The sequence below is a fragment of the Bos indicus x Bos taurus genome, chromosome 19 (assembly GCF_003369695.1).
Source record: "Bos indicus x Bos taurus breed Angus x Brahman F1 hybrid chromosome 19, Bos_hybrid_MaternalHap_v2.0, whole genome shotgun sequence".
Classification (NCBI taxonomy): domain Eukaryota; kingdom Metazoa; phylum Chordata; class Mammalia; order Artiodactyla; family Bovidae; genus Bos; species Bos indicus x Bos taurus.
Genome location: NC_040094.1, coordinates 9961840 through 10033928, shown reverse-complemented (window position 1 = coordinate 10033928; position 72089 = coordinate 9961840). Strand labels below are relative to the sequence as shown.

The window sequence follows — 72089 nt, the reverse complement described above, 5'->3', positions numbered from 1 at the left end:
TTAACACATCATAACGTTAACAAACATTTCATTTGTCTATGATTTTCCTCCACTATTGAACCATACTGTGTTACAGACATAGGTCTTGATTTCACAATTTGTATCCTTGCTCATAGTGCATGATAGGTACCTGATGTTAACTGCTTTGGTTGTTCAGTTGCTAAGTCGTGTCCAACTCTTTGTGACCCTGTGGACTGCAGCATGCCAGGCTTCGTTGTCCTCCACTATCTCCCAGAGTTTGCTCAAATTCATGTCCATTGAGTCAGTAGTGCTATCTAACCATCTCATCCTCTGCTGCCCCTTCTCCTTTTATTTTCAATCTCTCCCAGAATCAGATTCTCTGGGTGCATGAAAAGCTATTGTATGTGCAGGTCCTGGAAGGGGAGCCTCTGGACACAGTTGCACCCTGGGATATTTCATTTCTCCCCATCCCCAGCAGTAGGTGGCTCCTTACTGGGTAAGGCCCCCCAGATCACAGGTAGATACAAGAGTCAGAGGAGTAACTACTTCATTAGTGGAGAAACAAATGATGCATATATTGCTTCAAGACTAGAACTCTTCTGAAAGGACAGCAATTCCAGAAAATTATATTGAATCCAAGGGTAGAAGAGAAAAAATGTTGAAAAAAAATGGAAATAGATGAAAACTCTAAAGGAAGGAAGCAAACTATAAGGGAGGAAAATAGGGGAATAAAATTAGTGAAGGAAGGAGAGATGGGGTGAAGGAAGGAGAGATGGGGTGAAGGAAGGAGAGATGAAAGATGGTGGGTCAAGGGAGGAAATACAAAGGTGAAGAAGAACTCTCAGGGTGAGAGATAGAGGTGACAGGTGAAGGTCAAGTGTTCTCCTCTCTCCCTGCCTCATCTCAGCCCCACTCTCTCCCACCTGACCTCATGCATTCCATTATTGATCAGAGATCACTCCCTTCTTATTTTTCACTTCGGTTTGCTTTCACTTCACTCTTCCTTCTACAAAGCTCTCCATGAGACCTTTCTAAATGCTGATCCAATCACTTCCCCCCTCACATCTTATAGTGATGCTCACCAGAGCCCCTTAGAAGCCACATCCAATATTTTGCAGGTCAAGTCAGGGTAGAATCACATACTTACACTTGTACATGCAACTCAGCTTGTCATATAGGGCTATAAAACATAACCTCCAGATGCCTTTCTAATCAATATCCCCACCTCTGATTATAGTCTCAAACATGATAACATATTTATTCATTTCCATGTTTGTTTCCTGGAATTTTCTCCCTACCATCTCATCTCAACCTTAGAAAAGCCCACCTTACCCTCTCTGTCACTCCTATCAGCATTTCTCCCTTGCAGAAAAAAATCCTATTGCTCAAGTTTCTTTAAACATTTAAAGCATACCCCAATAATGTTTATCATCATTTGTTTCCTTTTTCAGCTTCTCCCCTAAACCAACTGTATCATGATTTCAGTGTCTTAGTAACCTCAGAAATTGGAACAGCAACTCTGATAACAGCACATGCTCAGTGAATGTTGCCAAATAATGTATTAAGTAGGTGATGGATTATGTGTAGTATTTTTAGTGATTTTAAGTATCCTGTTTCTTGTCTCATGAAGCAAGTTCTATGCTTGGTTGCTGAAATTCCTAGGGTTTACATGTAACATGAACCCTCTGTATTAACAGCACAGTGCCCCCTCCAAATTACTTCCCAAGGCTCTCCTCTTTTTTAGACTTAGTACTATCAAGTCTATGACACTGGCTTATTCTCCTCACCTTCTAGCAGGTGTTTTTAAAAACCTAACTACTATTTTCCTATCAGCAGGCATGGAAACCCTCAGGCTCTCACCTTCCTTCAGCCCCAAGTGGAAGAAGAGAGTTCATGTCTTACACTTTCTGGGAGGTCCTCTCCATGCAGTCTCATAGCTTCCTGATCTCTGCCGTCACTCACACACATGACTCATGGGCATGGCCTTGGGGAAGAGGGGATCTCCTCAGGGAGAAATAATTGGACTGGGCTCAGGAAGCAGAGCTGGAATGAGTCCTGCTGGGGATGAGGGAACAATGGGACCTGTTAATAAGTTTCTAGGTCTCTCAAAAGCATTATTTGAAAGGCCATCTTGAAGCCAAAAAACAAAGAAGTAATCAAAAACAAATAATAGAAGCCCCACAAAACAAAAACAAACAAAAACCCACCAAAGACACTGAAAATTGTGGAGGTTCATGACATGTTTGATAGGATATCAAGATCAGGAAGAACAGAACCTCTCCAAAAGAATCAAAATCTCTGGGCGTTTTGGAAGGACCCATTAGATCACCTAGAATGGATATAAAGACTCAGAAATGCCCACACAGAATTTTTGATGCAGTAGATCTTAGTTGGAGCATGAAAATGTGCATTTCAAACAAGTTTTCAGGTGATGATGATGATGCTTCTCTGAAACCACAGTTTGAGACCAGCTGACCCTGACTTTCACTGCTTTCTGTCAGCACGGTGTTGGTGGTTTAGGCCCTAAGTCATGTCCGACTCTTGTGACCCTATGGACTATGGCCCACCAGGCTCCTCTGCCCATGGGATTTTCCAAGCAAGAATACTAGAGTGAGTTGCTATTTCCTTCTCCAGGGAATCTTCCCAACACAGGAATTGAACCTGGGTCTCCTGCAGGCAGATTCTTTACCCACTGAGCCACCAGGGAAGCTCATCAGCACAGTGGACAGTTCTTTCTCATATTATCAAAACAACTTGATTGATAGCTTACTTTAAAAAAATTAATTGATCTTAATTTGGATGATATCATAGGTGGGAAAATGTTTGTTTACTAACTACATTGGAAAAAAATCCTGTAAACTCTTTCATTTTGTCACCCAGATCCCAAGATCGATTTCTCATCCATATGCAATTATTGCACCATCTTAAAACTTTAACTCAGATGACCATTATATCTACTACTGCGGGCAGGAATCACTTAGAAGAAATGGAGTAGCCATCATGGTCAACAAAAGAGTTCAAAATGCAGTGTTGCTGCTGCTAAGTTGCTTCAGTCGTGTCCGACTCTGTGTGATCCCATAGACGGCAGCCCATCAGGCTGCCCCGTCCCTGGGATTCTCCAGGCAAGAATACTGGAGTGCGTTGCCATTCCTTCTCCAATGCATGAAAGTGAAAAGTGAAAGTGATGTTGCTCAGTCATGTCCGACTCTTAGCGACCCCATGGACTGCAGCCCACCAGGCTCCTCCGTCTACGGGATTTTCCAGGCAAGAGTACTGGAGTGGGGTGCCATTGCCTTTTCCAAAATGCAGTACTTGGATGCAATCTCAAAAACGACAGAATGATCTCTGTTCATTTCCAAGGCAAACCATTCAATATCACAGTAGTCCAAGTCTATGCCCCAACCAGTAACACTGAAGAAGCTGAAGTTGAACGGTTCTATGAAGACCTACAAGACCTTTTAGAACTAACACCCAAAAAAGATGTTCTTTTCATTATAGGGGACTGGAATGCAAAAGTAGGAAGTCAAGAAATACCTGGAGTAACAGGCAAATTTGGCCTTGGAATATGGAATGAAGCAGGGCAAAGACTAATAGAGTTTTGCCAAGAGAATGCACTGGTCATAGCAAACACCCTCTTCCAACAACACAAGAGAAGACTCTACACATGGACGTCACCAGATGGTCAACACCGAAATCAGATTGATTATATTGTTTGCAGCCAAAGATGGAGAAACTCTATACAGTCAGCAAAAACAAGACCAGAAGCTGACTGTGACTCAGATCATGAACTCCTTATTGCCAAATTCAGACTTAAATTGAAGAAAGTAGGGAAAACCACTAGACCATTCAGGTATGACCTAAATCAAATCCCTTATGATTATACAGTGGAAGTGAGAAATAGATTTGAGGGCCTGGATCTGATAGGTAGAGTGCTTGATGAACTATGGAATGAGGTTTGTGACACTGTACAGGAGACAGGGATCAAGACCATCCCTATGGAAAAGAAATGCAAAAAAGCAAAATGGCTGTCTAGGGAGGTCTTACAAAGAGCTGTGAAAAGAAGAAAAGCAAAAAGCAAGGGAGAAAAAGAAAGATATAAGCATCTGAATGCAGAGTTCCAAAGAATAGCACGAAGAGATAAGAAAGCTTTCCTCAGGGATCAGTGCAAAGAAATAGAGGAAAACAACAGAATGAGAAAGACTAGAGATCTCTTCAAGAAAATTAGAGATACCAAGGGAACATTTCATGCAAAGATGGGCTCAATAAAGGACAGAAATTGTATGGACCTAACAGAAGCAGAAGATATTAAGAAGAAGTGGCAAGAGTACACAGAAGAACTGTACAAAAAAGATCTTCACGACCCAGATAATCACGATGGTGTGATCACTGACCTAGAGCCAGACATCCTAGAATGTGAAGTCAAGTGGGTCTTAGGAAGCATCGCTACGAACAAAGCTAGTGGAGGTGATGGAATTCCAGTTGAGCTATTTCAAATCCTGAAAGATGATGCTGTGAAAGTGCTGCACTCAATATGCCAGCAAATTTGGAAAACTCAGCAGTGGCCACAGGACTGGAAAAGGTCAGTTTTCATTCCAATCCCAAAGAAAGGCAATGCCAAAGAATGCTCAAACTACTGCATAATTGCACTCATCTCGCACGCTAGTATACTACTGTTAAGTCGCCTCATCGTGTCCGACTCTGTGCGACCCAAGAGACAGCAGCCCACCAGGCTCCCCCATCTCCGGGATTCTCTAGGCAGGAACACTGGAGTGGGTTGCCATTTCCTTCTCCAATGCATGAAAGTGAAAAGTGAACGAGAAATCACTCAGTCGTGTCCGACTCCTAGGGACCCCATAGACTCCAGCCTATCAGGCTCCTCCGTCCATGGGATTTGCCAGGCAAGACTACTGGAGTGGGGTGCCACTGCCTTCTCCAATGCTCAAAATTCTCCAAGCCAGGCTTCAGCTTGGAGTTCACATGAACCGTGAGCTTCCAGACGTTCAAGCTGGTTTTAGAAAAGGCAGAGGAATAAGAGGCCAAATTCCAACATCCGGTGGATCATCGAAAAAGCAAGAGAGATCCAGAAAAACATCTATTTCTGCTTTATTGACTATGCCAAAGCCTTTGACTGTGTGGATCACAATAAACTGTGGAAAATTCTGAAAGAGATGGGAATCCCAGACCACCTGACCCGCCTCTTGAGAAACCTATATGCAGGTCAGGAAGCAACAGTTAGAACTGGACATGGAACAACAAACTGATTCCAAATAGGAAAAGGAGTACGTCAAGGCTGTATATTGTCACCCTGATTATTTAACTTCTATGCAGAGTACATCATGAGAAACGCTGGGCTGGAAGAAGCACAAGCTGGAATCAAGATTGCTGGGAGAAATATCCATAACCTCAGATATGCAGATGACACCACCCTTATGGCAGAAAGTGAAGAGGAACTCAAAAGCCTCTTGATGAAAGTGAAAGTGGAGAGTGAAAAAGTTGGCTTAAAGCTCAACATTCAGAAAATGAAGATCATGGCATCTGGTCCCATCACTTCATGGCAAATAGATTGGGGAAATAGTGCAAACAGTGTCAAACTTTATTTTTGGGGGCTCCAAAATCACTGCAGATGGTGACTGCAGCATGAAATTAAAAGACCCTTACTCCTTGGAAGGAAAGTTATGACCAACCTAGATAGCATATTCAAAAGCAGAGACATTACTTTGCCAAAAAAGTTCCATCTAGTCAAGGCTATGGTTTTTCCAGTGGTCATGTATGTATGTGAGAGTTGGACTCTGAAGAAAGCTGAGCACTGAAGAATTGATGCTTTTGAAGTGTGGTGTTGGAGAAGACTCCTGAGAGTCGCTTGGACTGCAAGGAGACCCAACCAGTCCATTCTGAATGAGATCAGCCCTGGGATTTCTTTGGAAGGAATGATGCTAAAGCTGAAACTCTGGTACTTTGGCCACCTCATGCAAAGAGTTGACTCATTGGAAAAGACTCTGATGCTGGGAGGGATTGGGGGCAGGAGGAGAAAGGGATAACAGAGGATGAGATGGCTGGATGGCATCACTGACTTGATGGACATGAGTTTGAGTGAACTCCAGGAGTTGGTGATGGACAGGGAGGCCTGGCGTGCTGAGATTCATGGGGTCACAAAGAGTTGGACATGACTGAGTGAATGAACTGAACTGAACTGAAAATTCTAGCACTCTTTATATATGAATTAGTACTCAATGAGATCCTTCCTTTCATATAAGCACTCTTACAGGAAATGTTTGTATTTTCTTAATATGATGAACTGTTCAGAATTGGAATTACTGGCTTCATAACCTCAGTGAACAATAAAAACTAATATTTCTTAAATAGCTTTCTGTTCTACATGAGATTCCCGGTTGGTCTGAATTCTTTTGAAATAAATATTTATGCTTAGCAAAATGTAATCCCTCTGGAATATTAAAAAATGTGAAGCTCTGTTTTTTCCCCCCCAGGTGGTGCTAGTGGTAAAGAAACCACCTGCCAATGCAGGAGACAAGAGACATGGGTCTGATCCCTGAATCAAGATCTCCTGAAGATCCCCTGGAGAAAACTAAGATCATGGCATCTGGTCCCATCACTTCATGGCAAATAGATAGGGAAATAATGGAAACAGTGACAAACTTAATTTTCTTGGGCTCCAAAATTACTGCAGATGGTGACTGCATCTATGAAATTAAAAGACACTTGCTCCTTGGAAGAAAAACTATGACCAACCTAGACAGCATATTAAAAAGCAGAGACATTACTTTGCCGATGAAGGTCCATCCAGTCAAAACTATGGTTTTTCCATTAGTCATGTATGGATGTGAGAGTTGGACTATAAAGAAAGCTGAGTGTCAAATAATTGATGCTTTTGAACTCTGGTGTTGGAGAAGACTCTTGAGAGTCCTTTGGACTGCAGGGAGATCCAGCCAGTCCATCCTAAAGGAAATCAGTATTCAATATTCATTGGAAAGACTGATGCTGAACCTGAAACTCCAATACTTTGGCCACCTGATGCAAAGAACTGACTCCTTGGAAAAGACCATATGCTCAGAAAGATTGAGGGCAGGAGGAGAAGGGAGTGATAGAGGATGAGGTGGTTGGATGGTATCCCTGACTCAATGGACATGAGTTTGAGTAAACTCTGGGTATTGGTGATGGACAGGGAAGCCTGGCATGCTGCAGTCCATGGGGTCACAAAGAGTCGGACTCAACTGAATGACTGAACTGAACAGCTGTCTTCTTTGGAGAAATGTCTGTTTAGTTCTTTGGCCCACTTTTGATTGGGTCATTCATTTTCTGGTATTGAGTGGCATGAGCTGCTTGTATATTTTGGAGGTTAATTCTTTGTCAGTTATTTCATTTGCTATTATTTTCTCCCATTTTGAAGGCTGCCTTTTCTTCTTGCTTATAGTTTCCTTTGTTGTGCAAACACTTTTAAGTTTAATTAGGTCTCATCTGTTTATTTTTGCTTTTGTTTCTATTACTCTGGGAGGTGGGTCATAGAGGATCTTGCTGTGATTTATGTCAGAGAGGGTTCTACCTATGTTTTCCTCTAAGAGTTTTATAGTTTCTGGTCTTACATTTAGATATTTAATCCACTTTTAATTTATTTTTGTGTTTGGTGTTAAAAAGTGTTCTGGATTCATTCTTTTACAAGCAGTTGACCAGTTCTCCCAGCACCACTTGTTAAAGAGATTTTCTTTTCTCCATTGTATATTTTTGCCTCCTTTGTCAAAGATAAGGTTTGCATAGATGTGTGCTCACTCTCAACACTACTATTTAACATAGTTTTGGAAGTCCTAGCCACAGCAATCAGAGAAGAAAAAGAAACAAAAGGAATCCAGATTTGAAAATAAGAAGTAAAACTCTCACTGTTTGCAGATGACCTAATCCTCTACATGGAAATCCCTAAAGATACTACCAGAAAATCACTGGAGCTAATCAATAAATACAGTAAAGTTGCAGCATATAAATTTAATACACAGAAATCCCTTGCATTCCTATACACTAACAGTGAAGAAACATAAAGAGAAATTAAGGAAAGAATCCCATTTACCATTGCAACAAAAAGAATAAAATACTTAGGAATAAATTTACCTAAGGAAGCAAAGACCTATATATATAAAACTATAAAACACTGATGAAAGATATCAAAGATGACATAAGTAGATGGAGAAATATACCATGTTCATGTTTGGGAAAAATCAATGTAGTGAAAATGAGTATACTACACAAAGCAATATATAGATTCAATGCAATCCCTATCAAGATACCAATGGTACTTTTCACACAACTTGAACAAACAATTTCACAATTTGTATCAGATCATATCAGATCAGATCAGTCACTAAGTCGTGTCCCACTCTTTGCGACCCCATGAATCGCAGCACGTCAGGTCTCCCGGTCCATCACCAACTCCTGGAGTTCACTGAGACTCACATCCATCGAGTCAGTGATGCCATCGAGCCATCTCATCCTCTGTCGTCTCCTTCTCCTCCTGCCCCCAATCCCTCCCAGCATCAGAGTCTTTTCCAATGAGTCAACTCTTCGCATGAGGTGGCCAAAGTACCAGAGTTTCAGCTTTAGCATCATTCCTTCCAAAGAAATCCCAGGGCTGATCTCATTCAGAATGGACTGGTTGGGTCTCCTTGCAGTCCAAGGGACTCTCGAGAGTCTTCTCCAACACCACAATTCAAAAGCATCAATTCTTTGGTGCTCAGCCTTCTTCACAGTCCAACTCTCACATCCATACATGACCACAGGAAAAACCATAACCTTGAATAGATGGACCTTTGTTGGCAAAGTAATGTCTCTGCTTTTGAATATGCTATCTAGGTTGGTCATAACTTTCCTTCCAAGGAGTGAGCATCTTTTAATTTCATGGCTGCAGTCACCATCTGTAGTGATTTTGGAGCCCCCAAAAATAAAGTCTGACACTGTTTCCACTGTTTCCCCATCTATTTCCCATGAAATGGTGGGACCGGATGCCATGATCTTCGTTTTCTGAATGTTGAGCTTTAAGCCAACTTTTTCACTCTCCACTTTCACTTTCATCAAGAGGCTTTTGAGTTCCTCTTCACTTTCTGCCATAAGGGTGGTGTCATCTGAATATCTGAGGTTATGGATATTTCTCCGGGCAATCTTGATCCCAGCTTGTGCTTCTTCTAGCCCAGCGTTTCTCATGATGTACTCTGCATAGAAGTTAAATAATCAGGGTGCCAATATACAGCCTTGACGTACTCCTTTTCCTATTTGGAACCAGTCTGTTGTTCCATGTCCAGTTCTAACTGTTGCTTCCTGACCTGCATACAGATTTCTCAAGAGGCAGATCAGGTGGGATTCCCATCTCTTTCAGAATTTTCCACAGTTTATTGTGATCCACACAGTCAAAGGCTTTGGCATAGTCAATAAAGCAGAAATAGATATTTTTATGGAACTCTCTTGCTTTTTCCATGATCCAGCGGATGTTGGCAATTTGATCTCTGGTTCCTCTGCCTTTTCTAAAGCCAGCTTGAACATCAGGAAGTTCACGGTTCACATATGGCTGAAGCCTGGCTTGGAGAATTTTGAGCATTACTTTACTAGCATGTGAGATGAGTGCAATTGTGTGGTAGTTTGAGCATTCTTTGGCATTGCCTTTCTTTGGGATTGGAATGAAAACGGACCTTTTCCAGTCCTGTGGCCACTGCTGAGTTTTCCAAATTTGCTGGCATATTGAGTGCAGCACTTTCACAGCATCATCTTTCAGGATTTGGAATAGCTCCACTAGCTTTGTTTGTAGTGATGCTTTCTAAGGTCCACTTGACTTCACATTCCAGGATGTCTGGCTCTAGGTGAGTGATCACACCATCATGATTATCTGGGTCGTGAAGATCTTTTTTGTACAGTTCTTCTGTGTATTCTTGCCATCTCTTCTTAATATCTTCTGCTTCTGTTAGGTCCATACCATTTCTGTCCTTTATCGAGCTCATCTTTGCATGAAATGTTCCTTTGGTATCTCTGATAGTCTTGAAGAGATCCCTAGTCTTTCCCATTCTGTTGTTTTCCTCTATTTCTTTGCGTAGATCGCTGAAGAAGGCTTTCTTATCTCTTCTTGCTATTCTTTGGAACTCTGCATTCAGATGTTTATATCTTTCCTTTTCTTGTATATAAACAGGTAAAACCTTGAATAGCCAAAGCAATCTTGAGAAAGAAGAATGGAACTGGAGGAGTCAACCTTCCTGACTTCAGGCTATACTGCAAAGCTACAGTCATCAAGACAGTATGGTACTGGCACAAAGACAGAAATATAGGTTAATGGAAATCAGATAATTTTTATAGCACATCAAGATTACAATACCAGTTAATTACAGTTTTGAGCAATTCCTCATAATGAAAAAAAAATGTGGGTTTCCTGTACCAATCCTTGTGCTAGAGGTGGTAAGAATTCACATGTAAAAAATGTTGACATTGGTATGGGTGGTTAATCAATTTTGGGGCTTTGATTGGCAAAATAAGGGGCAAGGTTTACAGGGCCGTAAGTTTCCACTGTAGTCTACAAGTATTTTTCCACCTAAAAATTTCCCTAGGAAAAGATCAATTAGGTTTAAAAGTAAGAGAACAAGATGAAAAGAAGAAGAAGGGGAACAAGGAGGAAAGAAATTAGACTAGTTAGCTCAAAGATTGCACAATAGAGAGAACAGTCCCTGTGCTGATAAGAAAGTTCATGGGTCTCAAAGTGTCGTCCCCAGAACAGGGGCATCAGCATCATCTGAGAACTTGCTATAAATGCAGATTCTTGGCCTTATCATTGACCAATTAAATGAGAAAGTCTGGGGCAGGAACACAGTCATTTGTCTTTTAAGAGGCATTCCAGGTGATTGTCTCACAGGTAAGAACCACTGTTTTAAGAAGTAATTTATTCGAAAACTTTCAGAGAATTGGCTGCTTTTGAAGAGACTCTTGTCCTTTTGGATATTGGCCTGAGAATCCTATATTCTACAAATCTATAAAATTATATTGTCCTTGGTCCTTTTGACCCCAAGGGAATAGCTCTTAATGAATATGTGTTTTTGAGGCATTTTGAAACTTTTTAACAACTCCCATTGCTCCCTTTCCCCCAGTGGTAATCGGTCCAGCCCTGTTTCCTGAGTGAGTCCAGTAGTTTCTCCCTAAGGATATTCCATCCTCCTTGAGTCACACTCCTTGTTGTACCCGTGATGTATGGGCAGTGGCTGGTAAACTAAAACTAAAGCAGAAAAAGGATCTTCAAGAAGATGTTAGTCCTGAAGACTCTCTACCATTCTGGGCTGAAAGAAGGTAAGAGACCCAGGCTCTCCTCACCTGTACATAGAACTGCTGTAAGAAGCATCCAGAAACACTTGCTGGAAGGTGGAAAGAATAAACAGATGATATAGACTTGATAGAAGTAATTTATAAATGTGATGAGAGCATCAAAAAGTTATGCAGGGAAAACAAGCTATTGAAAACAGATTCCTCAAGTTGCATGTGCAAAACCAAGCTTTTCACAACCAAGTGAAAACTTGGTCCTGTGATTTAGAGGGAGAATGCTGAAAGCAAAGGATAACAGAATACACCACAAAATTTTCTACGTGGTCACGTTGAATGAGATAACACAATTACCTACTCATACATTATGTTAGCAAACTTTTTTGAGCAACTGCTAGATCAGAGTTGTTATTCTAGATGATGGGGCTACTAAGTAATTGAATTTACAATCTAGCTAAGAGAGACAACAGAAAATAAATGATAAAAGCTATAACTAAGAGAACTTAGAACCTCTGAGCTTCCCTCGTGGCTCAGAGGTTAAAGCGTCTGCCTGCAACGCAGGAGACCTGGGTTCGATCCCTGGGTTGGGAAGATCCCCTGGAGAAGGAAATGGCAACCCACTCCAGTATTCTTGCCTGGAGAATCCCATGGACTGAGGAGCCTGCTGGGCTACAGTCCATAGGGTTGCAAAGAGTTGGACACGACTGAGCGACTTCATTTCACTTTAAGAGAACTTATAAAATGTTATTGGAACCCTGAGAAGTTAGAGATTAATTCTGCATGGGAGAAATGGAGAAGGAGTCACAGAAAAGGTGATATCTGGAGACTTCTAGGTTGAGAAGGTTGTAGAAGGTATTTCAGGAAACACAATTCATTCCCAAAGCTACAGACATAACCAAGCATATGGCATATGGCATATGTGAGAGACTATGGATTCCTTGAACAATCAGTTCCTGGGAAACAGGGATACTGATGAGAAAGTTAGACGGAGCCTACATTTTAAAGCTTGCTGTGACATACTGAGAGGGAGTTACATGTATGTAAGCATGTATGTCAACCCTGAATTAACCCATTAAATCACATCTAAGAGTTTGAATTTTAAGCTGTGGGCCCTCCATACTCATTAAAAGATTATTGAAAAAGTTGGCTTAAAGTTCAGTGTTCAGAAAACGAAGATCATGGCATCCAGTCCCATCTCTTCATGGCAAATAGATGGAGAAACAGTGGCTGACTTTATTTTTCTTGGCTTCAAAATCACTGCAGATGGTGACTGCAGCCATGAAATTAAAAGACGCTTACTCCTTGGAAGGAAAGTTATGACCAACCTAGACAGCTTATTAAAAAGCAGAGACATTACTTTGCCAACAAAGGTCCATCTAGTCAAGGCTATGGTTTTTCCAGTGGTCATGTATGGATGTGAGAGTTGGACTATAAAGAAAGCTGAGTGCCAAAGAACTGATGCTTTTGAACTCTGGTGTTGGAGAAGACTCTTAAGAGTCTTTTGGACTGCAAGGAGATCCAACCAGTCCATCCTAAAGGAGATCAGTCCTGGGTGTTCATTGGAAGGACTGGTGCTGAAGCTGAAACTCCAATACTTTGGCCACTTGATGCAAAGAGCTGACCCTGATGCTGGGAAAGATTGAGGGCAGGAGGAGAAGGGGACGACAGAGGATGAGATGGTTGGATGGCATCACTGACTCAATGGACATGGGTTTGGGTGGACTCTGGGAGTTGGTGATGGACAGGGAGGCCTGGCGTGCTGCGGTTCATGGGGTTGCAAAGAGTCGGACACAACTGAGCGACTGAACTGAACTGAATGAGGGAGGAAGATGATGAGATATGAGTTTAGAAAAGTCTCTGTGACAGCGATGTAGAAGATGGACTGGAGTGGCTGCAGATGGAAGCAGAAGGATGAGACTAAAATGACCTCTGATGGACAATAGATTGTAGGAGGCAGGTGAGGGAGGGGAGTGAGGAAGCCCCTTACCCCTCACCTGTCACCCCTATCTCTCACTCTCTATGTCCTTCTTCACCTTTGTTCCCATTCCCACCCCTGCCCCGCCTCCTTTCCATTCCTTCTTCTCCCTTCCTTTTAATCCACATTCTTTATTCCTTTGCCTATTCTGTTTCTCTTATGTCAATATCTTCCTTTGTCTTCTCCCTTGTAATCAGTAATATCTTCTAAAATTGTTTCTTTGAGTGTTCCAGTCTCCTTTATACAAGATCTATCACCCATTTCTTAATCCAGAGAACCCCTCTCCCCCTTTTCTTGTCTCAGGACACATATCATACGTGTCCTGTTACTGCTCCCAGTAAGGGACCACCTACATCAGTCAGAGGAGGCACTCCCTATAGCTTTTCACCCACCCAGAATCAACACCACATACTTTTTGAATATTGACTATCAGCAAAGTGTGCATGGTAGGGCATAAATAAATTATAAGATACATATTTATACCTCTTGGAGCTGAGAGTTGAATTATAGAGGGAAAACATAGATTCATGAAACATCCATTCATATTATAATGTGTTAACTGTTGCTTGATAAATGACTGATACAAAAAATGTATTAGAGACTGGAACATGGGTTTATTTAGATTAGGACACTACACAGAGGAGAGTGATGAACATTTATTATTCCAGATATGTTCTAGAAACCTTATGTGTTATTTAATTCCATGGAAAATTTCTAGAAAGGAAAACTTCTTAGAGATGTGGAAACAGACTCAGGTAAATACCTTACTCAAGGTCAAATCTCATGGAATATAAAGTTCTGAGATTTGACTCTGGTTCTGTTGGACTCTGTTTTCCCACCACTATATTACACTGAATCTTTGAAAAGCAGATAGCATGCATCTGGATGGCTTTAAAATATCTCATGAATGTGTATTCCAGCATCAACTAGTGAAATCTCCAAAGACGAGGCCACTTATATCAGAACATGGTATTATGATTTACAGATGAGGGTGTCCATCATTTGGACTTGGACAGTTGCTTTGAGTCACTGAGCACTAAAACAGCATGTAGCAACTTCACGCATCTCTGTCTGTGGTGTGTTTTCTTTAGGTGTATGGAGAAGACATCATGGCATCACGGAACCACACGTGTATGACAGAATTTGTCTTTCTGGGGCTCTCACAGACTCAGGAGCTCCAGCTAGTCTTGTTTCTGGTGTTCCTGTTTGTCTACACAACCACTGTCATGGGAAACCTCCTCATCGTAGTGACAGTGACCTCTGATTCCAGGCTCCACACACCCATGTATTTTCTGCTCAGAAACCTGGCTATCTTAGACCTCTGTTTCTCCTCAGTCACTGCTCCAAAGATGCTGGTGGACTTGCGTGCTGAGAAGAAAACCATCTCCTACCAGGGATGCATGACTCAGGTCTTCTTCTTCCACTTTCTGGGAGGTGCCATGGTCTTCTTCCTCTCAGTGATGGCCTATGACCGCCTTGTTGCTATATCCCGGCCCCTCCACTATGTCACCATCATGAACACTCAGCTCTGTGTGGGGCTGGTGGTGACAGCCTGGATGGTAGGTTTTGTTCATTCCATCTCCCAACTGGTCCTGATGCTCCCACTGCCTTTCTGTGGCCCCAATGTCCTAGATAACTTCTACTGTGATGTTCCACAAGTTCTGAGACTCGCCTGCACTGACACTTCTGTCCTGGAGTTCCTCATGATCTGCAACAGTGGGATGCTGGATGTCATCTGGTTCCTCCTCCTCCTGGTCTCCTACTCAGTCATCCTGGTGATGCTGAGGTCCCACTCAGGACAGGCAAGGAGGAAGGCAGCTTCCACCTGCACCACCCACATCATCGTGGTGTCTATGGTCTTCATTCCAAGCATTTACCTCTATGCCCGGCCCTTCACCTCCTTCTCCATGGACAAGGCTGTATCCATCAGCCACACGGTCATGACCCCCATGCTCAACCCTATGATCTACACCCTGAGGAACCAGGAGATGCAGGCAGCAGTGAAGAGATTAGGGAAACGCTGGGTGCTTTGTAAAAAGGAGTGATAGTGGGTCACTTCTCTTTGACTTTGTTTTCTATTTGCAAAGTGGAGAAAAAGCTGTCGTATCTGTCCTCTTAATAGCTTGTGGATGTGCTGTGAGGGTAATTGTAGAAGTGAATGAGTATCAAAGATAAGAAACTTGTTCAGATTTTTAGGAAAAAGGAAAATATCCTTTTTTTTTTTTTTTTATGTGGTGGACTGTTTGAACACTCCAACGCAATAAGATGCGTTGCCATGGAAACTTTCTGGAAAGCCATACCCTCCTTTCTGCCTTCTTGGTGAACAGTTTCCTCTTAGGATGACAGCATTTCCCCAGAAGAGCAGTTCTGTTTTCTGTATTTGACCTATTTTTCCTGTACCCCATGTAGGTGTGAGTCTGGATTGTTGGAAACTGTACCCTAACCCATCACTTATCAAATAGATAAGCTTGAATGAGACACTTGGCCTCTCTTGAACTCATAACTTCTTCTTCAACAAAGTTACTGAAATTAGTATCTGACTCCACACTTCCCAGCTTTATTATAAGAATCAAATCCAAAAAATTGTGAGAAAACATTGAGTAAACCATATGTTTTATTTGATTCAATTTTCAAGTTTGAAATTATCATGAATATGTAATTTTTTCTCTTTACCTTTTAATATATAGAGTAATTATTACAAGCAAAAGATTATGTGTAAAATGCATGTAAGTTGTAAAACACTATTATGTGAACATTCATATACCTGCTACTCAGTTCAAGAACCATAGGGTACCAAAAGCTTATACCTACCTACCCGTAGATTCTCTCATCACATCACTTTTCCACAGATGAAACTATATTTTTGAATTTTATGTTTATCATTCCATTGCTCATAAAAATAGCTTTACCACATTTTTACACAATCAGTTTATTGTAATGTTTTGCTTCTTTGAGTTTTATAATCATATCAGACTGCATATAATATTCTGGTTTTTTCACTCAACAATGTTTTTTTTTTAATTTATTTATTTTAATTGGGGGCTAATTACTTTACAATATTGTAGTGGGCTTTGCCATACATTGATGTGAATCAGCCATGGGTGTACATGTGTTTTAAATGCTGCATATTATTCTTTTTGGATTAGTTTAGTCATTTGTACTGCTGTATAATATGCCATTATGAAAATTAGCTTTGGGGGATTGTGCCGTTTTCATTTTAGCCAACAGTACTCTTTTGCATATTCTTTTACTTGTCTCTAGCTGTTTTGTTGAGGAGCTATGGGCTTTACCTTGAAATGGAATTGCTGAGTCATGATATCTTCAAACATTTACCTTTACGTAAAAAGTGCCAAATGGTTTTCCAAAGTTGTGTCTCATTCACCTTCATCAGCAGTGCTGAAGTGTTCGCATTAATTCATGTTCTCCTAACAGTGGAGAACTTCATTTTTGCCCATTAAGTGGGTAAAAATGGTATTTCACAATAGTCTTAATTTTAATTTCTCTAACGTTTCTTTCCATATTTTTTATTGTATTCAGGTTTTCCATGAATGCATTTTGTTCACTTTTTCTATTGAATTTTTCTAGTTTATGTAGGAATTCTTATATAATTTGTTGATGATCTATTTTCAGTTATATTTATTATAATGCGTATGTGCATGCTAAGTCGCTTCAGTCATGTCTGACTCTGCTACCCTATGGACTGTAGCCCACAAGGCTCCTCTGTCCCTGGGAATCTCCAGGCAAGAATACTGGAGTGGGTTGCCCTCCTCCAGGGGATCCTCCCAACACAGGGATTGAACCTATGTCTCTTAAGTGTCTCTGGCATTGGCAGGATTTATTGCTACAACTTCTCCCAGTTTGTGATTTGTCTTCTCTACTTTTGTTGTTAGTTTTCATGTAGTCAGGCATACCAATCTTTTATTTTAGTATTTGTTCTTATTGAGACCAAATTTTTAAACATTTTTTTCTTATTCAGAGGACAGAAAAATATTTCGCTAGTTCTTTTAACTTAAAAACATCCACTTTAAAAACATCTTAAGCTTTTTGAAAATTTTCAGACTTACAGTAAAGTTGCAAGTATAGTATAAAGGACTTTTTTCCTGACCATTTTAGGTCACTGCTTAAGTTGCCAACCTGATGCCCACCATTCCTTAATATTTGTCTACATTTTCTAGAGTCATTTCCCTCTATTACTGCCATACAGTCATTAAAATTGATATGCTATCAGTACGTTGCTATAATTTTTAGCCTGTACTCAAGTTTTGCCAAATGTCTCAATAAAGTCTCATAGAAAGAAAATCTGCTTCAAAAACAAGTGTTGCATTTAGTTGTCATGTCTCTCCAGACTTTTTTGATCTGGAAGATCTCCTTGATTTTGATTATCTTGGGAACTTTAAAAAATTATTGGCCACTTATTTTGCAGGATATCCTCCAGTTTGGATTTGTCTGATGTTTCATGATGATTACACTCAGGTGATGCATCTCTGTCACCTTGCCAGAAACAACCCTCCAGTCATGCTGCGTCCCTATTGCAGCCTATGAGGTGTGAATGGCTTTGTCCCATCACTAATGTGCCATCACTAGACTACTTGACTAACAGGTGCTCACTAGATTTCATCCCTGATTTTTCTTAATTACCTTTTAATCCTCCTCCTTCTTTCTTGGCTCCCATCTCCTTTTCCCTTTCTCCTCTAGCTCTTCACCCTCCTCACATCATTAATGATTTTGAAGCTGGTATAGCTGAGTCCTGAACATAGGAAAATTATACACCTTTAACTGCCTTCATTAAGTCTTTGCTGAAACAGGATGGGAATATGAATAAACAGAGGAGCTGTACACCGCTCTGTCCATCCTCTCAGCTCTCCCCTCTTTCCTCTTCCCTCTTCCCTCTTGCCACAGAGGCCCTCCTCTGTACTCTTTTGCAAACTTCCTCCACTGGCTTCTAACCTCCCTCAAGGTAAAACGTAAATGTAGGCACCTGGTATCTTAACATTATTCAGAGTGATTTGTGCCTCCTCTTCTCTCTAATGTCCCACCACTTCCCCCTGTGCTCCAGCCTTGTCAAGGCTTTCAGGGTTCATGAAGTGTATGCTGTACCATTTCATCTCTAGATCCCTGTTCTGCCAGAAACACACTTTCCCTCCTTTGTCTGCCTAACACACTTGAATTTCACTTCTGTCTAAATGTTATATCCTCTGGGAAGCCATCCCCTCTTTCCCAGTCATGGTTACTAAGTCTTTTAACCTTTCGTGTTCCTCTAGTTAAGCTATCTCTCCTGTGAAGTACATTTCTGTATTTCTGGGTCTGTTTTTCCCATGAGCCTGTAAGTTTGTTGAGAGGAGAATGTATGTCTTCTTTTTGTATTCTCAGCATTAAATATTGAGGTATACACAACTTGCCTTTTACTGCTCTGAGTCTGAGTGAACTCCGGGAGTTGGTGATGGACAGGGAGGCCTGGCGTGTTGTGATTCATGGGGTCGCAAAGAGTCGGACACGACTGAGCGACTGAACTGAACTGACTCTTAAAAAAGGATAACTTTCAGTTATGTTAACAAATGTTGACCTAAAACAAATAGCAAATATTTCTCCAGCAAAGATGGGTTTATTCAGCATCAGCAGAGAATTGCAATTCAGGCTCTGCACCCATGATGAGTGGAAGTGCAGCCATGTGCAAGTCTTTCAAGGCAAGAGACGAAGACTGTTTTTATGGAGAGGGAAAGGAGGGTGAGAAGGCAGGAATAAACAAAGCGTTCATGGCTTTTCACTGGCTGAGTCCTTGCCAGGAAAGAAGAGGTGTCTTTCTTTTTCCTGTTGGGCTCTGCTATTGTCACGCGGTGTGAGAGCTCCCTGCTCTGGTCTCCCAACTCTACTTAACTGAGGTTTCAGCTTATTAACTTTTTACATTTATGAACTTTCAAAATAGCCCAATACAATAACTTCAAAACTACAAGCCATATTAGAACCATTTTCTAAAGCAGATAAATTATCCACAATCCTGATCTGAAGAATCAACTTTGAATTTTAGATGTGGTTTGGTAAATATTTTGTACTCATTTATGTGCCTTGAGAGGACAAATATATAAACTAGAGCATACAAAGTCTATCTTACTGAGAATTAACTCAGAATCATAAGGAATTAATTCAGGCAATTAATTAGTCACTTTATCAATAGTGACATCTGACAGTCAAGGAGATTGACAAGACATATTCACTTCCCTAGCATGAACTCAGGCTATCTTATTTTTTATTTTTAAATTATTATTTTATTTTTAAAATTATTATTTTTTTAGCTACAATGTGCAATCTGTGGGATCTTCATTTCCCAACCAAGGATCAAACTTGGGCCCTTGCAGTAAAAGTTCTGAGTCCTAACCAGGGAATTCCACCATGGAATTCCTCAGTCTGTTTTATTAAATGGTTGGATTTTAAAATGAACTAAAGCTAAGTGTGTGAGATGAGTACAATTGTGCAGTAGTTTGAACGTTCTTTGGCATTGCCTTTCTTTGGGATTGGAATGAAAACTGACCTTTTCCAGTCCTGTGGCCACTGCTGAGTTTCCCAAATTTGCTGGCATATTGAGTGTAACACTTTCACAGCATCATCTTTTAGGATTTGAAATAGCTCAACTGGAATTCCATCACTTCCACTAACTTTGTTAGTAGTGATGCTTCCTGAGGCCCTCTTGACTTCACATTCCAGGATGTCTGGCTCTAGGTGAGTAATCACACGATTGTGGTTATCTGGATCATGAAGATCTTTTTTGTATACTTCCCCAGTTTCCCCCATTGTCAGTCCCTCCTATCAGGAAGCTCCCATAAACCTCTTATCCTTATCTATGAGAAGGCAGACAGAATGAAAACCACAATCACAAAAAACTAATCAAATTGATCACATATACCACAGTCTTGTCTAACTCAATGAAACTATGAGCCATGTCCTGTAGGGCCACCCAAAGCAAATGAGTCATGGTGGAGAATTCTGACAAAATGTGGTCCCCTGGAGAAGGGAATGGCAAACCACTTCAGTATTCTTGCCTTGAGAACCCCATGAACAGTGTGAAAAGAAAACATACAGATGGCTAATAAACACATGAAAAGATGCTCAACATCACTCATTATCAGAGAAATGCAAATTAAAAAACACAATGAGGTACCATTTCACGCTGGTCAGTATGGCTGCCATTGAAAAGTCTACAAACAATAAATGCTGGAGAGAGTGAGGAGAAAAGGCAATCCTCTTAAACTATTGGTGGGAATGCAAACTAGTACAGCCACTATGGAGAACAGTGTGGAGATTCCTTAAAAAACTGGAAATAGAACTGCCATATGACACAGCAATCCCTCTCCCGGACACACACCCCGAGGAAACCAGAATTGAAAGAGACACGTGTACCTCAATGTTCACTGTAGCACTGTTTACAATAGCCAGGACATGGAAGCAACCTAGATGTCCATCGGCAGACAAATGGATAAGAAAGCTGTGGTACATATACACAATGGAATATTACTCAGCTATAAAAAAAAAAATGCATTTGAATCAGTTCTAATGAGGTGGTTGAAACTGGAGCCTATTATACAAAGTTAAGTCAGAAAGAGAAACACCAATACAGTATATTGATGCATATATATAGAATTTAGAAAGACAGTCAAGATGTGGGTAATGATATAGGTTTCCCTATATGCAAAACAGCAAAAAAGACACAGATGTAAAGAACAGACTTTTGGACTATGTGGGAGAAGGCGAGGGTGGGATGATTTTAGAGAATAGCATTGAAACATGTATATTACTGTATGTAAAATAGAAGACCAGTACAAGTTTGATGCATGAAGCAGGGTACCCAAAGCCGGTGTGCTGGGACAACCCAGAGGGATGGGAAGGGGAGGAAGGTGGGAGGGGTGTTCAGGATGGGGGGACACATGTCGATGTATGGCAAAAACCACCACAATATTGTAAAGTAATTAGCCTCCGATTAAAATAAATAATTTTTTTTTTTTTTTAAGTAAAGGCAAAAAAAAAAAAAAAATCTGACTTCTTAGAGCTTTCTGAACTGCATAGGATTCCCAGGGTGGTCTGAATTCTTTGCAAATGTTTACATTTGGCAAAATAAAGTATCTGCCTATGATAAATAAGAATATACTGTGAAACTCTTCTACATACAAGAGATAATAGATTTTTAAAGTTATTTTTTATGCCATTAAATATTTTTATTATTTTTTCTCATTTATTTATTTTATTTTATTCTTTAACTTTACAATATTATATTGGTTTTGCCGTATATCAACATGTATCCGCCACAGGTATATACGTGTTCCCCATCCTGAACCCTCCTCCCTCCTCCCTCCCCGTACCATCCCTCTGGGTCGTCCCAGTGCACCAGCCCCAAGCATCCAGTATCATGCATTGAACCTGGACTGGCGACTTATTTCATATATGATATTATACATATTTCAATGCCATTCTCCCAAATCATCCCACCCTCTCCCTCTCCCACAGAGTCCAAAAGACTGTTCTATATACATCAGTGTCTCTTTTGCTGTCTCATATACAGGGTAATTGTTACCATCTTTCTAAATTCCATATATATGTGTTAGTATACTATATTGGTGTTTTTCTTTCTGGCTTACTTCACTCTGTAGAATAGGCTCCAGTTTCATCCATCTCATTAGAAGTAATTCAAATGTATTCTTTTTAATGGCTGAGTAATACTCCATTGTGTATATGTACCACAGCTTTCTTAACCATTCATCTGCTGATGGACATCTAGGTTGCTTCCATGTCCTGGATATTATAAACAGTGCTGCGATGAACATTGGGGTACATGTGTCTCTTTCCCTTCTGGTTTCCTCAGTGTGTATGCCCAGCAGTAGGATTGCTGGGTCATAAGGCAGTTCTATTTCCAGTTTTTTAAGGAATCTCCACACTGTTCTCCATAGTGGCTGTACTAGTTTGCATTCCCACCAACAGTGTAAGAGGGTTCCCTTGTCTCCACACCCTCTCCAGCATTTATTACTTGTAGACTTTTGGATCACAGCCATTCTGACTGGCATGAAATGGTACCTCTTTGTGGTTTTGATTTGCATTTCTCTGATAATGAGTGATGTTGAGCATCTTTTCATGTGTTTGTTAGCCATCTGTATGTCTTCTTTGGAGAAATGTCTATTTAGTTCTTTGGCCCATTTTTTGATTGGGTCATTTATTTTTCTGGAATTGAGCTGCTTGTATATTTTTGAGATTAGTTGTTTGTCAGTTGCTTTATTTGCTATTATTTTCTCCCATTCTGAAAGCTGTCTTTTCACCTTGCTTATAGTTTCCTTTGTTGTGCAGAAGCTTTTAAGTTTAATTAGGTCCCATTTTGGAGAAGGCAATGGCAACCCACTCCAGTACTCTTGCCTGGAAAATCCCATGGATGGAGGAGCCTGGTGGGCTGCCATCTATGGGGTTGCACAGAGTCGGACACGACTGAAGCGACTTAGCAGCAGCAGTAGCAGGTCCCATTTGTTTATTTTTGCTTTTATTTCCAATATTCTGGGAGGTGGGTCATAGAGGATCCTGCTGTGATGTATGTCGGAGAGTGTTTTGCCTATGTTCTCCTCTAGGAGTTTTATAGTTTCTGGTCTTACATTTAGATCTTTAATCCATTTTGAGTTTATTTTTGTGTATGGTGTTAGAAAATGTTCTAGTTTCATACTTTTACAAGTGGTTGACCAGTTTTCCCAGCACCACTTGTTAAAGAGATTGTCTTTAATCCACTGTATATTCTTGCCTCCTTTGTCAAAGATAAGGTGTCCATAGGTGCATGGATTTATCTCTGGGCTTTCTATTTTGTTCCATTGATCTATATTTCTATCTTTGTGCCAGTACCATACTGTCTTGATGACTGTGGCTTTGTAGTAGAGCCTGAAGTCAGGCAGGTTGATTCCTCCAGTTCCATTCTTCTTTCTCAAGATTGCTTTGGCTATTCAAGGTTTTTTGTATTTCCATACAAATTGTGAAATTATTTGTTCTAGCTCTGTGAAAAATACCATTGGTGGCTTGATAGGGATTGCATTGAATCTATAGATTGCTTTGGGTAGTATACTCATTTTCACTATATTGATTCTTCCAATCCATGAGCATGGTATATTTCTCCATTTATTAGTGTCCTCTTTGATTTCTTTCACCAGTGTTTTATAGTTTTCTGTATATAGGTCTTTAGTTTCTTTAGGTAGATATATTCCTAAGTATTTTATTCTTTTCGTTGCAATGGTGAATGGAATTGTTTCCTTAATTTCTCTTTGTATTTTATCATTATTAGTGTATAGGAATGCAAGGGACTTCTGTGTGTTGATTTTATATCCTGCAACTTTACTATATTCATTGATTAGTTCTAGTAATTTTCTGGTGAAATCTTTAAGGTTTTCTATGTAGAGGATCATGTCATCTGCAAACAGTGAGAGTTTTACTTCTTCTTTTCCAATTTGGATTCCTTTTATTTCATTTTCTGCTCTGATTGCTGTGGCCAAAACTTCCAAAACTATGTTGAATAGGAATGGTGAAAGTGGGCTCCCTTGTCTTGTTCCTGACTTTAGGGGAAATGCTTTCAATTTTTCACCATTGAGGATAATGTTTGCTGTGGGTTTATCATATATAGCTTTTATTATGTTGAGGTATGTTCCTTCTATTCCTGCTTTCTGGAGAGTTTTTATCATAAATGGGTGTTGAATTTTGTCAAAGGCTTTCTCTGTATCTATTGAGATAATCATATGGTTTTTGTTTTTCAATTTGTTAATGTGGTGTATTATATCAATTGATTTGTGGATATTGAAGAATCCTTGCATCCCTGGGATAAAGCCCACTTGGTCATGGTGTATGATCTTTTTAATGTGTTGTTGGATTCTGTTTGCTAGAATTTTGTTAAGTATTTTTGCATCTATGTTCATCAGTGATATTGGCCTGTAGTTTTCTTTTTTTGTGGCATCTTTGTCAGGTTTTGGTATTAGGGTGATAGTGGCTTCATAGAATGAGTTTGGAAGTTTACCTTCCTCTGGAATTTTCTGGAAGAGTCTGAGTAGGATAGGTGTTAGCTCTTCTCCAAATTTTTGGTAGAATTCAGCTGTGAAGCCGTCTGGACCTGGGCTTTTGTTTGCTGGAAGATTTCTGATTACAGTGTCAATTTCTGTGCTTGTGATGGGTCTGTTAAGATCTTCTATTTCTTCCTGTTCCAGTTTTGGAAAGTTGTACTTTTCTAAGAATTTGTCCATTTCTTCCACGTTGTCCATTTTATTGGCATATAATTGTTGATAGTAGTCTCTTATGATCCTTTGTATTTCTGTGTTGTCTGTTGTGATCTCTCCATTTTCGTTTCTAATTTTATTGATTTGATTTTTCTCCCTTTGTTTCTTGATGAGTCTGGCTAAAGGTTTGTCAATTTTATTTATCCTTTCAAAGAACCAGCTTTTGGCTTTGTTGATTTTTGCTATGGTCTCTTTTGTTTCTTTTGCATTTATTTCTGCTCTAATTTTTAAGATTTCTTTCCTTCTACTAACCCTGGGGTTCTTCATTTCTGCCTTTTCTAGTTGCTTTAGGTGTAGAGTTAGGTTATTTATTTGACTTTTTTCTTATTTCTTGAGGTATGCCTGTATTGCTATGAACTTTCCCCTTAGGACTGCTTTTACAGTGTTCCACAGGTTTTGGGTTGTTGTGTTTTCGTTTTCATTCTCTTCTATGCAAATTTTGATTTCTTTTTTGATTTCTTCTGTGATTTGTTGGTTATTCAGCAGCGTGTTGTTCAGCCTCCATATGTTGGAATTTTTAATAGTTTTTCTCCTGTAATTGAGATCTAATCTTACTGCATGTGGTCAGAAAAGATGCTTGGAATGATTTCAATTTTTTTGAATTTACCAAGGCTAGATTTATGGCCCAGGATGTGATCTATCCTGGAGAAGATTCCGTGCGCGCTTGAGAAAAAGGTGAAATTCATTGTTTGGGGTTGAAATGTCCTATAGATATCAATTAGGTCTAACTGGTCTATTGTATCATTTAAAGTTTGTGTTTTCTTGTTAATTTTCTGTTTAGTTGATCTATCCATAGGTGTGAGTGGGGTATTAAAGTCTCCCACTATTATTGTGTTATTGTTAACTTCCCCTTTCATACTTGTTAGCATTTGTCTTACATATTGCGATGTTCCTATGTTCAGTGCATATATATTTATAATTGTTATATCTTCTTCTTGGATTGATCCTTTGATCATTATGTAGTGACCTTCTTTGTCTCTTTTCACAGCATTTGTTTTAAAGTCTACTTTATCTGATATGAGTATTGCTACTCCTGCTTTCTTTTGATCTCTATTTGCATGGAAAATCTTTTTCCAGCCCTTCACTTTCATCTGTATGTGTCCCCTGTTTTGAGGTGAGTCTCTTGTAGACAACATATATAGGGGTCTTGTTTTTGTATCCATTCAGCCAGTCTTTGTCTTATGGTTGGGGCGTTCAACCCATTTATGTTTAAGGTAATTATTGATAAGTATGATCCCATTGCCATTTACTTTATTGTTTTGGGTTCGAGTTTATACACCCTTTTTGTGTTTCCTGTCTAGAGAAGATCCTTTAGCATTTGTTGGAGAGCTGGTTTGGTGGTGCTGAATTCTCTCAGCTTTTGCTTGTCTGTAAAGCTTTTGATTTCTCCCTCATATTTGAATGAGATCCTTGCTGGGTACAGTAATCTGGGCTGTAGGTTATTTTCTTTCATCACTTTAAGTGTGTCTTGCCATTCCCTCCTGGCTTGAAGAGTTTCTATTGAAAGATCAGCTGTTATCCTTATGGGAATTCCCTTGTGTGATATTTGTTGTTTTTCCCTTGCTGCTTTTAATATTTGTTCTTTGTGTTTAATCTTTGTTAATTTGATTAATATGTGTCTTGGGGTGTTTCGCCTTGGGTTTATCCTGTTTGGGACTCTCTGGGTTTCTTGGACTTGGGTGATTATTTCCTTCCCCATTTTAGGGAATTTTTCAACTATTATTAAAGTTATTTTTTAATTGACATAATAGTTGCTGTATAATATTATGTGTGTTACAGGTGTACAATATTCTGACCAACAATTTTAAAGGTTATACTCCATTTATAGTTGTTATAAAATACTCGTTGTATTCCGTGTTGTACAATACATCCTTATTCTCCATGTCCATTCACATTGCTGAAAATGGCAAATTTCTATTCCTTTTATGGCTGGGTAGTATTCCATTATATATAAAACATATATATAAAACATCTTCTTTGTCCATTCACCTTAGACACTTTGGTTGTTTTCATATCTTGGCAATTATATAAATAACATTGGTATGAACATTGTATGTGTGTCTTTCAAATCAGTGTTTTGGGGATTTTTTAAAACTATATCCAGAAGTGGAATTGTTGGGTCATGTAGTAGTTCTATTTTCAATTTTTTCAGAAACCTCTATACTGTTTTGCACAGTGGCTGCACCAGTCTACGTTCCCACCAATAGTATATGAGGGTTCCCTTTCCCCCACATTCTCACCAACATTTGTTATTTGTATTCTTTGTGATGATAGCAATTCTGACAAGTATGAGGTGATATCTCATTATGATTTTCATTTGCATTTACCTGACAATTAGCAATATTGATAATCTTTTCTTCTGCCCGTTAGCTATATGTATTTTTCCTGAAAAGTATCTATTCAGGGACTTCCCTGGTGGTCCACTGGCTAAGACTCCCTGCTCCCAGTGCAGGGGGCAAGGATTTGACCTCATGTGGGCAAGGATCCACATGCCACAACTAAGAGTTCACATGCTGCAGATAAAAGAGCCTGCATATTACAGCTAAAAAGATCTCGCTTGCTGCAATGAAAATTGAAGATTCTGCATACTGCAGCTAAGGCCCAGAGAAGCCAAATAAATACTTTAAAAAAAAAAGAAAGAAAAGAAAGATGTCTATTCAGTTCTTCTGCTCATTTTTAAATTGGGATTTTTGTTTTTTGGATGTTGAGTTGCATGAGCCATTTACATATGTTGGATATTAATCCCTTATCAGTCCTATCATTTGCAAACATTTCTTCTCATTCTCTCCGTTGGCTTTTCACTTTGTTGATGGTTTCCTTTGTTGTGCAAATGCTGAGTTTAAATAGCTTCCATTTGTTTATTTTTGCTTTTGTTCCCTTTACTTTAGGAGACAGATCCAAAACAATATTGTGGCAATTTATGTCAGTGTTCTGGCTATGTTTTTCTCTACGAGTTTTGTAGAGGATGTTCTAATTTCATTCTTTTACATGTAAGACTCCCTGGAGAAGGGAAAGGCTACCCACTCCTGTATTCTGGCCTGGAGATTTCCATGGACTGCATTGTCCATGGGGTTGCAAAGAGTCAGACATGACTGAGCAACTTTCACTTCACTTCTACATATCAGTTCAGTCGCTCAGTCGTGTCCGACTCTTTGCAACCCCATGAACCAAAACACGCCAGGCCTCCCTGTCCGTCACCAACTCCCAGAGTTCACTCAGACTCAGGTCCATCGAGTTGGTGATGCCATCCAGCCATCTCATCCTCTGTCGTCCCCTTCTCCTCCTGCCCCCAATTCCTCCCAGCATCAGAGTCTTTTCCAATGAGTCAACTCTCCGCATGAGGTGGCCAAAGTACTGGAGTTTCAGCTTTAGCATCATTCCTTCTGAAGAAATCCCAGGGCTGATCTCCTTCAGAATGGACTGGTTGGATCTCCTTGCAGTCCAAGGGACTCTCAAGAGTCTTCTCCAACACCACACTTCAAAAGCATCAATTCTTCGGCGCTCAGCCTTCTTCACAGTCCAACTCTTACATCCATACACGACAATGGGAAAACAATAGCCTTGACTAGACAGACCTTTGTTGGCAAAGTAATGTCTCTGTTTTTGAATATGCTATCTAGGTTGGTCATAACTTTCCTTCCAAGGAGTAGGCGTCTTTTAATTTCATGGCTGCGGTCACCATCTGCAGTGATTTTGGAGCCCAGAAAACTAAAGTCTGACACTGTTTCCACTGTTTCCCCATCTATTTCCCATGAAGTGATGGGACCAGATGCCATGATCTTCGTTTTCTGAATGTTGAGCTTTAAGCCAACTTTTTCACTCTCCACTTTCACTTTCATCAAGAGGCTTTTGAGTTCCTCTTCACTTTCTGCCATAAGGGTGGTATCATCTGCATATCTGAGGTTATTGATATTTCTCCCAGCAATCTTGATTCCAGCTTGTGCTTCTTCCAGCCTAGCGTTTCTCATGATGTACTCTGCATAGAAGTTAAATAGGCAGGGTGACAATATACAGCCTTGATGTACTCCTTTCCTATTTGGAACAAGTCTGTTGTTCCATGCCCAGTTCTAACTGTTGCTTCCTGATCTGCATACAGGTTTCTTAAGAGGCAGGTCAGGTGGTCTGGTATTCCCATCTCTTTCAGAATTTTCCACAGTTTATTGTGATCCACACAGTCAAAGGCTTTGGCATTGTCAATAAAGCAGAAATAGATGTTTTCCTGGAACTCTCTTGCTTTTTCGATGATCCAGCAAATGTTGGCGATTTGATCTCTGGTTCCTCTGCCTTTTCTAAAACCAGCTTGAACATCTGGAATTTCACGGTTCACGTATTGCTGAAGCCTGGCTTGGAGAATTTTGAGCATTACTTTACTAGTGTGTGAGATGAGTGCAATTGTGCGGTAGTTTGAGCATTCTTTGGCATTGCCTTTCTTTGGGATTGGAATGAAAACGGACCTTTTCCAGTCCTGTGGCCACTGCTGAGTTTTCCAAATTTGCTGGCATATTGACTGCGGCACTTTCACAGCATCATCTTTCAGGATTTGGAATAGCTCAACTGGAATTCCATCACCTCCACTAGTTTTGGTCATAGTGATGCTTCCTAAGGCCCACTTGACTTCACATTCCAGGATGTCTGGCTCTAGGTGAGTGATCACACCATCATGATTATCTGGGTCATGAAAATCATTTTTGTATGTTCTTCTGTGTATTCTTGCCACCTCATCTTAATACCTTCTGCTTCTGTTGGATCCATACCATTTCTGTCCTTTATTGAACCCATCTTTGCATGAAATGTTCCCTTGGTATCTCTAATATTCTTGAAGAGATCTCTAGTCTTTCCCATTCTATTGTTTTCCTCTATTTCTTTGCACTGATCACTGAGGAAGGCTTTCTTATCTCTCCTTGCTTTTTTTGGAACTCTGCATTCAACTGGGTATATCTTTCTTTTTCTCCTTTGCCTTTTGCTTCTCTTCTTTTCATAGCTATTTGCAAGGCCTCCTCAGACAACCATTTTGCCTGTTTGCATTTCTTCTTCTTGGGGATGGTCTTGATCCCTGTCTCCTGTACAATGTCACAAACCTCTGCCCATAGTTCTTCAGGCACTCTATCATATCTAATTCCTTGAATCTATTTGTCACTTCCACTGTATAGTCATAAGGCATTTGATTAAGGTCATACCTGAATGGTCTTGTTTTTTCCCTCCTTTCTTCAATTTCAGTCTGAATTTGGCAATAAGGAGTTCATGATCTGAGCTACAGTCAGCTCCCAGTCTTATTTTTCCTGACTGTATAGAGTTTCTGCATCTTTGGCTGCAAAGAACATAATCAATCTGATTTCAGTATTGACCATCTGGTGATGTCCATGTGTAGAGTCCTCTCTTGTGTTGTTGAAAGAGGGTATTTGCTATGACCAGTGTGTTCTCTTGGCAAAACTCTGTTAGCCTTTGCCCTCCTTCATTTTATACACCAAGACCAAACTTACCTAGGTATTACTCTAGGTATCTCTTGACTTCCTACTTTTGCATCTCAGTCCCCTATAATAAAAAGGACATCATTTTTCATTGTTAGTTCTAGAATGTCTTGTAGGTCTTCATAGAACCGCTCAACTTCAGCTTCTTTAGCATTACTGGTCTGAGCATAGACTTGGATTACTGTAATATTGAATGGTTTGCCTTGGAAACAAACAGAGATCATCCTGTCGTTTTTGAGATAGCATCCAAGTACTGCATTTCGGACTCTTTTGTTGACTATAATGGCTACTTCATTTCTTCTAAGGGATTCTTAACCAGAGTAGTAGATATAATGGTCATCTGAGTTAAATTCAACCATTCCAGTCCATTTTAGTTCGCTGATTCCTAAAATGTCAATGTTCACTCTTACCATCTCCTGTTTGACCACTTTGAATTTGCCTTGATTCATGGACCTAACATTCCAGGTTCCTATGCAATATTGCTCTTTACAGCAACGGACTTTACTTCCATCACCAGTCACATCCACCACTGGGTGTTGCTTTTGCTTTGGCTCCATTTCTTCATTCTTTCTGGAGTTAGTTCTCCACTGATTTCTTTCATTAGTGTCTTATAATTTTCTGTATACAGTTCTTTCATCTCCTTATGTAAGTTTATTCCTAGATATTTAATTCTTTTTGTTGCAATGGTGAATGGGATTGATTCTTTAATTTCTCTTTCTGATTTTTCATTGTTAGTATATAGAAATGCAAGTGATTTCTGTGTTTTGATTTTGTATCTTGCAACTTTGCTAAATTAACTGATTAGCACTAGTAATTTTTTGATTATATCTTTAGGGTTTTCTATGTACAGTATCATGTCATCTGCAAACAGTGAGAGCTTTACTTCTTCTTTTCTGATCTAGATTCCTTTTATTTCTTTTTCTTCTCTGATTGCTGGAACTAGGACTTCCAGAACTATGTTGAATAATACTGGTGAGAGTGGGCACCCTTGTCTTTTGCCTGATCTTAGGGGGAATCCTTTCAGTTTGTCACCATTGAGAATAATGTTTGCTGAAGGCTTATCATGTATGGCCATTACTATGTTGAGGTAGGTTCCTTCTGTGCCCATTTTTAAAAGAGTTTTAATCATAAATGGGTGCAGAATTTTGTCAAAGGCTTTTTCTGCATCTATTGAGATGATCATATGGTTTTTATCTTTCAATTTGTTACTATGGTGTATCACATTGACTGATTTGCATATATTGAATAATCCTTGCAATCCTGGAATAAACCCAACTTGATCATGGTGTATGAGCTTTTTGATGTGTTGTTGAATTTTGTTTGCTAAAATTTTGTTGAGGATTTTTGCATCTATGTTCATCAGTGTTATTGGCCTATAGTTTTCTTTTTTTGTGTTGTCTTTGTCAGGTTTTGGTATCAGGGTGATAGAGGCCTCACAGAATGAGTTTGGAAGTGTTCCTTCCTTTGCAATTTTTTGAAAGAGTTTTAGAAGGATAAGCATTAGGTCTTCTCTAAATGTTTGATAGAATTCTCCTGTGAAGCCATCTGGTCCTGGGCTTTTGTTTTTGTGTGAGATTTTTTATCAGAGCTTCAATTTCACTGCTTGTAATTGGGTTGTTCATAATTTCCATTTCTTCCTCATTCAGTCTTGGAGGATTGAACTTTTCTAAGTATCTGTCCATTTCTTCCAAGTTATCCATTTTACTGCCATATAGGTTTTCATAATAGTCTCTTACAATCCTGTGTATTTATGCATTGTCTGTTGCAACCTCTCCTTTTTAATTTCTAATTTTGTTGATTTCATTCTTCTCTCTTTTTCTTGATGAGTTTGACTAAAGGTTTATTGATTTTTTTTTTTATCTTCTCAAAGAACAGCTTTTAGTTTTATTAATGTTTACTACTGTTTCTTTCATTTCTTTTTCATTTATTTCTTTATGATTTCTTTGCATCTACTAATTTTGGGGGGTGTTGGTTCTGCTTTTTCCAGTTGTTTTAGGTGTAAAGTTAGGTCATCTATTTGATGTGTTTGTTGTTTCTTGAGGTAGGATTGTATTGCTATAAACTTCCATCTTAGAATTGCTTTTGCTGTATCCCATAAGTTTTGAGTTGTCGTGTTTTCACTGTCATTTGTTTCTAGAAATTTTTTGATTTCCCTTTTGATTTCTTCAGTAACCTGTTGGCTATTTAGAGAAGTGTTGTTTAATCTCCCTGTGTTTGTGTTTCTTACAGTTTTTTTCTGTAATTGATATCTAGTTTCATAGCATTGTGGTCAGAGAAGATGCTTGATATGATTTCAATTTTATTAAATTTACTGAGGTTTGATTTGTGACCCAAGATGTGGTTTATCCTAGAGAACTTTCCATGTGCACTTGAGAAGAAGGTGTACTCTTCTGCATTTGGATGGAATGTCCTGAAGATATCAGTGAGACCATCTTATCTAATGTATCATTTAAGACTTGTGTTTCCTTATTAATTTTCTGTTTTGATGATCTGTCCATTGGTGTGAGTGGGGTGTTAAAGTCTCTTACTATTATTGTTACTGTCAATTTCTCCTTTTATGTCTGTTAGTGTTTGTCTTATGTATTGAAGTGTTCCTATGTTGGTTGCATAGATATTTACAATTGTTATGTCTTCCTCTTGGACCGATCCCTTGATCATTATGTAGTGTCCTTCCTTATCACTTTTAATCTTCTTTATTTTAAAGTCTGCTTTGTCTGATATGAGGATTGCTACTTCAGCTTTCTTTTGTTTCCCATTTGCATGGAAGATATTTTTCCATTCTCTCACTTTCAGTCCATATGTGTCATGAGGTCTGAAGTGGGTTTCTTGTAGACAGCATATATATGGGTCTTGTTTTTGTATCCATTCAGCCAGTCTGTGTCTTTTGGTTGGAGCATTTAATCCATTTACATTGAAAGTAATTATTGATATACATGTTCCTATTGCCATTTTCTTAATTGTTTGGGGTTGATTTTGAAGATCTTTTTTCTTCTTTTGTATTTCTGAACTATACAAGTCCCTTTAACATTTGTTGTAAAGCTGATTTGGTGATACTGAATTCTCTCAACTTTTGCTTTTCTGAAAAGGTTTTGATTTCTCCATCAATTTTGAATGAGATCCTTGCTGGGTACAGTAATCTTGGTTGTAGATTATCCCCTTTCAGTACTTTAAATATATCCTGCCATTCCCTTCTGGCCTGCATAGTTTCTGCTGAAAGATCAGCTGTTAAGCATATGGGGTTTCCCTAGTACGTTACTTGTTACTTCTCCCTTGCTGCTTTTAATATTCTTTCTTTGTGTTTAGTCTTTGTTAGTTTGATTAGTATGTATCTTGGTATGTTTCTCCTTGGGTTTATCCTATGTGGGACTCTTTGTGCCTCTTGGACTTGATTGACTATTTCCTTTTCCATGTTGGGGAAATTTTCAACTATAATCTCTTCAAAAATTTTCTCACACCCTTTCTTTTTCTCTTCTTTTTCTGGGACCCCTATACATCAAATGTTGATGCATTTGATATTGTCCCAGAGGCCTCTGAGACTACCCTCAGTTCTTTTCATTATTTTTACTGTATTCTGCTCTTCAGAATTTATTTCCACCATTTTATCTTCCAGTTCACTGATTCGTTTCTTCTGGGCTTCAGATATTCTGCTATTGATTCCTGGGCTTCCCTGGCTCAGACGGTAAAGCGTCTGCCTGCAATGCGGGAGACCCGGGTTTGATTCCTGGGTCAGGAAGATCCCCTGGAGAAAGAAATGGCAATCCACTCCAGCACTCTTGCCTGGAAAATCCCATGGATGGAGGAGCCTGATAGGCTACAGTCCATGGGGTCGCAAAGAATCGGACACGACTGAGCGACTTCACTTTCACTTTCAGAGTATTTTTAATTTCAGTAATTGTGTTGTTTTTCTCTGTATGTTTATTCTTTAATTCTTCTAGGTCTATGTCAATTGATTCTTACATTTTCTCCATTTGGTTTTCAAGGTTTTTGATCATCTTAACTATCGTTTTTCTGAATTCTTTCTCAGGTAGTTTGCCTATTTTCTCTTCATTTATTTGGACATCTGTGTTTCTAGTTTGTTCCTTAATTTGTGTAGTATTTCTCTGCCTTTTCATTATTATTATTTTTAATTTATTGTGCTTGAGGTCTCCTTTTCCCAGGCTTCAAGACTGAATTCTTTCTTACTTTTGGTTTCTGCCCTCTTAAGGTTGGTCCAATGGTTTGTGTAAGCTTCGTATAGGGTGAGATTTGTGCTGAGTTTTGTTTGTTTGTTTTTCCTCTGATGGGCAAGGTTGAGTGAGGCGGTAATCCTGTCTGCTGATGATTGGGTTTGTATTTTTATTTTGTTTGTTGTTTAGATGAGGCATCCTGCACAGGGTGCTACTGGTGGTTGGGTGATGCTGGGTCTTGTATTCAAGTGGCTTCCTTTGTGTGAGTTCTGACTACTTGATACTCTCTAGGGTTAGTTCTCTGGTAGTCTAGGGTCTAGGAGTCAGTGCTCCCACTCCAAAGGCTCAGGGCTTGATCTCTGGTCAGGAATGAAGATTCCATAAGTGGTTTGTTATGGGATTAAGTGAGATTAAGACAAATATCCAAAAATGAGAAGCCAAGGATGAACCCCAGACAAATGACAGTTACAAAATCAGGCAAATATTAATTAAAATAATGGAATATATACATATACATCCTATGTCAATCCTAAAGGAAATCAGCCCTGAATATTCATTGGAAGGACTGATGCTGAGGCTGAAACTCCATACTTTGGCCACCTGATGGGAAGAATTGACTCATTTGAAAAGACCCTGATGCTGGAAAGTTTGAAGGCGGGAGGAGAAGGGGACGCAGAGGATGAGATGGTTGGATGGCATCACCGACTCAATGGACATGGGTTTGAGTAAACCCTGGGAGTTGGTGATGGACAGTGAGGCCATGCTGCAGTCCATGGGGTCGCAAATAGTTGGACATGACTGAGCGACTGAACTGAGCTGAACATACACACCCATGAGCAAAGTCAAAACAGTCCAACAAAAAATAAACTACAGTAGATTGACCCAGTGAACAAAGGAAATCCAAAATTTTATTTACCAGTTAAGAACAAAACTAACTAAAGCACAAACTGGAAAACAAAACTAGAGCAGGGTGCCAAGTGTGGAATAAAACAATGAAAACACAAACTAACAAATATACTGAAAGGAAAGGAAAGAAAGAAAAGAAAGAAAGAATATTCAAAGTTAATTAGAGGTAGATAAAGAAGATTTATATATATTAAATGTTAACTGTAAGGGGAAAAAACAGTAGGGAAGGCAAACAAAGGAATAAATGTAGAAAAACTATAATAGATTAAAAAATTAAAAACTAAAATTATAAAAAAGAGAAAAGTAAAAAAAAAAATGGAAGGAGAAAGAAAAAAGGAAAACTACACAGAACTGGCACCTTGTTTTAGTTTTGTTTTCCAGTTTGTGCTTTAGTTAGTTTTGTTCTGGTAGATATAATTTTGGTTTCCTTTGTTTGCAAGGTCAGTGTATTGCACTTTATTTTTGTTGGACTGTTTTGATTTTGCTTATAGGTGTATGTGTATATTCAGTCACACTTTTTATTGTTATTATAAACCTCTGCATCTACAGATTTTGCAGTTCTGTGTAGTTTTCCTTTTCTTTTTTCTTACATTTTTTCTTTATTTTTCTCTTTTTTTATGATTTTAGTTTTTAATTTTTAAAACCTACTATAGTTTTTCTACATTTATTCCTTTGTTTGCCTTCCCTACTGTTCTTTTCCCCTTACAGTTAATCTTTAATGTATATAAATCTTCTTCATCAACCAGAATTGAAAGAGACACGTGTACCCCAATGTTCATCACAGCACTGTTTACAATAGCTAGGACATGGAAGCAACCTAGATGTCCATCAGCAGATGAATGGATAAGAAAGCTGTGGTACATATACATGATGGAATATTACTCAGCCATTAAAAAGAATGCATTTGAATCAGTTCTAATGAGGTGGATGAAACTGGAGCCTATTATACAGAGTGAAGTCAGAAAGAAAAACACCAATACAGTATATTAATGCATATACATGGAATTTAGAAAGATGGTAATGATGACCCTATATGCAAGACAGCAAAAGAGACACAGATGTAAAGAACAGACTTTTGGACTCTGTGGGAGAAGGCGAGGGTGGGATGATTTGAGAGAATAGCATTGGAACACGTATATTGCCATATGTGAAATAGATCACCAGTCCAGGTTCAATGCATGAGACAGGGTGCTAAGGGCTGGTGCACTGGGATGACCCTAAGGGATGGGATGGGGAAGGAGATGGGAGGGGGGTTCAGGATGGGGAACACATGTACATGCATGGCTGATCCATGTCAGTTCAGTTCAGTTCAGTTCAGTCACTCAGTCGTGTCTGACTCTTTGCGACCCCATGAGTCACAGAACGCCAGGCCTCCCTGTCCATCACCAACTCCCACAGTTTACCCAAACTCATGTCCATAGAGTCCGTGATGTCATCCAGGTATCTCATCCTCTGTCATCCCCTTCTCCTCCTGCCCCCAATCCCTCCCAGCATCAGAGTCTTTTCCAGTGAGTCAACTCTTCGCATGAGGTGGCCAAAGTACTGGAGTTTCAGCTTCAGCATCAATCCTTCCAATGAACACCCAGGACTGATCTCCTTTAGAATGGACTGGTTGGATCTCCTTGCAGTCCAAGGGACTCTCAAGAGTCTTCTCCAACACCACACTTCAAAAGCATCAATTCTTCAGTGCTCAGCTTTCTTCACAGTCCAACTGACATCCATACATGATTACTGGAAAAACTATATCCTTGACTAGACAGACCTTTGTTGACAAAGTAATGACTTGCCTTTTTAATATGCTATCTAGGTTGGTCATAACTTGCCTTCCAAGGAGTAAGCATCTTTTAATTTCATGGCTGCAGTCACCATCTGCAGTGATTTTGGAGCCCAGAAAAATAAAGTCTGACACTGTTTCTACTGTTTCCCAATTATTTCCCATGAAGTGATGGGACCAGATGCCATGATCTTCGTTTTCTGAATGTTGAGCTTTAAGCCAACTTTTTCACTCTCCACTTTCACTTTCATCAAGAGGCTTTTGAGTTCCTCTTCACTTTCTGCCATAAGGGTGGTGTCATCTGCATATCTGAGGTGATTATTTCTCCCAGCAATCTTGATTCCAGCTTGTGCTTCCTCCAGCCCAGCGTTTCTCATGATGTACTCTGCATAGAAGTTAAATAAGCAGGGTGACAATATATAGCCTTGATGTACTCCTTTTCCTATTTGGAACCAGTCTGTTGTTCCATGTCCAGTTCTAACTGTTGCTTCCTGACCTAAATATAGGTTTCTCAAGAGGCAGGTCAGGTGGTCTGGGATTCCCATCTCTTGAAGAATTGTCCACAGTTTATTGTGATCCACACAGTCAAAGGCTTTGGCATAGTCAATAAAGCAAAAATAGATGTTTTTCTGGAACTCTTGCTTTTTTGATGATCCAGCAGATGTTGGCAATTTGATCTCTGGTTCCTCTGCCTTTTCTAACACCAGCTTGAACATCTGGAAGTTCAAGGTTCACATATTGCTGAAGCCACTACAATATTGTAAAGTAATTAGCCTCCAGTTAAAATCAATTAATTAATTAATTAAAGAAAAAAAAGGAAGATTTATATACATTAAAGATTAACTGCCAGGGGAAAAGAACAGTATGAAAGGTAAACCAAGGAATAAATGGAGAAAAAATATAATAGCTTAAAAAATTAAAATTAAAAAAAGGAGAAAAGAGAGAGAGAAAAGAAATTAGGAAACTCCACAGAATTGCAAAAGCCCAATGTAGAGGCAGAGGTTCATGCCAACAATAAAAAATGTGACTGAGAAAAAAGAAAAAAAAAGCTCAAAAGCTTAATTAGATTCATAGTGTCAATAAAATCGACAACTACAGCAGAGGGAAAAAAGAAAAGAAAGAAGTCCAAAGAATCTACAGAACAAGTCAAAACATAAGAATAATAAGTGTTTTTCTTGAGTCACTGCTGTCAGAGACCTTTCCCTCGCGGGGTGTCACAGTCCACCTTACCTCCCTGGGATGCCCTCCAACACTGTGCTGATCTCTGAACCTGCTGTGGGGGCAGCTCAGATTCTAATCTGGTCCTACTCCTGTGTGTTCTTGCCTTCGATGTCCACAGTTAACTAGTGTGCTTTCTTTTGTGGCAGCTCTCAATGTCCTTTTATATATTCCATAGACATAGTCTGCCTAGTTGATCACGTGGATTTAATCTGCAGCTTGTACAGCTGATGGGAAGATTTTGGGTCTTCTTCCTTAGACACAGTGCCCCTGGGTTTCAACTGTGGTTTTATTTCCGCCTCTGCATGTGGGTCGTCCACTGGGGTTTAGCTCCTGAGGCTGCCCTGGAGGACTTGGGTTTGCCCCTGTGAGGGCTAGGTGTGGAGGTGGTGCAGCTACTTGGGTCGCAGGGGTCTGGCAGCACCAGGTACTCGGGGGAGTTGGTGGCTAGGGAAGAAGGGAATTTAGTGCTCTAGAAGGGTATGGCAACCAGTATTGGCCAATATGCTCCAGTATTCTTGCCTGGAGAACACCCCCTTCCCTGACTGAGAAGCCTAGATGGCCACAGTCTACACGGTCGCAAAGAGTCAGACACTGCCGAAGCGATCCTGCCCATAGAGATGGAAGACTTTTTTGCCTTTGGCAGCTGTGCTCCAGTGAGAGTTGAGCGTGAAGGTGGCAAAGCTACTTGGGTTTTGGGGACCCTGGCAGCACCAAGCATGCAGGGACACGGACTGCCCCCACTGAAGGACTTGTGGCCCTCTCAGAGTCTTTTTTTCGAGCCTCTTGTAGCTGGGGCTCAGAAGGTCTCTTTGGCCAGTCTTTCTCTGTAACTATGCCTATTCAGGCACTTAAAAGGCTCCCTTGCCTGGGGTCCTTCTCTGTAGATCAGTGCACCAGGCACTTAAAGGGGCACCCTGGGTGGGGTCCTTCTCTGTAGTTCCCTGTGTCAGGTGTTTGATTGGCCAGCCTCTCTGTTGTTCAGCTGCCATAGCTGACATGTAGGGAGAGAGAGGCTATGGTAATGGCTCCACCCACTACGTGTGACTCAGCAGTATCTCCTTGCTTCAGTGGCTGCCTGACTTTCCTCCACAGGCATTTCCCACCAGTCTCCTCCCTCACATCCCTTCAATGTCTGCAGTCAACAGCAGCCCTTGCCCTGGGATTGCTCCACAATCCCTCAACTCCAGCTCCCAGCCACTGCATCTTCCAGGACAACTCTGTGTCCCTGTCCAGGGTATGTATGGCTGCAGCAAGGACTCTCTGATTCTCATTGCCTTTAGTTTGCTGCAGATTAGCTATTTCACTCTCAGCCTTAAACATTTCTCCTCTGACTCAGACAATTGCTCCGATGTGGGGATCAGAGTTCTCCCACCTGCCAAGGGCAGGTCCAGTCCTACTAACACTCCTGTTTTTCCCCCTGGTTCCTTCATCCTACCTAGTTTTGCATGGTTCTATATATTCTTTTCTGCTCGTCAGGTACTCCTGTCCACTCTCAGTTGGTGTTCTGCATGCACTTCTGTGTCTGAAGGTGTATTCCTGATGTATCCATGGAAAGAGAAGTACTCCACGTCCACCTATTCCTCCGCCATCTTATTCTCTATTTTTACTTTTTTTATAAGCAGGTAATTTTAAGTAAAGAAAATCATCCTAGCTAATCTGCATGTACCTGATTCTATAAGTTAAAAGACCTTAAGAGCAGGACTAAGCTTTCTTTGAGAAAGACAAAATCCTGGACTGCAGCTTCATAGCTAAGAATTTCAGCCTGCTCTTCCTGTTGGCCTGCTCTACAGATTTCATGCTTACCTCGCCAGTCTCACAATCAGGAAGGAATTCCTTGCAATGAATCTCTCTCTCTCTCTCTCTCTCTCTCTCTCTCTCTCTCTCTCTCTTTCTCTGTCCCCTATCTCTCTCTCTCTCTCTCTGTCTCCTCAGCATGTGGATTATTTTGAGGTGAAAACAATAAACCCAAAAGACTCAGGAAGAAAGTTTGACCTTCCTCTTCAATTTCAAAACAAATTTAGATGGAGGACCTGTTCCCTGAATGGAGATATCACCAGAAACACCTGCAAATAATGTGGGCTAACTATTGGTGGTGGTCGGAGCGGGGGATGGGGGGTGGGGGCGGGGAGGCGGTTCGGCAGGCCTAGATAGTGTCCACTCTGTGTTCCGTTGTCTCCACATGGCCCAGCAAGCATTTATTTACCAAACACTTTCTTTTCCATCTCTGTGCAAACTGTCTTTCTCCCTTTCAGAGCCCCATACCCCTTCCTCCAACACCTTCTTTTGTCTTTAGCTGAAGACAGTATTTAAGTGAAGGTTCCAGCCATTTTGTTGAGTTACTCAGTTTGCCTGGATCTCTCCCATGTATACATGTTCTCAAACTTTTATTTTCTTCTATCAGTCTGTCTCATGTCATTTTCATTCTTAGACCAGCGAGAATAACTTAATAAAGTAAAATTTTTCCTTCCCCAAATAGTATGATTTCCATATCATACTAGTCCTGTTTCTCTGGTGGAATTCTGACTGATACAACACCTTTAATGGATTGTATGTGAAGTAAACTTCATAGGTAAAGTTACTGAGGTTATTTCTCTCCTTACATTTAAATTACCCATAAGCTTGATTATTAGTACAAGTGGAATGGCAAGATCAAGGGATTAATGAGGCTATTGTTGTTAAGTTCCTGAGTTGTGTTTGACCCTTTTGCGATCTCACGGGCTGTAGCCCTCCAGGCTCCTCTGTCCATGGGATTTCCCAGGCAAGAATACTGGAGTGGGTTGCCATTTCTTTCTCCAGGGAAATTCCTGACCCAGGGATTGGACCCAAGTCTCCTGTGTCTCCTCCACTGGTAAGTGGATTCTATACCACTGAGCCACCACAGAAACCCAATGAGGTGAGAACAAGTAAATTATTCTCTGGACCATAATTATTCCAGTAGAATCATATATAGCTTTCTCTCAACAACTTTTAAGAGAGCTGCTTTCACTAATCATGTAAACAAAATAACTGAAAGGAATTTCTTGACTTGATTGTTCAGATCCTGAGTAACCTGATGCCTAACTATCTTGGCTTAATAGTAAAATATTGATGGGAGTTTTTTTAAATGATGAATGGGAATGTGTGAAAAACTAACATTAATTGAACACTTACTATTAATATGTGTTAAGTGCTGTGCTGGGTGTTCTACATTTACCTCATTGGTACACACCACGCTGTGAGGTGAATATTATGTAATTTTTGCAGCTAAAAATCTTCAGGTTGAATGATCTCCAAGGGGCTCTCTTGGTGGCTCAGTCAGTAAGGAATCCACCTGCAATGGATTCAAACCCTGTGTTGGGAAGATCCCCTGGAAAAGGAAATGGCAATCCACTCCAGTATTCACTGGGAAATCCCATGGACAGAGGAACCTGGCAGGCTACAGCCCATGGGGTCACAAGAGTCTGACACAACTTAGTGACTAAACCACCACAAGAGGAGGAAGACCTGGGGGGATCTGAGTCCCATAGCCTCACAGACTGTAATTGTCCCACTGTACTCTTCAAGACAGATTTTATTTTCTTAGGCTCCAAAATCACTGCAGATGGTGACTGCAGCCATGAAATTAAAAAATGCTTGGTCCTTGGAAGGAAAACTATGACAAACCTAGACAGCATATCACAAAGCAGAGACATCATTTTGCTAACAAAGGTCTGTCTAGTCAAAGCTATGGCTTTCCCAGTAATCATGTATAGATGTGAAAGCTGGACCATAAAGAAGGCTGAGTGCCAAAGAATTGATGCGTTTGAACTGTGGTGCTAAAGAAGACTCTTGAGAGTCCCTTGGACTGCAAGGAGATCAAACCAGTCAATCCTAAAGGAAATCAACCCTAAATATTCATTGGAAGGACTGTGCTGAAGCCGAAGCTCCAATACTTTGGCCACTGATGTGAAGAGCTGACTCATGGGAAAAGACTCTGATGCTGGGAAAGATCAAAGGCAAAAGGAGAAGGGGTGGCAGAGGAAGAGGTGGTTGGATAGCATCATCGACTCAGTGGACATGAGGGTGAGCAACTCTGGGAGATAGTGAAGGACAGGGAAGCCTGGTGTGCTGCAGTCCATAGGGTCACAAGGAGTTGGACAGGACTGAGCAACTGAACAACAACAGAGGAGATGGCCAGGACAATGGAATCAGGAAATTTGTCACAATAGGAACAATTAAAGGAATGTAGATGCTGCATCTGGAGAAGAGAAAAATTAGAGGATGAGAAAAGTATCGTCAGATAGTTAAAGGACTTTAGTGTAGAAGGGAAAATGCTGTTCTGAGGGACATTCAGATTAAACATGACAGAGTCCATTTTCTGTCCCCTCATCTCCAAACACCCAGCATGAATGGGGAAAATGTGTGAAATGGGGCAGGGAGGTAGACGTGGAGAAAGAATAAACTCAGAGCTGCCATGATGGCTTGAAGAGCCTGTAACTTTTATTTCCTGGATGGGATAGTTGCTGGGAGGGAAGCAGAAACAAAAAAGCTCTGCATTATCTTCTTAATTTCAGATCAATATTATACATTGCCCAAGACTCTCACAAAAGAAGCATACCTCAAAGGAGATAGAGTAAACATATATAAGCTTTAGAAAGATAAATGAAAAGTGGATTTGAACTTGATAGGGAAAGAACAGGGTGCAAGAAAAAGTAGAAATGCCTCTCTGGATAAGATACTGTTCAATGTGTTGAGCAAATTTAAAAGTGAATAAAGCATGGCCCCACCCTCAAGGAGCCCTCATTCCGAGGCAGGAAGTCAAAGAGAAAGGCAAAAACCCATGAGGTGGCAGCCTTGGATTGAACCCATATCTCAAATCTGGACCACTAATAGACATGGCTTTGCCCTCTCTGGCCTTGGATCCTCAACCATACTACAGGACCCTCCTCTCAGCCGTATTATGCAAGTGATGTGAAGATTAGGTTGGGAAACTAGAATAGCTTTCAGATTATCCAAGGAGTTTTTGTAGAAAAGGAAAAAAATCCAAAAGGAAATACTCTTATGGGAAATAGTTAGAAAATGTGAAAAGTGAGACCACTTCCAAAATACCACAGCAAGGAAGGAGGCAGAGAGCAGGGAGCAGAAAGAAATGATTGTTCCAGAGTTGAGATGAAAGTGCAGGCTATAATTAGATTGAGAGAACATTAAAAGGTAAGGATTGATAAGATTATTAAAGTTGGAAAGTTTAAACGGGTTTTATATAAAGAAGTTGTGCCTCCTTTACCTGAATATTTTAGGGAAATGGATATTGTGTTTAAACGGGTTTTATATAAAGAAGTTGTGCCTCCTTTACCTGAATATTTTAGGGAAATGGATATTGTGTTTAGCTTGGGGAACACTTCCTTTGCCTAGTATTGTAAAACCAAAATCTATTGGGTTGGCCGAAAAGCTCATTTGAAACTAACCTTTTCTTGGTTTGTGTCAAAAATTTTTAACAAAATACTTTCTATATAATGGAAAAAAATATAGCCAGTGTCTATGTTGGTTATCAAACATAATTACAAAAGACACATCTGAAAACCATCTCTTAAAAACCAGACCAATACCTTTGAAATGACCTAGATGTTTCCTCCTGATTGGTTGACCTGTGATAAGGAAAATTCTAAAACTTGTGTTCATCACTGCACCATTTTAAAATGTATATCTTTACCTGTATATCTTTAAGCAGTACTTGGTTTGTTTTTGAGCCTTATAAAAATGGTACCATAGTGTATATATACAATGGAATACTACTGAGCCACAAAAAGGAATGAAATTGGGTCATTTGTAGTGATGTGAATGGGTGAACATAAAGTCTATCATACAGAGTAAACTAAGTTAGAAAGAGAAAAACAGATGTCACACATTAATGCATATGTGTGGACTCTAGAAAGACAGGACAGATGAGCCTATTTACAGGGCAGATATAGAGACACAGACATGTGGACACAGTGGCAGAGAGGGCAGAAGAGCTGGGAGAGCAGAGCTGACATGAATACACTATTGTGTGTAGAACAGATAGCTAGTGTGAAGCTGTTGTGTAGCACAGGGAGCTCAGCTCAGTGCTCTGTGACCTAGATGGGTGGGATGGGAGTGGGTGGGAGGGACGGGATATAAAAATCCAACTAATGTTTTGGCCAGCCCAATATGACTAAAGTCCTAATGGAGGCTCAAAAAAAAAAAAAAAAATGAAAGTGTTGAGTATTCATCACAGATATTCATCCATAGATGAGGAACTCTCTAAGTTCTCCCTTGTGATTATTTGAGACTCTGAGTTTCAAATTCCATCCATACCTCCTGCCTCGAAATGGAGTCAGAGGAAACATCTCCTGGCCAAGCTCTGCCCCTCACTTGCTCTTCATTGTTGAGCAAGTCACTTCTCTCCTAGTTTTCTGGCTTGTTAAACTGTTTAATATGATAATAACATATTCACTGTCAGTTTTGTGAGAATGAGACAAAAGTACAGAAGTGCCTAACATCTGACACAGGAGTAGGTACATAGAAATATTAGTTTAATCTCAACTGCTGCATTCCACAAAGACTTTCCTCCACTTCTTACATGGGAAAACAAAGGTTCAGAGAGATTTGTCATTTAAATTACCTATTTTAAGTTCACTCCTTGCTGGAAATCACTAGGCACTTGCCAAATCTCTTTATGGCTGCCTTCATCTCCTGGTTCCTCAGGGTGTAGATGATGAGGTTGAGCACAGGAGTCAAGACCCTGTAGCTGATGGATGCAGCCTTGTCCATGGAGAAGGGAGTGAAGGGCTGGGTGTAGATACAGATACAGGGAATGAAGATCATAGACACAACGATGATGTGGGTGGTGCAGGTGGAAGCTGCCTTCCTCCTCGCCTGCCATGGGTGGGACCTCAGCATCACCAGGATGACAGTATAAGAGATCAGAAGGAGCAGGAACCAGATGAGGAGCAGCATCCCACTGTTGGAGATCATAAGGAACTCCAGGAGGGAGGTGTCCATGCAGGCAAGCCTCAGCATTTGTGGAATGTCACAGTAGAAGTTATCTAGGATGTTGGGGCCACAAAAAGGCAGTGGGAGCATCAGAACCAGCTGGACAATGGAGTGGACAAAGCCCCCTATCCAGGCGGCCACCACCAGCCCCCCACACACTCGAGTGTTCATGATGGTGACATAATGGAGGGGCTGGGAGATGGCTATGTAGTGGTCACAGGCTAACACTGGGAGGAAGAAGACAGTCCCACCTCCCAGAAAGGGGAAGAAGAAGATCTGGGTCATGCAGCCCTGGTAGGAGATGGTCTTGGTGTCATGCAAGAAGTCCACCAGCATCTTTAGGAAAGTGACTGTAGAATAGCAGATGTCTATCACAGACATTCTGAAGGAGATCAGCCCTGGGATTTCTTTGGAAGGAATGATGCTAAAGCTGAAACTCCAGTACTTTGGCCACCTCATGTGGAGAGTTGACTCATTGGAAAAGACTCTGATGCTGGGAGGGATTGGGGGCAGGAGGAGAAGGGGACGGCAGAGGATGAGATGGCTGGATGGCATCACTGACTCGATGGACGTGAGTCTCAGTGAACTCCGGGAGTTGGTGATGGACAGGGAGGCCTGGCGTGCTGCGATTCACGGAGTCACAAAGAGTCGGACACGACTGAGCGACTGATCTGACCTGATCTGATCTGATCTGATGACAGACTGATTTCAGAGAAGAAATACATGATTATGTGGAGCTGAGCGTCAACAGTCACTGTGACCATGATGAGGAGGGTTCCCACAATGGTGATGACATAGACAAATGGGAACACCACAAACAGGAATTTCTGGAACTCCTCCATCTGTGAGAACCCCAAGAGGACAAACTCTGACACCTGTATGATGTTCTGTGTTTCCATGGGACCTTCCCCACATGCCTAGAGAGAAACCATGCAAAATGAAAACCATAATAATTCAATCATTCTCCTTTAGAGAGTCAGGATTGAATTGATCAAAGTCACTGTTGAGTACCACTCCCAAGTGGAACTTAGAAGAGCCTTCCAAGGAGATAAATATATATTTCAAGGCTTTCACACTCATCTCCCTAACCACACCCTACATTGTATTATAAGCATTAATACATTACATTAGTTGTACAATGCTGTCCTTGTCCATGGGTCATGTCTGATTCACACTTGCTGTGTCTGTGAACCACAGGCTTCACAAATATAGTTGAACCAATCAATGGATTGATACACATGTCACCAAGTACCTATGACCACAAACATTATCAACCTAGGTGCGTAAATCCTGAGAAGATATTGAGATTAATGATTAATGAAGTTAGATAAACAGATGTTCTTCATGGTGAACATTTGATGGGCTTCCCATGGTTAATTTGCTAAAGAAAGAGAAATGTGTACTAGAAGAAATTGATGTGTACAAATTCAGAGGAAAATGTAAAGAAAAATAAGCAGTAGATTTTGGCCATAATGAAGCTGGGATGCTTAGAGTTTCTCAAATCTTCCCACATAAATAGTTCTCAAGTGGTGTTTGTTGTCAGGGGCCATCTGTGGGATAACTCAAAGCAGCCCAGGACAAGTGTAAAATCTCTTTAAATCCTCCTGTGTTATATTTTAAAACTTATGTGAATTTTCTATTAAACACATATCTCTAGATAATCTTTGGAAGTCAAATTTTGTGGCTTGTAAATCTTTGTAAGACCAAAATATAGAAAAATTGGATAGGGAAGGGAGGGGGATCGAGATGGTGGAGAAGTAGGATATGGAGTTCATCTTCTCCCACAAAAATGTTGAAAATGTATCTACAAGTGGAATGATTCATGCAGAACAGCTACTGAATGCCAACAGAAGACCTCAGGTATCCACAAAGACAAGAAAACTGGTAAATGATATTTGATTAATAAATACAAACAGGAAATCACAATGATCAAGAACATTTAAAATATATTTATTTATAAATAATACTCTACTAGAAAAAGGACAAAGGGAAAAAAAGAGTGAAATGTCACTGGCCAATATATTAAAAAGAAATAATGCAGATTATCTAGCAATCAAAGAAATCTAAATTCAAGTCAACATTTTAAAAAATCCACTTATGAAGGCATATTGAGATAGGTTTTCTCACACCCTAGTGGTAAAAGTATAAATTAATATCACTTATCTAGAATGCAATTTGTCAATCTACTTCTGGATTTTTAATATATACTAAATCTATTGCGACTTCAGGAACTTGAGCCTGTAAAAATACCAAAAATGTAAACAAACACTTATGGAAATAGATGTACAGTTCACTGTTATTTCCAGAAGACAAACAGGAAATAATCTAAAACCTAACTACAGAAAAAACAGAAGAATCTACAATAATTAATCCCCCAGTGAAAGATGCTCAGTAGCGTCTGATTCTTTGCAACCCCCATGGACTATACAGTCCATGGAATTCTCCAGGCCAGAATACTGGAGTGGGGAGCTATTCCCTTCACCAGAGGATCTTCCCAGCCCAGGTCTCCCACATTGCAGTCAGATTCTTTACCAGCTGAGCCACCAGGGAAGCCCAAGAATACTAGAGCGGGTAGCTTATCCCTTCTCCAGGGGATCTTCCCAACCCAGGAATCAAACCAGGGTCTCCTACACTGCAGGTGGATTATTTACCAGCTGAGCTATCAGGGAAGCCCTAATTGTTTCTGTTTACTGAGTTTTCTTAACATGCCCACTTTTGTCAAGGGCTTTGTAGACGTGATATTATTTTGTCTTTATAACGAGACAGAGAAGTAGGACTCTTCACATTTTGTACTCAAGAGAGTGCTATCAGAGAGGTCAGGATCATAATGGACATTACCAAACTCATACCTGGTAAGGTTTGTATTCATGTGATTGAAAAGTGAATGTTCTTCAATATTATGTCAATATTTCTTTACTCTGTAGTAATACTGTGCATCCATTTTAAATGAGCTGTTTATTTGTTGAACCATCACTAAATTGACCTAGAAAAAAATGTTGGTCAAATACAAATGTTATCTCATTAAAGTTTGGTTCAGTTCAGTTCAGTTCAGTTATTCAGTCGTGTCCGACTCTTTGCAACCCCATGAACTGCAGCACGCCAGGCCTCCCTGTCCATCACCAACTCCCGGGGTTAACCCAAACCCACGTCCATCAAGTCGGTGATGCCATCCAGCCATCTCATCCTCTGTCATCCCCTTTTCCTCCTGCCCCCAATCCCTCCCAGCATCACAGTCTTTTCCAATGAGTTAACTCTTCGCATGAGGTGGCCAAAGTACTGGAGTTTCAGCTTTAGCATCATTCCTTCCAAAGAACACCCAGGGCTGATCTCCTTTAGAATGAACTGGTTGGATCTCCTTGCAGTCCATGGGACTCTCAAGAGTCTTCTCCAACACCACAGTTCAAAGGCATCAATTCTTTGGCGCTCAGCTTTCTTCACAGTCCAACTCTCACATCCATACATGACCACAGGAAAAACCATAGCCTTGACTAGATGGACCTTTGTTGGCAAAGTAATGTCTCTGCTTTTGAATATGCTATCTAGGTTGGTCATAACTTTCCTTCCAAGGAGTAAGCGTCTTTTAATTTCATGGCTGCAATCACCATCTGCAGTGATTTTGGAGCCCCCCAAAATAAAGTCTGACACTGTTTCCACTGTTTTCCCATCTATTTCCCATGAAGTTTGGTTATTGATACCTATAAAAAGAAAGAAAGAAAATATAGAATGGGGAATAAACATTCCTTTAGTTCAGTAAGTAAAAGTCCTAGAAGACATCTATTTGAAAAATAAACTGAGTTTTTTGGTATTAAATCTATTCCCCTTGGGGACTTCCTTGGTGGCCCGGTGGTTAAGAATCTGCCTTGCAATGCCGGGAATGTAGGTTCGATTCCTGGCTGGGGAACTAAGATCTCACATGCTGCAGAGCAACTAAGCCCAGGCACTCAACTAGAGAATCCTTGCACCACAACTACAATGTTCTTGTGCCACAACTAAGACCCAATGCAGCCAAATAAATAAATAAATTCATTCCCTTGGATTACACTTTTCCAGAATTTTTTTCTCTAATCATTCAGGAAATTTTGCCCCGAGGCTCCACCCTGTGAAGAAAATAGAACATAGAAAGATCTCTCCTCCCTGATCCCTTCCTGAAATATGGGAAGAGCAGCAGCAAAAGCACTGATGTTCATTTTACAAGGGAATTTAATGAATATATGTAAAAATATTTCTATCGACCTGTAGACAAATATAAAACAGACTTCACTCTAAAATTATTTGTGAGGTTAATAATCTATGAAGACCTACAAGACCTTTTAGAACTAACACCCAGAAAAGATGCCCTTTTCATTATAGGGGACTGGAATGCAAAAGTAGGAAGCCAAGAAATACCTGGAGTAACAGGCAAATTTGGCCTTGGAATATGGAATGAAGCAGGGCAAAGACTAATAGAGTTTTGCCAAGAAAACGCACTGGTCATAACAAACACCTGCTTCCAACAACACAAGAGAAGACTCTATACATGGACATCACCAGATGGTCAACACCGAAATCAGATTGATTATATTGTTTGCAGCCAAAGATGGAGAAGCTCTATAGAGTCAGCAAAAACAAGACCAGGAGCTGACTGTGGCTCAGACCATGAACTCCTTATTGCCAAATTCAGACTTAAATTGAAGAAAGTAGGGAAAACCACTAGATCATTCAGGTATAACCTAAATCAAATCCCTTATGATTATACAGTGGAAGTGAGAAATAGATTTAAGGGCCTAGATCTGATAGATAGAGTGCCTGATGAACTATGGAATGAGGTTCGTGACATTGTACAGGAGACAGGGATCAAGACCATTCCCATAGAAAAGAAATGCAAAAAAGCAAAATGGCTGTCTGGGGAGGCCTTACAAATAGCTGTGAAAGGAAGAAAAGCGAAAAGCAAAGGAGAAAAGGAAAGATATAAACATCTGAATGCAGAGTTCCAAAGAATAGCAAGAAGAGATAAGAAAGGCTTCTTCAGTGATCAATGCAAAGAAATAGAGGAAAACAACACAATGGGAAAGACTAGGGATCTCTTCAAGAAAATCAGAGATACCAAGGGAACATTTCATGCAAAGATGGGCTCGATAAAGGACAGAAATGGTATGGACCTAACGGAAGCAGAAGATATTAAGAAGAGATGGCAAGAATACACAGAAGAACTGTACAAAAAAGATCTTCACGACCCAGATAATCACAATGGTATGATCACTCACCTAGAGCCAGACATCCTGGAATGTGAAGTCAAGTGGGCCTTAGAAAGCATCACTACGAACAAAGCTAGTGGAGGTGATGGAATTCCAGTGGAGCTATTTCAAATCCTGAAAGATGATGCTGTGAAAGTGCTGCACTCAATATGCCAGCAAATTTGGAAAACTCAGCAGTGGCCACAGGACTGGAAAAGGTCCGTTTTCATTCCAATCCCAAAGAAAGGCAATGCCAAAGAATGCTCAAACTACTGCACAATTGCACTCATCTCACACGCTAGTAAAGTAATGCTCAAAATTCTCCAAGCCGGGCTTCAGCAATATGTGAACCATGAACTTCCTGATGTTCAAGCTGGTTTTAGAAAAGGCAGAGGAACCAGAGATCAAATTGCCAACATCTGCTAGATCATTGAAAAAGCAAGAGAGTTCCAGAAAAATATCTATTTCTGCTTTATTGACTATGCCAAAGCCTTTGACTGTGTGGATCACAATCAACTGTGGAAAATTCTGAAAGAGATGGGAATACCAGACCACCTGACCTGCCTCTTGAGAAATCTGTATGCAGGTCAGGAAGCAACAGTTAGAACTGGACATGGAACAACAGACTGGTTCCAAATAGGAAAAGGAGTACGTCAAGGCTGTATATTGGCACCCTGTTTATTTAACTTCTATGCAGAGTACATCATGAGAAACACTGGACTGGAAGAAACACAAGCTGGAATCAAGACTGCCAGGGAAAATATCAATAACCTCAGATATGCAGATGACACCACCCTTATGGCAGAAAGTGAAGAGGAACTCAAAAGCCTCTTGATGAAAGTGAAAGTGGAGAGTGAAAAAGTTGGCTTAAAGCTCAACATTCAGAAAATGAAGATCATGGCATCTGGTCCCATCACTTCATGGGAAATAGATGGGGAAACAGTGGAAACAGTGTCAGACTTTATTTTTCTGGGCTCCAAAATCACTGCAGATGGTGACTGCAGCCAAGAAATTAAAAGACGCTTACTCCTTGGAAGGAAAGTTATGACCAACCTAGATAGCATATTCAAAAGCAGAGACATTACTTTGCCAACAAAGGTCCGTCTAGTCAAGGCTATGGTTTGTCCTGTGGTCATGTATGGATGTGAGAGTTGGACTGTGAAGAAGGCTGAGCACCGAAGAATTGATGCTTTTGAAGTGTGGTGTTGGAGAAGACTCTTGGGGGTCCCTTGGACTGCAAGGAGATCCAACCAGTCCATTCTGAAGGAGATCAGCCCTGGGATTTCTTTGGAAGGAATGATGCTAAAGCTGAAACGCCAGTACTTTGGCCACCTCATGCGAAGAGTTGACTCATTGGAAAAGACTCTGATGCTGGGAGGGATTGGGGGCAGGAGGAGAAGGGGACGACAGAGGATGAGATGGCTGGATGGCATCACTGACTCGATGGACGTGAGTCTCAGTGAACTCCGGGAGTTGGTGATGGACAGGGAGGCCTGGCGTGCTGAGATTCATGGGGTCGCAAAGAGTCAGACACGACTGAGCGACTGATCTGATCTGATAATAGTATTCAAGATATTTCCATGTTTATCTCATCTCAAACCTACTTTTATCCTCAAATATTTATATAAAAATGTTTCAGGAACATAAACATTACCATATGTAAAACAGATGCCCAGTGCAAATTCAATGTATGAAGTAGGGCACCCAAAGCTGGTGCTCTGGGACAACCCAGAGGGACGGGGCAGGGAGGGAGGTCAGGGGAGATTCAGGATGCAGGGAACACATGTATACCTGTGGTAAATTTGTGTTGATGTATGGCAAAAACCATCACAGTAGTATAAAGTAATTATCCTCTAATTAAAATAAATAAATAAAATTTTTTTAAATGTTGTTTCAGGAAGATGCATTTTGTTCATTCTGTGGCTACATCGACTGTCAGCATAGGACCACTGGAAAAGCATCCCCATGGGCCACCAAGACCCTTGCAAGACCTTGGGAGGGAAATGATATGATGAAACAGGGTAAAAATGGGCTTATCCTAGCACAGTAGGGCCCTGAGACAGGCAAGAGCACAATAGTACTTCCTAAGGCGTTGTCAGAGCCACCCCAACAAAAGGCAATATGCTTTAGTCTAGCTTTGTGTCTTTGCTCCTCCACATGTCTTGCTCTTGGGAAATTAGTTTACACAAGACTAAGAGAGAGAAGGGAAGGAGAAATAAGTGGTTCCAAAAATGGGGATGAACCTACTCTGCAGTCATCTTGGGAACACTAAGAGTTTTTATTAAATACAAGATGTAAGAGAAAGGAAAAGATGGAGGAATAGCAGTAAAGAAGGAAATGAAAACCTGGAGTGGGAGAGGCAGCGAGGAGGAGGAGGAAAATAGGCTTAAAAGGGAAACATTTGAGGGTGGGAAGGGAGAGAGAAAGGCCTGGTTTGTTTCTCTTTGGTGTGGGAAGGAGCTGTAGCACATGTGTGGGAGGTGGAGGAGAAACCATTGGAATCTATATACTGCTCTCCCTCCCACTCTCTGTCCTAAATTTCACCCAACACACAAGCTGGTACAGACAAAAGTCCTAGTCCCAAATAAAACCAACTGTTCCCCAAATCCCATTCCCCAGCCTTCTTGCCCAAAGACATCTCCATGGCTTCCCTCCACACCATGCTTATGTTACAATAGGCTTTGGCAGGAGCTTTCTCAGTGCTGACTTGTCCATGGGAAGGACCCTGGGGCCATCACCTAGCTCTAGCCCAAGGAGGTCAAGGAGACAGAACTTCCCGTCATCCAGGCCACCCTTTTCCTGTAGTTTCATTTATCTCCTGGCCTCTCTCAGACCAGAAACACATATAGGATTGGTCTTAAGGGGACCGACAATCCTCAGAGGACAAAACTCAAGCTTAATTCATGAAATAAAGCTAGGCTCAGGCTGCTGAGGGCAAGGGCAACAGGAGTTATTAAAAAGAATGTGAGCTGTTACATCATATGTATATTATCACTGAGAAACTGTCTTGGGGCAAAACACTTCAGGGGCACTAATCATAGGGCCAAGATGAAGAAGGATAAAAGCGCTTAAGGGAAATAAATTCCCAGGGAGGTTTAAAAAAACCAGATTCCTTGAGATCAGCACCACGGGCAGTACAAGGCCTCTACCCTCTCCTCCCACCACTGTCAATGAAAAAGCGAGCTAAGTCCTAGGACCTGGTCCAGGTCATGCTCTCTATAGTGTACACTCTATAGTGAAGCCTTTTGCACATGTATCCCTCACCCCAGCCTCTGATCTGCAGTCCTTTCAGTCAGAGTGAATTTCTCAATATAAATCAACTAAGTTTACTCTCAAGATAGAATTCATATACCATAAAATGTGGACTTCCCAGGTGGCGCTAGTGGTAAAGAGCCCACCCGCCAATGCAGGAAGCATAGTGGGTTCCATCCCTAGGTAGGGAAGGTTCCCTGGAGGAGGGCGTGGCAACCCATCCCAGTATTCTTGTCTAGGGAACCCCATGGACAGTGGAGCCTGGCAGGGTAGTGCAGTTCATTTAGCACGCACGCTTGCAGACCGCTATCCAAGTCCCAGACTGGTCGATAGGTGGCGCCCACCGGGCGCAGACTGAATAGTACTGAGAAGGCTTTGAATAGCCGCTGGCATTGGAACCACACCTCACACCACACAGATCAGGACTCACGGGGCTGACTGCTAAAGCAAACAACAAACAAGATCAACGTTCTGCAGAGGATGTTGACAAGACTAAAAATCTTACAAAAATAATATTTCCAGGATACAATACAAAATTTTCAACTAAAAAAAAAAAGATAACTTCAATAACTTAAGAGAAAAAGACAACCACAAAGAAAGACCAATTCTAACGTTATGCCGATGCTGAAATTATAAGACTTTAAAGTAGCTATTATTACCAGGCTCCCTGCAATAAAAGTGAATACCGTTGAAACGCATGGAAAGATAGCAATTCTCAACAACAAAAACCTGAAAGCTGTTTTTTTTTTAAAAAATAGAAATGTTAGAACTGAAAAATACAACAATGGAAAAGAAATTCTCTGAAGGGGTTTAACGGAGATGGCAAAGAGAAGAGTCAGTGAACTTGAAGACAGAGCAGTAGAAAATATCCAATCTGAAAACAGAGACAAATGATCACAATCATGGTTGAGTTCATGCGTGGTCAGAGTTCACCTTAGAGATGATGTGTCTGGGTCTGATGATGTAGACTCACCACCTTCCCACTTCTCCAGGGTCTCATTTCCTTGTGCCTGCATGTGTGTTTGTGTCCTCTTTTCTGCTTTAGCTGTCCCTCCTTGCCGTAGAGAATGGGAGTTCATGGGAGCTCAAGAGCTCTGAGGTCTCTGAGCTTCCCTGGGCAACTACCTTGGATTAGTTTTCCTTACCCAAAGGCTTAGCTCATTCCCGCTTTAACTTCAAGGCTGTTTTATAGATTCACCAAACTTCTGCATCTGCCCTTGGGTAGGTGCCTCTCCTATCTCCCTGCCACACATTATCTTTCAAACATTGTCTCTGTTCATGAAATCAGTGTTATTCTTATCTCATTCTTTTAAAATCTGCCTTACTCAAGTGGTGCTGGGAAAACTGGTCAACCACTTGTAAAAGAATGAAACTAGAACACTTTCTAACACCATACACAAAAATAAACTCAAACTGGATTAAAGATCTAAATGTAAGACCAGAAACTATAAAACTCCTAGAGGAAAACATATGCAAAACACTCTCTGATATAAATCACAGCAGGATCCTCTATGACTCACCTCCGAGAGTAATGGAAATAAAAGCAAAAATAAACAAATGGGACCTAATTAAACTTAAAAGCTTTTGCACAATGAAGGAAACTATAAACAAGGTGAAAAGACAGCATTCAGAATGGGAGAAAATAATAGCAAACAAAGCAACTGACAAAGAATTAATCTCAAAAATATACAAGAAGCCCCTGAAGTTCAATTTCAGAAAAATAAATGACCCAATCAAAAAATAGGCCAAAGAACTAAACAGATATTTCTCCAAAGAAGACATACAGATGGCTAACAAACACATGAAAAGATACTCAACATCACTCATTATCGGAGAAATGCAAATCAAAACCACAATGAGCTACCATCTCACACTGGTCAGAATGGCTGTTATCAAAAAGTCTACAAACAATAAATGCTGGAGAAGGTGTGGAGAAAAGGGAACCCTCTTACACTGTTGGTGGGAATGCAAACTAGTACAGCCACTGTGGAGAACAGTGTGGAGATTCCTTAAAAAACTGGAAATAGAACTGTCATATCACCCAGCAATCCCCCTGCTGGGCATACATACCAAGGAAACCAAAATTGAAAGAGACATGTGTGCCCCAATGTTCATCACAGCACTGTGTATAATAGCCAGGACATGGAAGCAACCTGGATGTCCATCAGCAGATGAATGGATAAGAAAGCTGTGGTACATATACACAATGGAGTATTACTCAGCTATTAAAAAGAATGCATTTGAATCAGTTCTAATGAGGTGGATGAAACTGGAGCCTACTGTACAGAGTGAAGTAAGTCAGAAAGAAAAACACCAATACAGTATATTAATGCATATATATGGAATTTAGACAAATAGTAACGATGACCCTATATGTGAGACAGCAAAAGAGACACAGATGTAAAGAACAGACTGTTGGACTCTGTGGGAGAAGGCAAGGGTGGGATGATTTGAGAGAATAGCATTGAAACATGTATATTATCATATGTGAAATAGATCGCCAGTCCAGGTTCAATGCGTGAGACAGGGTGCTCAGGGCTGGTGCACTGGGATGACCCTAGGGAATGGGATGGGGAGGGAGGTGGGAGAGGGGTTCAGGATCGGGGACACGTGTACATCCATGGCTGATTCATGTCAATGTATGGCAAAAAACACTACAATATTGTAAAGTAATTAGCCTCCAATTAAAATAAATAAATAATTTTTAAAATAAAATAAAATAAAATCTGCCTTACTCAAAATTAAGGATATGTGACAAAAGTTTCATTGCTTTCCCCAAAAAGTGATTTGACCACTTTCTACCCAAGATTTCCACCAATAATACCCTGGATCATGCTTCCTTACCATCCAGATTTGTTCTTTTTCTTAAATCCAGCCTCCCATCCTCACCCCTTTTCCTTCGCTCCTGCCAAGTCTTTCTACCCCAACAATGGACAGGGAAGAAGGAGATAGAAGTCACAGCACCCAGTCATCCTGGAGGAAATTCTCATGGAAGAACTCAGATTATTTGTCGAGTGATCAGATAAGCATGGCAATGGCAGCCCACTCCAGTATTCTTACCTGGAGAATCCCTTGGACAGAGGAGCCTGGTGGGCTGCTGTCCATGGGGTCGCACAGAATCGGACACGACTGAAGCGACTCAGCATGCCAGCATGCATTGGAGAAGGAACTGGCAACCCATTCCAGTATTCTTGCCTAGAGAATCCCAGGGACAGAGGAGTCTGGTGGGCTGCCGTAGATGGGGTCGCACCGAGTCGGACATGACTGAAGCGACTTTGCAGCAGCAGCAGCAGATAAGCATTGGACTAGGGACCCAAAACTGGATTCTTACCATGGTTCTGTCACAAACAAGCCACACAACTTTCAATAGGATGTGAAGTCACAGAATTTTGAAGTTCTATGAAGCCTTAAGCCTAACCCAACTTTCTACTTTCACATATGCAGAAACTGAGGCCTAGAAATATGATATAACCTGCTTCAAGTCACATGACTGGCTAATGGCATAGCTGGGTCTTACACACAAGGACAACTACAGCAATGGCCTTTCCATCACCCCTTGCTGAGTGTCTCCATCCCTCAACTAACAATGGGCAGGATGAGGATTACAGATGAGAACAAATGAGCTAATGCTGCTGTAAGAAGATGAGAAACAGAAAATAGTATTCAGATGAGAGGTCATTAACTTCATTGACAATCCCTCCTGGAAATTGACTCACTACTGTGCCTCAGTGGAAGGTCAGAACCCAAGGGAGGTCTAAGATGGCTCATCCATTTCTCTTGGGACCCATAAACTTTTAATGGAAACAGCGGGCAAAGAGCCATGGCCACCACAGCTAATAAGGCTCACTGGAACCACTTTAAAAGTTTTGTTCTAAAATATCCAGAGTATATACCCAGATCTTAACAACAAATATGTTAAGAGATGTGGGATTGTGGATGGTTTATCCTCTTCTTTCTATTTTACAAATTGATCACAATTTGAGTTATTGTTTTGGCATATCATACCTGGTCTATTGTGGGCATTCAGCCAATTTTGTTAAGTTTGGTATTAATAATTTGAAATTAAATTTCCTGAAGAGTTAAAAAGCAATGAGAGGCAGTTGGGGGCACACCTCTATGTTCAATGTTGAGGATACAAAAATACGACTTATATTCTGCTCGCAAGGAACTCACAGGCTGATGGGGGAAACAGATCCAGAAACATATAAATGCACCTCAGGGAGGAAATAGCTGTACTAGGAGAATGCTCAAAGTTAAAGGTATGAGCAACTAACTATGCTTAGGAGAGAGGTGAAGGCTTCCCAGAGGAGGTGACATTTGAACAAAAGGGAAATTTATGTCTGTAGGTAGAACTGTGTTTCTGGCAGGGAAAACGGAGATCCAAAGACTTAATGGCACAATATACACTCCAGGAAACTTAAGTGTCTCAGCAAGGCTGGAGAACAGAAGGAGTGGCCTCTGGAGAGCTTTGAGGGAATCAGATTAATAATATAGACTTTATCCTGTAGGACATGAGAAGCCAGTAGAGGACATCATATAGAATAATGACCTATAGATGAAGGCCCCTCTAGAAGTAGGGAGGAGGAGAGATGGGAGGGCTGAGAGGATGAACATAGCAGTGAAGCTCCTTTGTTTATTCATACCCCATTTTGTTTCAGAAGAGACTTAACGAGGGCAGTTAAGGACCTGTAGCTTTTCCTGTGTCCTTGTGTCCTGTGTGTCCTGTGTTCTTGACTCAGACCATCCCAGCTTCAAAAGCATTAAATATGTGAAGAGGGTAAGAAGAGAAGAATAAGGGAAAAGGAGATGGGAGCTCAGAAAAGGAGGAGGATAAAAGGGTAATTAAGAAAAATCAGCAGTGAAAGCCAATGAGCCAACAGAGACCCACATCTCACTGATAGCAGGACACGGGTTCAGTGAGTCTGCGGTGCCCTTGGCCTCTCCCTCACGAGTCACGATGGCCTCCATGCTCTCCCTCATGAGTCAAGATGGCCTCCACGCTCTTCCTCATGAGTCAAGATGGCCTCCACGCTTCATTATCATGTGTGTCCTCACACATAGCATTCAAAAGTTGGAGGGGAGTAAAGGGGAGTGGGACAAAATCTTTTTCTTTCTGAATCTCTTGCCTTTAATCATGGAAGAGAATTCCTTCCCCATAATTCTTTTCCCCTATGTCTTATTGGCTGATACTAGATTGATCACATGACTCTTCCTGGCTACCAAGTAGCAACATAATACTTGGGGTTTTGGTTGAAGGCAGGCAAGAGAGAGGGATTTTGAATGGAAGTGCTGGGTAGGCAACTTTCAGTGTCTGCCATGTTGCCATAAAGTTCCTGGCAACAAGAATGAATATGATTGGACAAAAGCAAGAGAATCTTGAGAATGACACAAAGTCTATCTTGTACAAAAAAAGTTCTTATAATATGGGTCATAAACTCAAATGTAGATAATGTAAATGAGAGAATGTAGGTGGGAACGTCCTTGATTAAAAGAGGACTTAAAAATAAATAAATAAAAAAGGACTTAGTTTCATCTCTCTCCTTCAATTCAGTTCCATTGCCCAGTTGTGTCTGACTCTTTGCAACCCCATGGATTGCAGCACACCAGGCCTCCCTATCCATCACCAACTCCTGGAGCTTGCTCAAACTCATGTCCATCGAGTCAATAATGCCATCCAACCATCTCATCCTCTGTCGTCCCCTTCTCCTCCTGCCTTCACTCTTTCCCAGCATCAGGGTGTTTTCCCAGTGAGTCAGTTCTTCTCATCAGGTGGCCACAGCATTGAGTTTCAGCTTCAGCATCAGTCCTTCCAATGAATATTCAGGACTGATTTCCTTTAGAATGGACTGGCTGGATCTCCTTGCAGTCCAACAGACTGTCAGAAGTTTTCTCCAAAACTACAGTTCAAAAGCATCAATTCTTTGGTGGTCAGCTTTCTTTATAGCCCAACTCTCACATCCATATATGACCACTGGAAAAACCATAGCTTTGACTAGATGGACCTTTGTTAGGAAAGTAATGTCTCTGCTTTTTAATACGCTGTCTAGGTTGGTCATAACTTTTCTTCCAAGGAGCAAGTGTCTTTTAATTTCATGGCTGCAGTCACCATCTACAGTGATTTTGGAGCCCTAAAAAATAAAGTCTGTCACTGTTTCCCCATCTATTTGCCATGAAGTGATAGAACCAAATGCCATGATCTTATTTTCTGAATGTTGACTTTTAAGCCAACTTTTTCACTCTCCTCTTTCACTTTCATCAAGAGGCTCTTTAGTTCTTCTTTGCTTTCTGCCATAAGGGTGGTGTCATCTGCATGTCTGTGGTTATTGATATTTCTCCCGGCAATATTGATTCCAGCTTGTGCTTCATCCAGCCTGGCATTTTGCATGATGTACTCTGTATAGAAGTTAAATAAGCAGGATGACAATATACAGCCTTGATGTATCCCTTTCCCAATTTGGAACTGGTCCATTGTTCCATGTCCAGTTCTAACTGTTGCTTCTTGACCTGCATATAGATTTCTCAGGAATCTTTAGTCTGGTATCCCCATCTCTTGAAGAATTTTCCACAGTTTGTTGTCATCCACACAGTCAAAGGCTTTGGCATAGTCAATAAAGCAGAAGTAGATGTTTTTCTGGAACTCTTGCTTTTTCTATGATCCAACAGATGTTGGCAATTTGATCTCTGGCCTTTTCTAAAGGGACCCCAGTGACCCCAACTGAAAATGAGGGATTGGAAAAAAGAACTCCTTGCAAATAGAAATAAAAAGAAAGCTGGGGTAACCATACTTATATCAGACAAAATAGATTTTAAAACAAGGACTGTAGCAAGAGACAAAGATATTACATAATGATAAAAGGATCAATCCAACAAGAAGATACAACAACCATAATATGTATGTACACAACAGAGTACCTAAATATATAAAGTGAATATTAACAAATATAAAGGGGAAAACTGATAGTAACACATAATAGTAAAGGATTTTAACACCCACTTATGTCAAAGGATATATCATCCAGGCAGAAAATTAATAAGGAAACACTGACCTTAAATGACACATTAAATCAAATGGACTTCATAGATATATATATAGAAAGCAGAAGAATATACATTCTTTTAAAGTATACATGAAATCATCTCAGTATAAAGCACATGGTAGGCCACAAAACAAGTCTCATTAAGGAAAACTTAAATCATATCAATCATATTTTTCAACCATGATGATATGAGACTAGAAATTAATTACAAGAAAAATCTGCAAAAAAACACAAACACGTGGAGGCTAAACAATATGCTACTAAACAGTCAATGGCTCACTGAAGAAATCAGAGGAAATTTTTAAATAACTGGATACAAATAAAAACAAAAACACAGCAAACCAAAATCTACAGGATGCAGTAAAAAAAAAAAAAAAAAACCTTCTAAAACTGAGGTCTATAGTGATGCAAGCCTACCTCAGGAAACAAGAAAAATCTCAAATAAGCAATCTAAACTTAGCTCTAAAGAAAATAAAAGAAAGAGAACAAACAATAGGCAAAGTTAGAAGAAGTAAAGAAATAATAAAGATCAGAGCAGAAATAAATGGAATAGACTTAAAAATAGAAAAAAATCAATGAAACCAAAAGCTGGTTCTTTTAAAGGTAAACCAAACTGATAATCCTTAAGCCAGACTCATCAAGAAAAAAGGGGGCAGGCCCAAACAAAATCAGAAATGAAAGAGAAGTTTTATCTGATACCACAAAAATACCAAAGATCTTTGGGACTAACATACTACTATATACAAAACAGATAACCAACAAGAACCTACTGTATTCAATATCTTGTAATAGCCTACAACAGAAAGTATTCTGAAAAAGAATATATATTATTGTTGTTCAGTCACTAAGTTGTGTCCAGGCTCCTCTATCTTCCACTGTCTCCCAAAGTTTGCTCATATTCATGTCCATTGAGTCAGTGAGGCTATCTAGCCATCTTATCCTCTGCCTTCCCCTTCTCCTTTTGCCTTCAATCTTTCGAAACATCAGGGTATGGTCCAATGAGTCAGTTCTTTGCATCAGGTGGCCAAAGTATTGGAGCTTCACCTTCAGTATCAGTCCTTTCAATGAACATTCATGGTTAATTTCCTTTAGGATTGACTGATTTGATCTCCTTGCAGTCCAAGGAACTCTCAAGAGTCTTCTCCAGAACCATTAATTCAAAAACATTGATTCTTTGGCGCTCAACCTTCTTTATGGACCAACTCTCACATCTGTATGTGACTACTGGAGAAACCATAGCATTAGACTATACAGACCTTTGTTGTATATATGTCATGTATTCATATCTATGTATATGTGTGCATGTATAATTTTCATTTTGCTGTACATTTGAAACTAACACAACATTACAAATATCTATGTGCTGCATGCTGAGTTGCTTCAGTCATGTCTAACTCTTTGCGACCCCATGGATTCTAGCCTGCCAGGTTCCTCTGTCAATGGGATTCTCCAGGCAAGAATACTGGAGTAGTTTGCCGTACCCTTCTACAGGGGATAGTTCCTGGAGAATTAACTATACTTAAATAAAAAAAAGAAATACTAAAGATCATAAAAGATTACTATGAACAGTTAGGCACCAATAAACTTGTCAATGTAAAAGAAATCAATAAATTCCTAGAAACATACAATCTCCCAAGTCCGAATCAGGAAGAAACAGAAAATATGAACAAACTGATTACCACTATTAAGACTGAATCAGTAACTGAAAGCCCCCTCAAAAAAACAAAAACAAAAACTCCCTAAAAGCAAAAGTCCAGGATCAGATGGCTTTATCAGTAATTTCTACCAAATATTTAAAAAACAGTTAACACCTCTCTTTCTGAAACTATTCCCAAAAAAGTCGAAGAGGAAGAAATGATTCCAAAATCATTCTACGAAGCCAGGATCATCCCGATACCAAAAGCAGACAACTATACTACACAAAAAAAGAAAGTTACAGGCCAATATCACTGATGAACATGTATGGAAAAATCTTCAACAAACTACTAGCAAACTGAATTCAACAATACATTAAAAGGATCATATACCATGATCAAGTGGGATTTATCCCAGGGCTATAAGAATGTTTCAATATATGTAAGCCAATCAATGCGATACACCACATTAACAAAGTGAAGAATAAAAATCACACGATCATCTTAACAGATGCAAAAAAAATAAAAGCTTTTTTCCCAATAGGCCTTTTTTAAAATTGGGGTTTAGTTGCTTTACAATGTTGTGTTAGTTTCTGCCATACAATGAAGTGAATCAGCTACATGCATACATATATATCCTTCTTCTTTGACTTGCCTCCCACCACCTCCAACCCCAGAAAAAACTTTTGACAAAATTAAGCATCCACTTATGATTAAAAAAAGAAACTTTCAACAAGTGGGTATAGAGAGAACAAACCTCAACATAATAAAGGCCATTTATGACAAACCTATAGTCAACATCATATTCAGTGATGAAAAGCAGGAAGTATCCTCTAAGATCAGGAAAAAAGATTCACCTCATCACTTTTATTCAACAGAGTATTGGATGATCTATAATCACCCACAGTAATGAGACAGGAAAGAGAAATATAAGGTTGGCCAAAAAGTTCATTCTGGTTTTTACATAAGATAATATAGGAAAACCTGAACATACGTTTTGGCCAACCCAATAATATGAATCTAAATTGGAAAGGAATAAGTAAAACCACTGCTGTTTGTAGATGACATGATACTATGTCTCTGTGTGTGTTAGTTGCTTAGTTGTGTCCAACTCTTTGCAACCCCATAGACTGTAGCCCACCAGGCCCTCCGTCCATGGGATTCTTCAGGCAAGAACACTGGAGTGGGTTGTCATTTCCTTCTCCAAAATGAACTATAGAAAGAAAGAAAGTGAAGTCGCTTGGTCGTGTCCGACTCTGTGACCCAGTGGACTGTAGCCTACCAGGCTGCTCCATCCATGGAATTTTCCAGGCAAGAGTACCGGAGTGTGTTGCCATTTCCTTCTCCAGATACTAAGTCTAGAAAATCCTAAAGATGACCAAAAAAAAAAAATTTGATTGGAAATAATTAATGAATTCAGTAAAGTTGCAGGATGCAAAATTAATATACAGAAATCTGTCTCATTTTATACACTAACACCAAACTATCAGAAAGGGAAATTAGGAAAACAATTCAGTTTCAATTGTATCAAAAAGAATAGAATATACAGGAATGAATCTAACCAAAGAGGTACAAGACTTGTGCTCAGAAAACAATGAACACTGATGAAAGGAACTGAAGACAATGCAAACAAATTGAAAGGTATACTCTACTTATGGATTAGAAAAATTAATATCATTAAAATTACCATAATATCCAAGACAATCCACAGATTCAGTGCAATTCCCATAAAAATACCAATGGCGTTTTTCACAGAACTAGAACATAAGTCTAAATTTTTTATGGAAACACAAAAGACCCCAAATAGCAAAATAATCTTGAGAAAGAACAAAGACTGAGGTATCATACTTCCTGATTTCAAATAATATCAGAGCTACAATAATCAGTATGGCACTGGCACAAAAACAGACCAGTGGAATAGAATAGAGAGCCTAGATTTATATCCATATTTACATGGTCAATTAATCTATGACAAAGGAGGCAAGAATATAACCTGAGGAAAATACAGCCTCTTTAATAAATGGGGTTGGGAAAACTGGACAGCTACATGCAAAAGAATCAAACTGCACTACTTCCTCACATCATATACAAGAACAAACTCAAAATGGATTAAATAATTAAGTGAAAGAGCTAAAACCATAAAATTCCTGGAAGAAAATATAAGCAGCATGCTTTTTGACATTGGTCTTAATATTTTTTTGGATCTGTCTCTTCAGACAAGGGAAACAAAAGCAAAAATAAACAAATGGAACTACTTTAAACTAAAAGCCTTTTGTACAGTGAAGGAAACTATCAACTAAATGAAAAGCCAGCCTACTGAATGGGAGAAGATATTTTCAAATATATCAAATAAGAAGTTAACAGCCAAAAATACAAAGACTTTATACAACACAACACCAAAAAAAACAACCTCTGAAAAATTTGATTAAAAATGGGCAGAGAGGAACTTCCCTGGTGGTCCAGTGGTTAAGAATCCACTTTGCAATGCAGGGGACACCAGTTCGTTCCCTGGTCCAGGAAGATCCCACATGCCACAAGGCAACAAAGCCCGTGTGCCACAGCTACTGAAGACTGCATGCCCTAGAGTCTACGCTCCACAGCAAGAAACGCCACTGAAATGAGAAGTTTATGCATCTCAGCTAGAGAGTAGCCCTTGCACTCCACAACTAGAGAAAGCCCACGTGCAGCAACAAAGACCCAGTGCAGCCAGAAACAAAAATAAATAAACTTTTTAAAAAACTATTAAAAAATGGGCAGAGGACCTTAATGGACATTTTTCAAAAAAAAAAAAAAGACATACAGATGGTTAACAGACGCATGAAAAGATACTCAGCATCACTAACCATCAGGAAAATGCAAATCAAAACCACAATGAGATACCACCTCACACCTGTCAGAATGGCTATTATCAAAAAGACCATAAAAACCAAGTGTTGAGGAGGATGTGGGAAAAAACGAACACTTGTACCTCATGCACTGTTAGTGGGAATGTAAACTGGTGCCGCCTCTACAGAACATAGTAAGGAGGTTCCTCAAAAACTAAAATATAACTGCCATGTGGTTCAGCACTTTTGGCCATTTATTCCAATAAAACAAAAATAGCAATGAGAAGATATATATGCACTTTGGTGTTCACTGCAGAATTATTTACAACAGCCAAGACATGGAAGCAACACTTAGGTTGCTTCCTAAGTGTCCATCTACAGATGAATGGATAAAGAAGATGTGGTATATATACACAATAAAATATTACTCAGTCACCAAAAAAATGAAAATTTGCTATTTGTGAAAACATGGATGGATTTAAAGGGTATTATGCTAAGTGAGATCTCAGACAAATACCATATGATCTCACTTATGTACAGAATCTAAAAAAACAAAACAAATGAAACAGAACAAAAACAGAGACAGAGAACAAAAGAATGGTTGCCAGAAAGGAGTGAGAGAGGGGTGAAATAGATGTAGGGGATTAAAAGGTACAAGTTTCCAGTTATACAACAAATATGTACAGAAATGTGATATGCAGAATAGGGAATATGGTCAATAAAATTGTAATAACTTTTCATGGTAACACGTTTACTAGACTTACCATGGTGATCATTGCATAATGTATGAAAATGTCAAATCATGATGTAGTACACCTGAAACTAACATAATATCATCAAATATATTTCAAGAAAAATTATATTAGGTAGGCATAAAAATTCTTAGATGAAGAGTTGTGGTTTTTTGTCCTGTACGAACTGGGAAGAACATGCAGTCATTTGTAATATGTTTGTGAAACCAGCAACTGATGCAGTTCGTAATTATATTGATCATAAAGAGAGTTGAAGTGTAGTACCCATACTAAAACGAAATTATTTTAATCCAGTGGAGTTCAAGAAGGAAAATGTAAAAAAGCAATGTATGGGTGTATTTTGAAATACATAAGCCTTCAACATTGCAAAAAGTTAATTTTAAAAATCTTAAGAAATAATCAATACAAGTTGGTGTATCTACAGCACCTATACCAGAAACAACACAAAGATTCAAGTGATTAATTTTTCCTTTTTGTACTTAAATTTTTTTACTGGCATTATACATATGAAGTTCAAAAAAAGAAAATTTTTACTCTGTGTTTCTTTTTGATCCCTTGTTATTACTGGTTTTATTTCATGATTATCACTGTAAATAAAATTGTCATACAGAGGAGTGTCAAAAAATGATCCATGGGAATTCCCTAGTGGTCAATGGTTAGGAATCGGAGCTTTCACTGCCAAGGGCCCACGGTTCAATCCCTGGTTGGGAAGTAAGATCCTCCGAGTTGTAAGGACAAAAAAATATCCAAACAAAAAGAAAAAAAGAAAGAAATGATCCAATCTAGGCATTATATATGTATTGTGGATGTTGATTCAATGGATAGTGATGAAAATTACATTTGGAGGATGAGAAGAGGTTGAGCGTACACATGTTAGGATGAGGGCTCAGTAAATTATCTAGCACCTCAACTGCCTCAATAGCAGGAAGTCAACGCTTTGGGATATGAATGTGATGGCAAAAGAGATCGCTGTAGGAGGTGGAGATTTGGAGCAGTGAGCCTTGGATGAATGAAGACTTGAAGCAGAGAAATGCTGTTTCATTATGAGCCAAGTGGTAAAATTTGACTTTTTAATTATGTGCCTATATTCTTTGAAAACAAGTATAAAATCAAAAGAACTTAAGGAAGGAGTAAGACAGTGTAAAAAAAGCCAGCCTTCATTAGTATTTTCTTTATTAATATGAGGCGGCTGTGACGGGCGCGCTAAGCGCGACGAGAAGGGCCCCCCACGTCCAAGGTCAGGGGCAGAAGCCGGGAGGACCCTATGCCCGAAAGGCGGCGGCCAACAGGAGTTACCCCACGTCCGAGGTCAGGGGCAGCAGCCTAGAGTACCAGACTGTGACAGCGCAGGAACGGCCAAGAGGAGCTACCCCAGGTCCGAGGTCAGGGGGGGCGGCCGAGAGGAGATACCCAGCGTCCGAAGTCAGGGGCGGCGACAAGAGGAGTTACCCCGCGTCCGAGGTCAGGGGCGGCGGCTGGAAGGAGGTACCCCACGCCCCAAGCCCGAGGCCAGGGGCGGCGGGTGGGAGGAGCTACCCCATGCCCAAGGCCAAGGGCGGTGGCCGGGAGGACCAACCCCAGGTCCAAGGAGCCCTGGCTGCGCGGGTGCACGAAGGCCTAGAGGAGCTATCCCACGTGGAAGGTCAGGAAGGACTGCGGTGAGGAGACACCCCTCGTCCAAGGTAAGGAGCAATGGCTAAGCTTTGCTGGAGCAGCCGTGAAGAGATACCCCACGCCCAAGGTAAGAGAAACCCAAGTAAGACGGTAGGTGTTGCAAGAGGGCATCAGAGGGCAGACACACTGAAACCATACTCACAGAAAACTAGTCAATCTAATCACACTAGGACCACAGCCTTGTCTAACTCAATGAAACTAAACCATGCTCGTGGGGCAACCCAAGATGGGCGGGTCATTGTGGAGAGATCTGACAGAATGTGGTCCACTGGAGAAGGGAATGGCAAACCACTTCAGTATTCTTGCCTTGAGAACCCCATGAACAGTATGAAAAGGCAGAATGATAGGATACTGAAAGAGAAACTCCCCAGGTCAGTAGGTGCCCAATATGCTACTGGAGATCAGTGGAGAAATAACTCCAGAAAGAATGAAGGGATGGAGCCAAAGCAAAAAGAATACCCAGCTGTGGATGGGACTGGTGATAGAAGCAAGGTCCAATGCTGTAAAGAGCAATACTGCATAGGAACCTGGAATGTCAGGTCCGTGAATCAAGGCAAATTGGAAGTGGTCAAACAAGAGATGGCAAGAGTGAATGTCGACATTCTAGGAATCAGCGAACTGAAATGGACTGGAATAGGTGAATTTAACTCAGATGACCATTATATCTACTACTGCGGGCAGGAATCCCTCAGAAGAAATGGAGTAGCCATCATGGTCAACAAAAGAGTCCGAAATGCAGTACTTGGATGCAACCTCAAAAACGACAGAATGATCTCTGTTCATTTCCAAGGCAAACCATTCAATATCACAGTAATCCAAGAATATCCCTCAACCAGTAAGGCTGAAGAAGCTGAAGTTGAACAGTTCTATGAAGACCTACAAGACCTTTTAGAACTAACACCCAATAAAGATGTCCTTTTCATTATAGGGGACTGGAATGCAAAAGTAGGAAGTCAAGAAACACCTGGAGTAACAGGCAAATTTGGCCTTGGAATACGGAATGAAGCAGGGCAAAGACTAATAGAGTTTTGCCAAGAAAATGCACTGGTCATAACAAACACCCTCTTCCAACAACACAAGAGAAGACTCTACACATGGACATCACCAGATGGTCAACACCGAAATCAGATTGATTATATTCTTTGCAGCCAAAGATGGAGAAGCTCTATAGAGTCAGCAAAAACAAGACCAGGAGCTGACTGTGGCTCAGATCATGAACTCCTTATTGCCAAATTCAGACTTGAAGAAAGTAGGGAAAACCACTAGACCATTCAGGTATGACCTAAATCAAATCCCTTATGATTATACAGTGGAAGTGAGAAATAGATTTAAGGGCCTAGATCTGATAGATATAGTGCCTGATAAACTATGGAATGAGGTTCATGACATTGTACAGGAGACAGGGATCAAGACCATCCCCATAGAAAAGAAATGCAAAAAAGCAAAATGGCTGTCTGGGGAGGCCTTACAAATAGCTGTGAAAAGAAGAGAAGCAAAAAGCAAAGGAGAAAAGGAAAGATATAAGCATCTGAATGCAGAGTTCCAAAGAATAGCAAGAAGAGATAAGAAAGCCTTCTTCAGCGATCAATGCAAAGAAAGAGGAAAACAACAGAATGGGAAAGACTAGGGATCTCTTCAAGAAAATCAGAGATACCAAAGGAATATTTCATGCAAAGATGGGCTCGATAAAGGACAGAAATGGTATGGACCTAACGGAAGCAGAAGATATTAAGAAGAGATGGCAAGAATACACAGAAGAACTGTACAAAAAAGATCTTCACGACCCAGATTATCATGATGGTGTGATCACTCACCTAGAGCCAGACATCCTGGAATGTGAAGTCAAGTGGGCCTTAGAAAGCATCACTACGAACAAAGCTAGTGGAGGTGATGGAATTCCAGGTGAGCTATTCCAAATCCTGAAAGATGATGTTGTGAAAGTGCTGCACTCAATATGCCAGCAAATTTGGAAAACTCAGCAGTGGCCACAGAACTGGAAAAGGTCCGTTTTCATTCCAATCCCAAAGAAAGGCAATGCCAAAGAATGCTCAAACTACCACACAGTTGCTCTCATCTCACATGCTAGTAAAGTAATGCTCAAAATTCTCCAAGCCAGGCTTCAGCAATATGTGAACCGTGAACTTCCTGATGTTCAAGCTAGTTTTAGAAAAGGCAGAGGAACCAGAGATCAAATTGCCAACATCCGCTGGATCATGGAAAAAGCAAGAGAGTTCCAGAAAAATATCTATTTCTGCTTTATTGACTATCCAAAGCCTTTGACTGTGTGGATCACAATAAACTGTGGGAAATTCTGAAAGAGATGGGAATACCAGACCACCTGATCTGCCTCTTGAGAAATCTGTATGCAGGTCAGGAAGCAACAGTTAGAACTGGACATGGAACAACAGACTGGTTCCAAATAGGAAAAGGAGTACGTCAAGGCTGTGTATTATCACCCTGTTTATTTAACTTCTATGCAGAGTACATCATGAGAAACGCAGGACTGGAAGAAACACAAGCTGGAATCAAGATTGCTGGGAGAAATATCAGTCACCTCAGATATGCAGATGACACCACCCTTATGGCAGAAAGTGAAAAGGAACTAAAAAGCCTCTTGATGAAAGTGAAAGTGGAGAGTGAAAAAGTTGCTTTAAGCTCAACATTCAGAAAACGAAGATCATGGCATCTGGTCCCATCACTTCATGGGAAATAGATGGGGAAACAGTGGAAACAGTGTCAGACTTTATTTTTCTGGGCTCCAAAATCACTGCAGATGGTGACTGCAGCCAAGAAATTAAAAGACGCTTACTCCTTGGAAGGAAAGTTATGACCAACCTAGATAGCATATTCAAAAGCAGAGACATTACTTTGCCAACAAAGCTTCGTCTAGTCAAGGCTATGGTTTTTCCTGTGGTCATGTATGGATGTGAGAGTTGGACTGTGAAGAAGGCTGAGCACCGAAGAATTGATGCTTTTGAACTGTGGTGTTGGAGAAGACTCTTGAGAGTCCCTTGGACTGCAAGGAGATCCAACCAGTCCATTCTGAAGGAGATCAGCCCTGGGATTTCTTTGGAAGGAATGATGCTAAAGCTGAAACTCCAGTACTTTGGCCACCTCATGCAAAGAGTTGATTCATTGGAAAAGACTGTGATGCTGAGAGGGATTGGGGGCAGGAGGAGAAGGGGACGACAGAGGATGAGATGGCTGGATGGCATCACTGACTCGATGGACGTGAGTCTCAGTGAACTCCGGGAGTTGGTGATGGACAGGGAGGCCTGGTGTGCTGCAATTCATGGGGTCCCAAAGAGTCGGACATGACTGAGTGACTGATCTGATCTGATCTGATCTGAAAGCAGTCAGCTTTAGATACATTTAATTATAATGTGGAATTTATGATTACAGAACATGATATAAATAATATAAACCTCAATGAAAGGAAAAGCAACAGAAGTAACAAATTGGGACATTGATAAAAGGAGGAGGATGTATAATGTGCTAACCACATTAATTTTTATAGCAGGGAATCAATCAATACTGTCTAACACTGAAATATGAGGTTTGAAAAATCAATGACTCTAACCTCCTTAACAGTTTTATGGTTTTCATAATCATTTTTCTTTATCTTTGGTGGGATCTTTTAGAAATTAATATCTCCTGTGAAGAAAAAATATTTAAAGTACAGCATTTTCTTCAGATCTATTTCAACTTCTTGTGTTGGGTTTTATTAAAATTAAGCCTCAGTCAGTCAGTTCAGTTGCTCAGTCGTGTCTGACTCTTTGCAACCCCATGAATCGCAGTACGCCAGGCCTCCCTGTCCATCACCAACTCCCAGAGTTCCTCAGACTCATGTCCATCGAGTCAGTGATGCCATCCAGCCATCTCATCCTCTGACATCATCTTCTCCTTCTGCCCCCAATCCCTCCCAGCATCAGAGTCTTTTCCAATGAGTCAACTCTTCACATGAGGTGGCCAAAGTACTGGAGTTTCAGCTTTAGCATCATTCCTTCCAGAGAAATCCGAGCGCTGATCTCCTTCAGAATGGACTGGTTGGATCTCCTTGCAGTCCAAGGGACTCCCAAGAGTCTTCTCCAACACCACGGTTCAAAAGCATCAATTCTTCGGCACTCAGCTTTCTTCACAGTCCAACTCTCACATCCATACATGACCACTGGAAAAACCGTAGCCTTGACTAGATGGACCTTTGTTGGCAAAGTAATGCCTCTGCTTTTCAATATGCTATCTAGGTTGGTCATAACTTTCCTTCCAAGGAGTAAGTGTCTTTTAATTTCATGCCTGCAATCAATATTGATAAAATGTAGAGTAGGGACCATTTTTTACAATATCATTTGTCTAACCTTATCTAAAACTTCCTCTCACTTCACTCATTCTTCTTTTTGCATATAAGCATAGAAAGATATTTAAATCATGTTTATAAGTTTCTGTTTTCATCCTAAAACACAGATTTATTTTTTCACATATAAGCAGCTCTGAAGTCTAGTGAGTTCATGCAATAGCTGACATTGCTGACACCTTCTGGCAAGATAAAGAAAGTGCCAGCATCAAAATGCATCACTGGATATCAGTGCTTTGGTAAAGTCCAGAGATGATAGGTGAGCACTCTTTTAAGGAGAGGGTGGGATGTATGGCGAGAGTAACATGGAAACATACATCACCATATGTAAAATAGACAGCCAATGGGAGTT

General features: G+C 40.3%; 2 protein-coding genes across 2 annotated transcripts; one reads left to right on the top strand and one right to left on the bottom strand.

Moving 5' to 3' along the window:
• Nucleotides 1-13844: 13844 nt before the first annotated feature.
• On the top strand, nt 13845-15413 carry LOC113878196 (olfactory receptor 4D2-like). Its single transcript, XM_027519110.1, has one exon. It carries the CDS (start codon nt 14332-14334, stop codon nt 15265-15267), a length of 936 nt encoding a protein of 311 aa, XP_027374911.1. The 5' UTR covers nt 13845-14331; the 3' UTR covers nt 15268-15413.
• A 28867-nt stretch (nt 15414-44280) lies between these two features.
• On the bottom strand, nt 44281-46890 carry LOC113878116 (olfactory receptor 4D1-like). The gene is made up of 2 exons (XM_027518975.1): nt 45699-46890; nt 44281-45381 (listed from the first exon to the last, which is right to left on the bottom strand). The coding sequence occupies exons 1-2, from the start codon at nt 45896-45898 to the stop codon at nt 44640-44642; spliced, it is 942 nt and encodes a 313-aa protein (XP_027374776.1). The 5' UTR covers nt 45899-46890; the 3' UTR covers nt 44281-44639.
• Nucleotides 46891-72089: the final 25199 nt, after the last annotated feature.

Coding starts and splice junctions, on each gene's coding strand:
- LOC113878196 (XM_027519110.1), top strand. CDS start 14,332: ATGGCATCACGGAACCACACGTGTATGACAGAATTTGTCTTTCTGGGG.
- LOC113878116 (XM_027518975.1), bottom strand. CDS start 45,898: ATGGAAACACAGAACATCATACAGGTGTCAGAGTTTGTCCTCTTGGGG. Junction 45,382..45,698: donor TTCTTCTCTGAAATCAGTCT/GTCATCAGATCA, acceptor GATCTCCTTCAG/AATGTCTGTGATAGACATCT.